The 60,948-nt window shown below is 44.8% G+C and overlaps 3 protein-coding genes and 1 long non-coding RNA gene across 4 annotated transcripts; all 4 read right to left on the bottom strand.

Annotated features, from left to right (window-relative positions):
- Nucleotides 1-8,394: 8,394 nt before the first annotated feature.
- On the bottom strand, nucleotides 8,395-28,452 carry LOC306918662 (cytochrome c oxidase subunit 6B1-like). Its single transcript, XM_079531548.1, has 4 exons — nucleotides 28,358-28,452; nucleotides 26,844-26,980; nucleotides 14,223-14,323; nucleotides 8,395-8,507 (listed from the first exon to the last, which is right to left on the bottom strand). Exons 2-4 carry the CDS (start codon nucleotides 26,947-26,949, stop codon nucleotides 8,454-8,456), a joined length of 261 nt encoding a protein of 86 aa, XP_079387674.1. The 5' UTR covers nucleotides 26,950-26,980; nucleotides 28,358-28,452; the 3' UTR covers nucleotides 8,395-8,453.
- A 741-nt stretch (nucleotides 28,453-29,193) lies between these two features.
- Nucleotides 29,194-29,762, bottom strand: LOC306918667. The gene is made up of 2 exons (XR_013789368.1): nucleotides 29,730-29,762; nucleotides 29,194-29,548 (listed from the first exon to the last, which is right to left on the bottom strand). It is a non-coding gene; the product is annotated as an uncharacterized lncRNA (long non-coding RNA).
- Nucleotides 29,763-32,889: 3,127 nt separating this feature from the next.
- On the bottom strand, nucleotides 32,890-46,778 carry LOC306918669 (protein NLRC3-like; the record flags this gene model as incomplete). Its single annotated transcript, XM_079531552.1, has 7 exons — nucleotides 32,890-34,474; nucleotides 37,299-37,360; nucleotides 37,895-38,023; nucleotides 39,629-39,705; nucleotides 41,176-41,344; nucleotides 43,945-45,817; nucleotides 46,511-46,778. Coding segments are annotated over 7 exons (3,123 nt in total), but the record flags the coding sequence as incomplete, so codon positions are not given.
- A 5,544-nt stretch (nucleotides 46,779-52,322) lies between these two features.
- LOC306918670 (uncharacterized protein) lies at nucleotides 52,323-60,176 on the bottom strand (the record flags this gene model as incomplete). Its single annotated transcript, XM_079531553.1, has 2 exons — nucleotides 59,956-60,176; nucleotides 52,323-52,458 (listed from the first exon to the last, which is right to left on the bottom strand). The coding sequence occupies exons 1-2, from the start codon at nucleotides 60,171-60,173 to the stop codon at nucleotides 52,323-52,325; spliced, it is 354 nt and encodes a 117-aa protein (XP_079387679.1). The 5' UTR covers nucleotides 60,174-60,176.
- Between the last annotated feature and the right edge of the window lie 772 nt (nucleotides 60,177-60,948).

A 60,948-nucleotide genomic window follows, 5' to 3' on the forward strand; every position in this document is an offset into this window, starting at 1 on the left:
AGGCAGTATGAACAGAACATTTAGTGGTGCATATAGGCAGTATAAACAGAACATTTAGTGGTGCATGGGCAGTATGAACAGAACATTTAGTGGTGCATGGGCAGTATGAACAGAACATTTAGTGGTGCATATAGGCAGTATGAACAGAACATTTAGTGGTGCATGGGCAGTATGAACAGAACATTTAGTGGTGCATATAGGCAGTATGAACAGAACATTTAGTGGTGCATATAGGCAGTATAAACAGAACATTTAGTGGTGCATATAGGCAGTATAAACAGAACATTTAGTGGTGCATATAGGCAGTATTAAGAGACTCCACCATGGCCCGTATAACTTGCCCTAGCCTAGCCCCTTAGATAGCACTTTATGTAGACTTAGATAGTATTTTAAACAGACGTATAGCTTGTTACGTAGACAGCACTAGAATTCACTGTACTGAGGATTGGTAATTCTGGCCTACTGTTATGACTTTCACCACACTGCTATTTCAAAGACACATAGAAGGGGAAACAATAAGTATTATTAACTAACTAAGCCCTTATTGCTTAATTTCATTATTTATTAAAGTGCTCTTTAATTTGTACTTTTTGAATACATATAGTATTTTTTTTAAAGCGTGTAGAAATAAAGTTTGAAGCAAACTTTATTTTCTTCCCACTTCAACTGTTCTACTAAACAACCGCCACATAGTTCATAGTTCTTAGTGGTGAAGGGACTTGTTGACCTTCATCTGTTATTTATTGCACTTTACAGATATAAACTGTGAATACTCTAGTACTTTTATATTCATATACCTTCTCTGATTATCTTGAGATACTATACTTGTACATTGCTGCTATTGTGTATTGTTTGTCTGTTTTAAAAAGCGTTGATGTACTACTGCACTTTTGCCCAAGACAAAGTTCCCCTCGTGGGACAATACAGTATACTCATCTGATCTCAGCGTGTACTCTATCTATAACTCTATCTATAACTCTATCTATAACTATATCTATAACTCATCTGATCTCAGCGTGTACTCTATCTATAACTCTATCTATAACTCTATCTATAACTATATCTATAACTCATCTGATCTCAGCGTGTACTCTATTTATAACTCTATCTATAACTCTATCTATAACTATATCTATAACTCATCTGATCTCAGCGTGTACTCTATCTATAACTCTATCTATAACTCTATCTATAACTATATCTATAACTCATCTGATCTCAGCGTGTACTCTATTTATAACTCTATCTATAACTATCTATAACTCATCTGATCTCAGCGTGTACTCTATCTATAACTCTATCTATAACTCTATCTATAACTCATCTGATCTCAGTGTGTACTCTATCTATAACTCTATCTATAACTCTATCTATAACTCTATCTATAACTCATCTGATCTCAGTGTGTACTCTATCTATAACTCTATCTATAACTCTATCTATAACTATATCTATAACTCATCTGATCTCAGCGTGTACTCTATCTATAACTCTATCTATAACTCTATCTATAACTATATCTATAACTCATCTGATCTCAGCGTGTACTCTATTTATAACTCTATCTATAACTATCTATAACTCATCTGATCTCAGCGTGTACTCTATCTATAACTCTATCTATAACTCTATCTATAACTCATCTGATCTCAGCGTGTACTCTATCTATAACTCTATCTATAACTCATCTGATCTCAGCGTGTACTCTATCTATAACTCAGGTAGACTACAAATGTAAACAGAGCGACATTCACTCATACTCGTACACTCAAGTATACTGTACTGCAGTGGCCGAGTGGCCTACTCCGTTTGTTTGTCCACCACTGTGTGACAGCTAGCCATGTCATCAGAGGGAGGGATGATGATGCGTCGTTATTCGGTTAGTTGGTCAAGTCCCTGGTGGATGGGGGGGGGGGTTGGATGGGTAGGGGGGATGGGAGGGGGCTGATGAACGCACAGAGCAGCACGCACGCCAGAGTGGACCGCGGTGCATGCTGGGACATGCTGGAAGCGCATGCCGGCCAGGCAGGCACTACCTTCTGCTGTTTACATCTAGCATGTGTGTGATGTGTCAAAATGGGACCGTAGAACTAAATGCAGCCATATAAACATATCTATATATAGCCTATATGTATATATCTTGCATGTTTTTCTTATTATGAATTCATTTTCTTGGAAGCAGAATGACTAGGGCTATCATATTGATATATCATATTGCAACGATACTGTCAGTTTCATTTGATTATTTCAGTATTTCTTCAACCTTTTGAAAGTATAAAATAGGACTGATTAACACTTTTTGTGCCCAAGACGTCCACAGACGTCATGGGAATTACCGCTATGTGAGCTATAAAAAGTGAGCACCCTGGGTTACTATTTTGAAAGTGTTGTGTGGGCACACAAAGTGTTTTAACGGAAAGAACATACATTATACCATATATCATCACGATAGTCTCTGCACTGACCAATGGACACTTTTCTTGTTTGGTTAACTTTTATTTATTTGTTTTTATGAGGCTGATATACAGTGAGAGACTTTATGATGCACTGACTGACTGACTAATGGACACTTTGTTTTGTGTTTTACCTTCGTTTACCATTGCTCTGTATTGTTGATGCTTCCTGATTTATTTGGTTTTCTTGTTTTTTTTGCTGTACACAACACTATACTTTTTATTTTTCATACTCTTACCTGTAAACCTGCATAACTTTAACTGCTGTGCTGCCTCTGGGCGACTGATTTCCCCCCACGGGATAATAAAGGTATCTATCTGATATCACCATGTTCAAACCCCCAGACTATAGACCCATAGTCTATAGACCCATAGTCTATAGACTATGTTCAAACCCCCAGACTATAGGGGTGGGCAACTGGCGGCCCGGGGGCCACATGCGGCCCCCACCTTCACTTAATGTGGCCCTCAGGTTAATGTCAGAATACTGATATAATATTGGTTTCAGCTGTTTACAATTTCACAACATGCAAACGTGACCCGCTTTAATTACTTCAGTCTAAATCAGTAGCTCATTGCTTCAACACACGTATAATTAAAGGCATTTCAAATTACATAAAAATGTTAATTTTCAGGATTCCAATTCAAAAATAGCAAAGATTTCAATTCGAATATAGCAAAAATAGCCGATCTACAAGTTCAAAACGTGTCGCAGCACGACGCGTTTTGAGCTTGTAGATCGGCTATTTTTGCTACGACAGTAATATATGGCCCTAGGGAGTGAGTGTGGAAATATAGTGGCCCTCTCCATCGTCAAAGTTGCCCAGCTATAGACCCATAGTCTATAGACCCATAGTCTATACCCATAGTCTTTATAGACCCATAGTCTATAGACCCATAGTCTATAGACCCATAGTATATACCCATAGTCTATAGACCCATAGTCTATAGACCCATAGTCTATACCCATAGTCTATAGACCCATAGTCTATAGAACCATAGTCTATACCCATAGTCTATAGACCCATAGTCTATAGACCCATAGTCTATAGACCCATAGGGCAGTATTATGCGTGTCTTAAGTACCAGGTCTTATTACTTAACTTAAGACCTGGAGGCGTGGTCAATGCTGTTTGGCCACTCAGAATAGCCAAATGGCATTGATCACGCCTCCAGGTCTTAAGTTAAGTAATAAGACCTAGTACTTAAGACACACATAATACTGCCCATAGTCTATAGACTATGGGTCTATAGACCCAGTCTCGCCACGATATCGATATAAAGCAAACTGTCCATTCATCTCAACAGACTCTTTTCACTGACATGCCATAGCACAGTATAGACCAGGCCTAGAACTGGTATAGCCCACAGTATAGACCGGGCCTAGAACTGGTATAGCCCACAGTATAGACCGGGCCTAGAACTGGTATAGCCCACAGTATAGACCAGGCCTAGAACTGGTATAGCCCACAGTATAGACCAGGCCTAGAACTGGTATAGCCTACAGTATAGACCAGGCCTAGAACTGGTATAGCCCACAGTATAGACCAGGCCTAGAACTGGTATAGCCCACAGTATAGACCGGGCCTAGAACTGGTATAGCCCACAGTATAGACCGGGCCTAGAACTGGTATAGCCTACAGTATAGACCAGGCCTAGAACTGGTATAGCCTACAGTATAGACCAGGCCTAGAACTGGTATAGCCCACAGTATAGACCAGGAATAGAACTGGTATAGCCCACAGTATAGACCGGGCCTAGAACTGGTATAGCCCACAGTATAGACCAGGCCTAGAACTGGTATAGCCCACAGTATAGACCAGGCCTATAACTGGTATAGCCTACAGTATAGACCAGGCCTAGAACTGGTATAGCCTACAGTATAGACCAGGCCTAGAACTGGTATAGCCCACAGTATAGACCAGGCCTAGAACTGGTATATCCCACAGTATAGACCAGGCCTAGAACTGGTATAGCCCACAGTATAGACCAGGCCTAGAACTGGTATAGCCTACAGTATAGACCAGGCCTAGAACTGGTATAGCCTACAGTATAGACCAGGCCTAGAACTGGTATAGCCCACAGTATAGACCGGGCCTAGAACTGGTATAGCCCACAGTATAGACCAGGCCTAGAACTGGTATAGCCCACAGTATAGACCAGGCCTAGAACTGGTATAGCCTACAGTATAGACCAGGCCTAGAACTGGTATAGCCTACAGTATAGACCAGGCCTAGAACTGGTATAGCCCACAGTATAGACCAGGCCTAGAACTGGTATATCCCACAGTATAGACCAGGCCTAGAACTGGTATAGCCCACAGTATAGACCAGGTCTAGAACTGGTATAGCCTACAGTATAGACCAGGCCTAGAACTGGTATAGCCCACAGTATAGACCAGGCCTAGAACTGGTATAGCCTACAGTATAGACCAGGCCTAGAACTGGTATAGCCTACAGTATAGACCAGGCCTAGAACTGGTATAGCCTACAGTATAGACCAGGCCTAGAACTGGTATAGCCCACAGTATAGACCAGGCCTAGAACTGGTATAGCCCACAGTATAGACCAGGCCTAGAACTGGTATAGCCTACAGTATAGACCAGGCCTAGAACTGGTATAGCCCACAGTATAGACCAGGCCTAGAACTGGTATAGCCCACAGTATAGACCAGGCCTAGAACTGGTATAGCCTACAGTATAGACCAGGCCTAGAACTGGTATAGCCTACAGTATAGACCAGGCCTAGAACTGGTATAGCCCACAGTATAGACCAGGCCTAGAACTGGTATAGCCCACAGTATAGACCGGGCCTAGAACTGGTATAGCCCACAGTATAGACCGGGCCTAGAACTGGTATAGCCCACAGTATAGACCGGGCCTAGAACTGGTATAGCCTACAGTATAGACCAGGCCTAGAACTGGTATAGCCCACAGTATAGACCAGGCCTAGAACTGGTATAGCCTACAGTATAGACCGGTCCTAGAACTGGTATAGCCTACAGTATAGACCAGGCCTAGAACTGGTATAGCCCACAGTATAGACCAGGCCTAGAACTGGTATAGCCTACAGTATAGACCAGGCCTAGAACTGGTATAGCCCACAGTATAGACCAGGCCTAGAACTGGTATAGCCCACAGTATAGACCAGGCCTAGAACTGGTATAGCCTACAGTATAGACCAGGCCTAGAACTGGTATAGCCTACAGTATAGACCAGGCCTAGAACTGGTATAGCCCACAGTATAGACCAGGCCTAGAACTGGTATAGCCCACAGTATAGACCGGGCCTAGAACTGGTATAGCCCACAGTATAGACCGGGCCTAGAACTGGTATAGCCTACAGTATAGACCAGGCCTAGAACTGGTATAGCCTACAGTATAGACCAGGCCTAGAACTGGTATAGCCCACAGTATAGACCAGGCCTAGAACTGGTATAGCCCACAGTATAGACCGGGCCTAGAACTGGTATAGCCCACAGTATAGACCGGGCCTAGAACTGGTATAGCCCACAGTATAGACCGGTCCTAGAACTGGTATAGCCTACAGTATAGACCAGGCCTAGAACTGGTATAGCCCACAGTATAGACCAGGCCTAGAACTGGTATAGCCCACAGTATAGACCAGGCCTAGAACTGGTATAGCCCACAATATAGACCGGGCCTAGAACTGGTATAGCCTACAGTATAGACCGGGCCTAGAACTGGTATAGCCCACAGTATAGACCAGGCCTAGAACTGGTATAGCCTACAGTATAGACCGGGCCTAGAACTGGTATAGCCTACAGTATAGACCGGGCCTAGAACTGGTATAGCCCACAGTATAGACCAGGCCTAGAACTGGTATAGCCCACAGTATAGACCAGGCCTAGAACTGGTATAGCCCACAATATAGACCGGGCCTAGAACTGGTATAGCCTACAGTATAGACCGGGCCTAGAACTGGTATAGCCCACAGTATAGACCAGGTCTAGAACTGGTATAGCCTACAGTATAGACCGGGCCTAGAACTGGTATAGCCTACAGTATAGACCAGGCCTAGAACTGGTATAGCCTACAGTATAGACCGGGCCTAGAACTGGTATAGCCTACAGTATAGACCGGGCCTAGAACTGGTATAGCCTACAGTATAGACCAGGCCTAGAACTGGTATAGCCCACAGTATAGACCAGGCCTAGAACTGGTATAGCCCACAATATAGACCGGGCCTAGAACTGGTATAGCCTACAGTATAGACCAGGCCTAGAACTGGTATAGCCCACAGTATAGACCAGGCCTAGAACTGGTATAGCCCACAGTATAGACCGGGCCTAGAACTGGTATAGCCTACAGTATAGACCGGGCCTAGAACTGGTATAGCCTACAGTATAGACCAGGCCTAGAACTGGTATAGCCTACAGTATAGACCAGGCCTAGAACTGGTATAGCCCACAGTATAGACCGGGCCTAGAACTGGTATAGCCCACAGTATAGACCGGGCCTAGAACTGGTATAGCCCACAGTATAGACCGGGCCTAGAACTGGTATAGCCCACAGTATAGACCAGGCCTAGAACTGGTATAGCCCACACATAATGGAGGGTATATACACATGCATGAAGTGAGTGGCAAATCGAGTGGCAAGGTGAGTTAAGGCTCAGTCTGGATTTCCGGTGGTGAGGTGACCACCGCTCCGGTGGTGAGGTGACCACCGCTCCGGTGGTGAGCTGACCACCACTCCGGTGGTGAGGTGACCACCGCTCCGGTGGTGAGGTGACCACCGCTCCGGTGGTGAGGTGACCTCCGGTGGTGAGGTGACCACCGCTCCGGTGGTGAGCTGACCACCGCTCCGGTGGTGAGGTGACCACCGCTCCGGTGGTGAGGTGACCACCGCTCCGGTGGTGAAGCTGACCACCTGAGCTGAAATAACGTTGAGCGGTGGTGAGTAAAAACAGAGAGAAGGTTTGCTCTTCACCGCGGCTCGTGACGTCATGTTGTAGTGCAGTGGAAAATGGTGCATTTATCCAAGGTGCATTACATAGATTGTGCATTACATTCACCCATTAACACACACATTCACACACACATTCATACACCGATTGCGGCGGAAGCCATGCAAGGTACCAACCAGCACATCGGGAGCAATTTGGGGTTCAGTGTCTTGCCCAAGGACACTTCGACATGTAGACAGGAGGAGCCGGGATTCGAACCGCCGACCCATGGATCATTGGACGACCTGCTCTACCACCACACCACCGAAAATCCAGACTATGTATGAGCCTTTACTGTCGTAACGGACTGTATGGGCAATGGAAGACAGTAGTTTTTTGTCACTCAGTAGGCGTTCCTGCATAACTTCCAGGCATGATGATGATGATGTCATACCCGCGCATACCCTGCAGCTGTGATTACCGCGTTATCACACACATCTGTGAAAAAGGGAGAATGCAAAGACCACGACAGCATGACTAATGTTACATCATTTATTATACGTTATCTTTGTACAGAAAGCAGCGTCAACGCTTCATGTTACACGACGTGGAGACGAGGAAACAGACGGACTGGATGCATCGACTTAGACCCTCCTTAGACCCTATAAGACCCTCCTTAGACCCTCCTTAGACCCTCCTTAGACCCTATAGACCCTCCTTAGACCCTCCTTAGACCCTCCTTAGACCCTATAGACCCTCCTTAGACCCTCCTTAGACCCTCCTTAGACCCTCCTTAGACCCTATAGACCCTCCTTAGACCCTCCTTAGACCCTCCTTAGACCCTCCTTAGACCCTATAGACCCTCCTTAGACCCTATAAACCCTCCTTAGACCCTCCTTAGACCCTATAGACCCTCCTTAGACCCTATAGACCCTCCTTAGACCCTCCTTAGACCCTATAGACCCTCCTTAGACCCTATAGACCCTCCTTAGACCCTCCTTAGACCCTCCTTAGACCCTCCTTAGACCCTATAGACCCTCCTTAGACCCTCCTTAGACCCTCCTTAGACCCTATAGACCCTCCTTAGACCCTCCTTAGACCCTCCCAGCGAAACTTCCATTCTCAATCTGGCCGTCCCATCTCTGCACCTGTAGAGGAAGGAAGGAAGGAAGGAAGGAAGGAAGGTGAGAGAGACAGAGACAGAGACAGAGACACAGAGAGAGACAGAGACAGAGACAGAGAGACAGAGACAGAGACAGAGACAGACAGAGACACAGAGAGAGACAGAGAGAGAGACAGAGACAGAGACACAGACATAGAGAGACAGAGACACAGAGAGAGAGAGACAGAGACACAGAGAGAGAGAGACATAGACACAGAGAGAGAGTGAGAGAGTATCGTGTGTTGTTGGACTTGTGCCAGAGACCAAATGTAATGAACAACCTACTGGAGTCACACAGAGCTACTTATTCATTCTACAGATTTCACAGAGCTACAGTATTTATGTAACCATGTTCCATGGTCTCACAGAGCTACAGTATTTATGTAACCATGTTCCATGGTCTCACAGAGCTACAGTATTTATGTAACCATGTTCCATGGTCTCACAGAGCTACAGTATTTATGTAACCATGTTCCATGGTCTCACAGAGCTACAGTATTTATGTAACCATGTTCCATGGTCTCACAGAGCTACAGTATTTATGTAACCATGTTCCATGGTCTCACAGAGCTACAGTATTTATGTAACCATGTTCCATGGTCTCACAGAGCTACAGTATTTATGTAACCATGTTCCATGGTCTCACAGAGCTACAGTATTTATGTAACCATGTTCCATGGTCTCACAGAGCTACAGTATTTATGTAACCATGTTCCATGGTCTCACAGAGCTACAGTATTTATGTAACCATGTTCCATGGTCTCACAGAGCTACAGTATTTATGTAACCATGTTCCATGGTCTCACAGAGCTACAGTATTTATGTGACCATGTTCCATGGTCTCACAGAGCTACAGTATTTATGTAACCATGTTCCATGGTCTCACAGAGCTACAGTATTTATGTAACCATGTTCCATGGTCTCACAGAGCTACAGTATTTATGTAACCATGTTCCATGGTCTCACAGAGCTACAGTATTTATGTAACCATGTTCCATGGTCTCACAGAGCTACAGTATTTATGTAACCATGTTCCATGATCTCACAGAGCTACAGTATTTATGTAACCATGTTCCATGATCTCACAGAGCTACAGTATTTATGTAACCATGTTCCATGGTCTCACAGAGCTACAGTATTTATGTAACCATGTTCCATGGTCTCACAGAGCTACAGTATTTATGTAACCATGTTCCATGGTCTCACAGAGCTACAGTATTTATGTAACCATGTTCCATGATCTCACAGAGCTACAGTATTTATGTAACCATGTTCCATGGTCTCACAGAGCTACAGTATTTATGTAACCATGTTCCATGGTCTCACAGAGCTACAGTATTTATGTAACCATGTTCCATGGTCTCACAGAGCTACAGTATTTATGTAACCATGTTCCATGGTCTCACAGAGCTACAGTATTTATGTAACCATGTTCCATGGTCTCACAGAGCTACAGTATTTATGTAACCATGTTCCATGGTCTCACAGAGCTACAGTATTTATGTAACCATGTTCCATGGTCTCACAGAGCTACAGTATTTATGTAACCATGTTCCATGGTCTCACAGAGCTACAGTATTTATGTAACCATGTTCCATGATCTCACAGAGCTACAGTATTTATGTAACCATGTTCCATGGTCTCACAGAGCTACAGTATTTATGTAACCATGTTCCATGGTCTCACAGAGCTACAGTATTTATGTAACCATGTTCCATGGTCTCACAGAGCTACAGTATTTATGTAACCATGTTCCATGGTCTCACAGAGCTACAGTATTTATGTAACCATGTTCCATGGTCTCACAGAGCTACAGTATTTATGTAACCATGTTCCATGGTCTCACAGAGCTACAGTATTTATGTAACCATGTTCCATGGTCTCACAGAGCTACAGTATTTATGTAACCATGTTCCATGGTCTCACAGAGCTACAGTATTTATGTAACCATGTTCCATGGTCTCACAGAGCTACAGTATTTATGTAACCATGTTCCATGGTCTCACAGAGCTACAGTATTTATGTAACCATGTTCCATGGTCTCACAGAGCTACAGTATTTATGTAACCATGTTCCATGGTCTCACAGAGCTACAGTATTTATGTAACCATGTTCCATGATCTCACAGAGCTACAGTATTTATGTAACCATGTTCCATGGTCTCACAGAGCTACAGTATTTATGTAACCATGTTCCATGGTCTCACAGAGCTACAGTATTTATGTAACCATGTTCCATGATCTCACAGAGCTACAGTATTTATGTAACCATGTTCCATGATCTCACAGAGCTACAGTATTTATGTAACCATGTTCCATGGTCTCACAGAGCTACAGTATTTATGTAACCATGTTCCATGATCTCACAGAGCTACAGTATTTATGTGACCATGTTCCATGATCTCACAGAGCTACAGTATTTATGTAACCATGTTCCATGATCTCACAGAGCTACAGTATTGATGTAACCATGTTCCATGGTCTCACAGAGCTACAGTATTTATGTAACCATGTTCCATGGTCTCACAGAGCTACAGTATTTATGTGACCATGTTCCATGATCTCACAGAGCTACAGTATTTATGTAACCATGTTCCATGGTCTCACAGAGCTACAGTATTTATGTAACCATGTTCCATGGTCTCACAGAGCTACAGTATTTATGTAACCATGTTCCATGATCTCACAGAGCTACAGTATTTATGTGACCATGTTCCATGGTCTCACAGAGCTACAGTATTTATGTAACCATGTTCCATGGTCTCACAGAGCTACAGTATTTATGTAACCATGTTCCATGGTCTCACAGAGCTACAGTATTTATGTAACCATGTTCCATGGTCTCACAGAGCTACAGTATTTATGTAACCATGTTCCATGGTCTCACAGAGCTACAGTATTTATGTAACCATGTTCCATGGTCTCACAGAGCTACAGTATTTATGTAACCATGTTCCATGGTCTCACAGAGCTACAGTATTTATGTAACCATGTTCCATGGCATGCAGCAGGAGAATATGATCTCTGTGGCAGAACCATCTAATAAAAGAGTTACGACATTGAGGGGGCAGAAACCGAGCGCTGTTCATGCAGCCTGAACTGAGACAAGCTGGAGTTGGAAATACATTGTTTTAAAGTATTGTACAGTAACAACTAAAGTCTCTGTAATGTTTATGTTGTACTATTACTACAAAACAATGTAAAATAAAGGGATTTAAGATCATTAAAGCTGTTGCCTGAGTCCAATGCATTTCTGCCTACTTCCGGTCCAGGACCGGTCCGGCCCAGTTGGTTGACCCCACGCTCAATAGAAGTCCATGTAGGAGAGCCTCCATTGGACTGAAGCCCCATGAAGTTAGCCTGGCTAATAAGCCAGACTCAAATCACACTGTCGTGTGGTATTTGAGTCTGGAGATGCTGTGTATGGATCTTGTTTCCCGGGGGGCGGGTTCAAACATTTTCTCTTTGACGCAATTGGTCAGAGCTACTGTCAGTCAAAGGTCTCAAGCATTGAACGTCACTGTACCAAAGCCCGCCCATATTGCATACCGTGTCCCGATTGGCCACACTAGTTCCCTGGTGTAGGAAATGGGCGTACAATAGAGCCTCTCCAGACCGTAATCGGCCGGCAGGCAATTTATTTTTGCCAACGGCTGATTCGGTCTGGCTTATTAGCCAGGCTACCATGAAGTGACCAATAGAAGTCTATGTAGGAGAGCCTCCGTTGGACTGAAGCCCCATGAAGTGACCAATAGAAGTCTATGTAGGAGAGCCTCCATTGGACTGAAGCCCCATGAAGTGAACGCAGTTTGCGCAACTCTGTCTATATCTAAGGCTCTGGGCTGTGGGCGTGGCACGTTGGGGCACTATCTGCACCGTAAAAGGATAGGCTTGGTTCCTGTTGCATTAACCCATTCTGACCTGAGATCAGATTCTAAAAATGTCTTCTACATCCTGACAGTTTTCTGAAAAAGCTATGTTAAAATAGCAGACCTACAAGCTCGTAGCGCGCCACTCGGTGGCGCGCTATGAGCTGGGAACCCCTTCAAACTAAACTATGACTAAAAGACTAAGGTTTGGGATTTTTAGTTGACTACGGTAAGTCTAGACTAAATAGTTTAAGTTGCCTATAAATCTAAATGGTGTGTTCAAATGACTAAATCAGAATTTGCTATTAAAATGAAAACTTGGATGGTTAGAGCGGCGCGATTAAACACAAAGTCAATGCAAAGACGAGACGTTACGCAACGAGAACAGGCGCGGCGGGACCTGGCGCGGCACAACCGGGGCGAACCCAGCGAATATATATATTCAGGTCTGAATGCAGCTTAAAGGGATAGTTCAGATTGTTTTAACTTAAGCTGTATGAAATACTTGCCATATATAATATAGTGGTTGCAACTGTATTAACTGATTTGCAGAGTCCCGCGGTGGGAGTTCTGCTCTGGTTTAGGTCAATATTAAGTCATTTTGTGGGGGGGGGGGGGGGCACTGGGGGCCACGCATTAAAAGTAAATTAATTCACAAAACTAACGTAATTTGTATGCTTGACCTATTTCTAAAATATTAGCGCAACTTTCGATCAACTTTTCTATCACATGGAACTATTTTTTTGGTGTAGTGATATGGACACAAAAAGCATGTGTGATAGAGGGGTAAAAAATTAACGAAAGTTGCACTAATATTTTAGAAATAGGTCAACAATACAAATGACGTTAGTCTTGTGAATTAATTTACTTTTACTGCGTGGTCCCCTGTGCCCCATAGATATATATAAACACTAGATGGCTCAAGGCGGAGTCTCTGACGTCGTTCACCCGGCAGCCATCTTACTTCGGGGCTACAGTACAGTATGTTCAATGGCAGCTCAAACAGAAACAGTCATAACTCGCTCAAATCTTGACGGATTTACAAACGGGTTTGTATATTACAAACGTTGTCAACGTGGCTATGATTCAGGGTGCTTATCTGCTTAATTTTGTTTTTTTTATATGAACGTCGTATAAAAGCATATAAGTATGCGGACGTCTCTGACGTTTATAACAAACCAAACTTGAGCAAGTTATGGTTATTTAAAAGTACATGCCCCATAGACACAATGTTATGTGGCCCCGAGGTAAGATGGCCGCCACGTAACGACGTCGCTCTCCATTGGCCAGAGCGCGGGTGAGCCATTTAGCTTTCTTATATATATATATATATGCTGTGCCCCCCACAAAATGACCTGGTTAATAAACCAGACCGAATCAGCCGTTGGCAAAAAACAAATTGCCTGCCAGCGGATTAGGGTCTGGCGAGGCTCAGTAGCACGCCTCTTTCCTACAACCGAGAACAGGTCGGGCCAATCGGGACACGGTATGCAATATGGGCGGGCTTTGGTACAGTGACGTTCAATGCTTGAGACCTTTGACTGACAGTAGCTCTGACCAATTGCGTCAAAGAGAAAATGTTTGAACCCGCCCCCCGGGAAATGAAATCCAAGTGGAGCCAGCCCAGACTAATATACCGCGACAGTGTTGTGTGATATTAGTCTGGCTTATTAGCCAGGCTACAGAACTTCCACCACGGGACTCGGGCAATCAATCAATACAGTTGCAAGTATTTCATACAGCTTAAGTTAGAAAAATCTGAACTATCCCTTTAAGACTAAAGACTAAATGACTAAAAGACTAAAAAGGGGTAAAGTGTGGTTGCAGTCGTACCCAGCTCATGGGACACAGGCTCTTGTAGACTCTCTGGTACCACACACAGGGAGCTGTGTCCTGGTCCTTAGCAGCCAGGGCCTTGGTGCATCTGTGGAAGTCTGGCAGGCACAGAGCACAGAGACACACGCATCTTAAAATGGTAGTTAGTATCTATCTAGCCTGAGCTAACGCTAGACCTTTCTGGCCTAGATGGGAGGGCCGCGGCTCAGATTTGCGCACACCCTGATTGGTTCACCGATCTGTCCATGAGCCCCGGTCTCCCCCCCCCCCCCCCCCCCCCCCCAGTGCACACCGCTCAGAGCCCTGACGTCACATCATTTGGAGCGACGCCTACGCGGAAGGGTTGACTCCCACTTTTAGGCCAGTGCAGCCCATGCGTAAATCCAAGCTTTCATTTTTCGCGACGAAATGAAAGCCTGTGTATCGAGGCTAGGATCTATCTAATAATTTAGCGATAGTTAAATGCATGTTGGGACGGCTTCCGGGTCACCAGTGAAATGCATGTTGGGACGGACACAGATTAATACTGGGACACACTTTTCTGCGTAACTTGAGTTGTTTCACCCGCTGTCTATTTTGCAGACAGCGGGCGAGCGATCGCTAAATTATTAGATAGATTACCCACACTGAACATCATTTGCTGTTCATATATTCAGAACGGGTAAGGACCAGTATTATTAATGAATAGAATGAATCGAACACAAGATACAGTATCTAATAAAGTATTAGATATCGTCTTCGTGTGTTGTGGAGAACAACAGGCAGGCAACAGGGATCAGTGCTGCAGATGAGCCACAGCTGCAGACACAAACACAAAAAACAACAACTTCAAATAGACATTATTAACCCATTTAGGTCTGACGTCGAAATTTTAAAAAAATCCTCCAGTTTTCTGAAATAAATATTTTCACGATTTTTCTAAAATAGCAGACCTACAAGCTCGTAGCGCGCCACTCGGTGGCGCGCCATGAGCTTGTAGATCTGCTATTTTTCAATAGCTAAATTACAACATGATGTTTAAAACACCAAAAGGGGTTCCCGCCCAAAATGGCCTTAAAGCTGGAAAGTACTGAGTACGAGTGCTTCAAATGAGATTGAGATTAACACACACACACACACACACACACACACACACACACACACACACACACACACACACACACACACACACACACACACACACACACACACACACACACACACACACACACACACACACACACTATGGAAGAGTGATTCTAGCAAGTGCACAGAACTTGAATCAATAGAATGGTCACCTTATTTAGTATAATCCGTAACACCTTTAGACTCCTGTGAAGGAAGTAAAGGGAATGGGCTCGGAAACAAGGAGGAGTTAGAGCGTCACAGCCCCGCCCCCTACCAGGGGGAAACAAGGAAGAGTTATTCTGTGGGCATATAGAGCGTCGCAGCCCCGCCCCCTACCAGGGCCCAGGAAACAAGGAAGAGTTATTCTGTGGGCATATAGAGCGTCACAGCCCCGCCCCCTACCAGGGCCTATAGAAACAAGGAGGAGTTATTCTGTGGGCATATAGAGCGTCACAGCCCCGCCCCCTACCAGGGAAACAAGGAAGAGTTATTCTGTGGGCATATAGAGCGTCACAGCCCCGCCCCCTACCAGGGCCTATAGAAACAAGGAAGAGTTATTCTGTGGGCATATAGAGCGTCACAGCCCCGCCCCCTACCAGGGAAACAAGGAAGAGTTATTCTGTGGGCATATAGAGCGTCGCAGCCCCGCCCCCTACCAGGGAAACAAGGAAGAGTTATTCTGTGGGCATATAGAGCGTCGCAGCCCCGCCCCCTACCAGGGCCTATAGAAACAAGGAAGAGTTATTCTGTGGGCATATAGAGCGTCACAGCCCCGCCCCCTACCAGGGCCCGGAAACAAGGAAGAGTTATTCTGTGGGCATATAGAGCGACGCAGCCCCGCCCCCTACCAGGGCCCAGGAAACAAGGAAGAGTTATTCTGTGGGCATATAGAGCGTCGCAGCCCCGCCCCCTACCAGGGCCCGGAAACAAGGAAGAGTTATTCTGTGGGCATATAGAGCGTCGCAGCCCCGCCCCCTACCAGGGCCTATAGAAACAAGGAAGAGTTATTCTGTGGGCATATAGAGCGTCGCAGCCCCGCCCCCTACCAGGGCCCAGGAAACAAGGAAGAGTTATTCTGTGGGCATATAGAGCGTCACAGCCCCGCCCCCTACCAGGGCCTATAGAAACAAGGAAGAGTTATTCTGTGGGCATATAGAGCGTCACAGCCCCGCCCCCTACCAGGGCCCGGAAACAAGGAAGAGTTATTCTGTGGGCATATAGAGCGTCGCAGCCCCGCCCCCTACCAGGGCCCGGAAACAAGGAAGAGTTATTCTGTGGGCATATAGAGCGTCGCAGCCCCGCCCCCTACCAGGGAAACAAGGAAGAGTTATTCTGTGGGCATATAGAGCGTCACAGCCCCGCCCCCTACCAGGAAACAAGGAAGAGTTATTCTGTGGGCATATAGAGCGTCGCAGCCCCGCCCCCTACCAGGGAAACAAGGAAGAGTTATTCTGTGGGCATATAGAGCGTCGCAGCCCCGCCCCCTACCAGGAAACAAGGAAGAGTTATTCTGTGGGCATATAGAGCGTCGCAGCCCCGCCCCCTACCAGGAAACAAGGAAGAGTTATTCTGTGGGCATATAGAGCGTCACAGCCCCGCCCCCTACCAGGGCCTATAGAAACAAGGAAGAGTTATTCTGTGGGCATATAGAGCGTCACAGCCCCGCCCCCTACCAGGGCCCGGAAACAAGGAAGAGTTATTCTGTGGGCATATAGAGCGTCGCAGCCCCGCCCCCTAGCAGGGCCTATAGAAACAAGGAAGAGTTATTCTGTGGGCATATAGAGCGTCACAGCCCCGCCCCCTACCAGGGCCTATAGAAACAAGGAGGAGTTATTCTGTGGGCATATAGAGCGTCGCAGCCCCGCCCCCTACCAGGGAAACAAGGAAGAGTTATTCTGTGGGCATATAGAGCGTCGCAGCCCCGCCCCCTACCAGGGCCTATAGAAACAAGGAAGAGTTATTCTGTGGGCATATAGAGCGTCACAGCCCCGCCCCCTACCAGGGCCTATAGAAACAAGGAAGAGTTATTCTGTGGGCATATAGAGCGTCACAGCCCCGCCCCCTACCAGGGCCTATAGAAACAAGGAAGAGTTATTCTGTGGGCATATAGAGCGTCGCAGCCCCGCCCCCTACCAGGGCCTATAGAAACAAGGAAGAGTTATTCTGTGGGCATATAGAGCGTCGCAGCCCCGCCCCCTACCAGGGAAACAAGGAAGAGTTATTCTGTGGGCATATAGAGCGGCGCAGCCCCGCCCCCTACCAAGGAAACAAGGAGGAGTTATTCTGTGGGCATATAGAGCGTCACAGCCCCGCCCCCTACCAGGGCCTATAGAAACAAGGAAGAGTTATTCTGTGGGCATATAGAGCGTCACAGCCCCGCCCCCTACCAGGGCCCGGAAACAAGGAAGAGTTATTCTGTGGGCATATAGAGCGTCGCAGCCCCGCCCCCTAGCAGGGCCTATAGAAACAAGGAAGAGTTATTCTGTGGGCATATAGAGCGTCACAGCCCCGCCCCCTACCAGGGCCTATAGAAACAAGGAGGAGTTATTCTGTGGGCATATAGAGCGTCGCAGCCCCGCCCCCTACCAGGGAAACAAGGAAGAGTTATTCTGTGGGCATATAGAGCGTCGCAGCCCCGCCCCCTACCAGGGCCTATAGAAACAAGGAAGAGTTATTCTGTGGGCATATAGAGCGTCACAGCCCCGCCCCCTACCAGGGCCTATAGAAACAAGGAAGAGTTATTCTGTGGGCATATAGAGCGTCACAGCCCCGCCCCCTACCAGGGCCTATAGAAACAAGGAAGAGTTATTCTGTGGGCATATAGAGCGTCGCAGCCCCGCCCCCTACCAGGGCCTATAGAAACAAGGAAGAGTTATTCTGTGGGCATATAGAGCGTCGCAGCCCCGCCCCCTACCAGGGAAACAAGGAAGAGTTATTCTGTGGGCATATAGAGCGGCGCAGCCCCGCCCCCTACCAGGGAAACAAGGAAGAGTTATTCTGTGGGCATATAGAGCGTCACAGCCCCGCCCCCTAGCAGGGCCCAGGAAACAAGGAGGAGTTATTCTGTGGGCATATAGAGCGGCGCAGCCCCGCCCCCTACCAGGGAAACAAGGAAGAGTTATTCTGTGGGCATATAGAGCGTCGCAGCCCCGCCCCCTACCAGGGAAACAAGGAAGAGTTATTCTGTGGGCATATAGAGCGTCACAGCCCCGCCCCCTACCAGGGCCCAGGAAACAAGGAAGAGTTATTCTGTGGGCATATAGAGCGTCGCAGCCCCGCCCCCTACCAGGGCCTATAGAAACAAGGAAGAGTTATTCTGTGGGCATATAGAGCGTCACAGCCCCGCCCCCTACCAGGGCCTATAGAAACAAGGAAGAGTTATTCTGTGGGCATATAGAGCGTCACAGCCCCGCCCCCTACCAGGGCCTATAGAAACAAGGAAGAGTTATTCTGTGGGCATATAGAGCGTCACAGCCCCGCCCCCTACCAGGGCCCAGGAAACAAGGAAGAGTTATTCTGTGGGCATATAGAGCGTCGCAGCCCCGCCCCCTAGCAGGGCCCAGGAAACAAGGAGGAGTTATTCTGTGGGCATATAGAGCGTCACAGCCCCGCCCCCTACCAGGGCCTATAGAAACAAGGAAGAGTTATTCTGTGGGCATATAGAGCGTCGCAGCCCCGCCCCCTAGCAGGGCCCAGGAAACAAGGAGGAGTTATTCTGTGGGCATATAGAGCGTCACAGCCCCGCCCCCTACCAGGGCCCAGGAAACAAGGAAGAGTTATTCTGTGGGCATATAGAGCGTCACAGCCCCGCCCCCTACCAGGGCCTATAGAAACAAGGAAGAGTTATTCTGTGGGCATATAGAGCGTCGCAGCCCCGCCCCCTACCAGGGCCCAGGAAACAAGGAAGAGTTATTCTGTGGGCATATAGAGCGTCACAGCCCCGCCCCCTACCAGGGCCCAGGAAACAAGGAAGAGTTATTCTGTGGGCATATAGAGCGTCACAGCCCCGCCCCCTACCAGGGCCCAGGAAACAAGGAAGAGTTATTCTGTGGGCATATAGAGCGTCGCAGCCCCGCCCCCTACCAGGGCCCAGGAAACAAGGAAGAGTTATTCTGTGGGCATATAGAGCGTCACAGCCCCGCCCCCTACCAGGGCCTATAGAAACAAGGAAGAGTTATTCTGTGGGCATATAGAGCGTCACAGCCCCGCCCCCTACCAGGGCCTATAGAAACAAGGAAGAGTTATTCTGTGGGCATATAGAGCGTCACAGCCCCGCCCCCTACCAGGGCCCAGGAAACAAGGAGGAGTTATTCTGTGGGCATATAGAGCGTCACAGCCCCGCCCCCTACCAGGGCCCAGGAAACAAGGAAGAGTTATTCTGTGGGCATATAGAGCGTCACAGCCCCGCCCCCTAGCAGGGCCCAGGAAACAAGGAGGAGTTATTCTGTGGGCATATAGAGCGTCGCAGCCCCGCCCCCTACCAGGGAAACAAGGAAGAGTTATTCTGTGGGCATATAGAGCGTCACAGCCCCGCCCCCTAGCAGGGCCTATAGAAACAAGGAGGAGTTATTCTGTGGGCATATAGAGCGTCGCAGCCCCGCCCCCTACCAGGGCCTATAGAAACAAGGAAGAGTTATTCTGTGGGCATATAGAGCGTCACAGCCCCGCCCCCTAGCAGGGCCCAGGAAACAAGGAAGAGTTATTCTGTGGGCATATAGAGCGTCACAGCCCCGCCCCCTACCAGGGCCTATAGAAACAAGGAGGAGTTATTCTGTGGGCATATAGAGCGTCACAGCCCCGCCCCCTACCAGGGCCTATAGAAACAAGGAAGAGTTATTCTGTGGGCATATAGAGCGTCACAGCCCCGCCCCCTACCAGGGCCTATAGAAACAAGGAAGAGTTATTCTGTGGGCATATAGAGCGTCACAGCCCCGCCCCCTACCAGGGCCTATAGAAACAAGGAAGAGTTATTCTGTGGGCATATAGAGCGTCGCAGCCCCGCCCCCTACCAGGGCCTATAGAAACAAGGAGGAGTTATTCTGTGGGCATATAGAGCGTCGCAGCCCCGCCCCCTACCAGGGCCTATAGAAACAAGGAAGAGTTATTCTGTGGGCATATAGAGCGTCACAGCCCCGCCCCCTACCAGGGCCTATAGAAACAAGGAAGAGTTATTCTGTGGGCATATAGAGCGTCACAGCCCCGCCCCCTACCAGGGCCTATAGAAACAAGGAAGAGTTATTCTGTGGGCATATAGAGCGTCACAGCCCCGCCCCCTACCAGGGCCTATAGAAACAAGGAAGAGTTATTCTGTGGGCATATAGAGCGTCACAGCCCCGCCCCCTACCAGGGCCTATAGAAACAAGGAAGAGTTATTCTGTGGGCATATAGAGCGTCACAGCCCCGCCCCCTACCAGGGCCTATAGAAACAAGGAAGAGTTATTCTGTGGGCATATAGAGCGTCACAGCCCCGCCCCCTACCAGGGCCTATAGAAACAAGGAAGAGTTATTCTGTGGGCATATAGAGCGTCACAGCCCCGCCCCCTACCAGGGCCTATAGAAACAAGGAAGAGTTATTCTGTGGGCATATAGAGCGTCACAGCCCCGCCCCCTACCAGGGCCCAGGAAACAAGGAAGAGTTATTCTGTGGGCATATAGAGCGTCACAGCCCCGCCCCCTACCAGGGCCTATAGAAACAAGGAAGAGTTATTCTGTGGGCATATAGAGCGTAGCAGCCCCGCCCCCTACCAGGGCCCAGGAAACAAGGAAGAGTTATTCTGTGGGCATATAGAGCGTCACAGCCCCGCCCCCTACCAGGGCCTATAGAAACAAGGAAGAGTTATTCTGTGGGCATATAGAGCGTCGCAGCCCCGCCCCCTACCAGGGCCTATAGAAACAAGGAAGAGTTATTCTGTGGGCATATAGAGCGTCACAGCCCCGCCCCCTACCAGGGCCTATAGAAACAAGGAGGAGTTATTCTGTGGGCATATAGAGCGTCACAGCCCCGCCCCCTACCAGGGCCTATAGAAACAAGGAAGAGTTATTCTGTGGGCATATAGAGCGTCACAGCCCCGCCCCCTACCAGGGCCCAGGAAACAAGGAAGAGTTATTCTGTGGGCATATAGAGCGTCACAGCCCCGCCCCCTACCAGGGCCCAGGAAACAAGGAAGAGTTATTCTGTGGGCATATAGAGCGTCACAGCCCCGCCCCCTACCAGGGCCCAGGAAACAAGGAAGAGTTATTCTGTGGGCATATAGAGCGTAGCAGCCCCGCCCCCTACCAGGGCCCAGGAAACAAGGAAGAGTTATTCTGTGGGCATATAGAGCGTCGCAGCCCCGCCCCCTACCAGGGCCTATAGAAACAAGGAAGAGTTATTCTGTGGGCATATAGAGCGTCACAGCCCCGCCCCCTACCAGGGCCCAGGAAACAAGGAAGAGTTATTCTGTGGGCATATAGAGCGTCGCAGCCCCGCCCCCTACCAGGGCCTATAGAAACAAGGAAGAGTTATTCTGTGGGCATATAGAGCGTCGCAGCCCCGCCCCCTACCAGGGCCCGGAAACAAGGAAGAGTTATTCTGTGGGCATATAGAGCGTCACAGCCCCGCCCCCTACCAGGGCCCAGGAAACAAGGAAGAGTTATTCTGTGGGCATATAGAGCGTCGCAGCCCCGCCCCCTACCAGGGCCTATAGAAACAAGGAAGAGTTATTCTGTGGGCATATAGAGCGTCACAGCCCCGCCCCCTACCAGGGCCCAGGAAACAAGGAAGAGTTATTCTGTGGGCATATAGAGCGTCGCAGCCCCGCCCCCTACCAGGGCCTATAGAAACAAGGAAGAGTTATTCTGTGGGCATATAGAGCGTCACAGCCCCGCCCCCTACCAGGGAAACAAGGAAGAGTTATTCTGTGGGCATATAGAGCGTCGCAGCCCCGCCCCCTACCAGGGAAACAAGGAAGAGTTATTCTGTGGGCATATAGAGCGTCACAGCCCCGCCCCCTACCAGGGCCTATAGAAACAAGGAAGAGTTATTCTGTGGGCATATAGAGCGTCACAGCCCCGCCCCCTAGCAGGGCCTATAGAAACAAGGAAGAGTTATTCTGTGGGCATATAGAGCGTCACAGCCCCGCCCCCTACCAGGGCCCGGAAACAAGGAAGAGTTATTCTGTGGGCATATAGAGCGTCACAGCCCCGCCCCCTACCAGGGCCCGGAAACAAGGAAGAGTTATTCTGTGGGCATATAGAGCGTCGCAGCCCCGCCCCCTACCAGGGCCCGGAAACAAGGAAGAGTTATTCTGTGGGCATATAGAGCGTCACAGCCCCGCCCCCTACCAGGGCCCGGAAACAAGGAAGAGTTATTCTGTGGGCATATAGAGCGTCACAGCCCCGCCCCCTACCAGGGAAACAAGGAAGAGTTATTCTGTGGGCATATAGAGCGTCACAGCCCCGCCCCCTACCGGGGAAACAAGGAAGAGTTATTCTGTGGGCATATAGAGCGTCGCAGCCCCGCCCCCTACCAGGGCCTATAGAAACAAGGAAGAGTTATTCTGTGGGCATATAGAGCGTCACAGCCCCGCCCCCTACCAGGGCCTATAGAAACAAGGAAGAGTTATTCTGTGGGCATATAGAGCGTCACAGCCCCGCCCCCTACCAGGGCCTATAGAAACAAGGAAGAGTTATTCTGTGGGCATATAGAGCGTCGCAGCCCCGCCCCCTACCAGGGCCCAGGAAACAAGGAAGAGTTATTCTGTGGGCATATAGAGCGTCACAGCCCCGCCCCCTACCAGGGAAACAAGGAAGAGTTATTCTGTGGGCATATAGAGCGTCGCAGCCCCGCCCCCTACCAGGGAAACAAGGAAGAGTTATTCTGTGGGCATATAGAGCGTCGCAGCCCCGCCCCCTACCAGGGAAACAAGGAAGAGTTATTCTGTGGGCATATAGAGCGTCACAGCCCCGCCCCCTACCAGGGCCCAGGAAACAAGGAAGAGTTATTCTGTGGGCATATAGAGCGTCGCAGCCCCGCCCCCTACCAGGGAAACAAGGAAGAGTTATTCTGTGGGCATATAGAGCGTCGCAGCCCCGCCCCCTACCAGGGCCCAGGAAACAAGGAGGAGTTATTCTGTGGGCATATAGAGCGTCGCAGCCCCGCCCCCTACCAGGGCCTATAGAAACAAGGAAGAGTTATTCTGTGGGCATATAGAGCGTCACAGCCCCGCCCCCTACCAGGGAAACAAGGAGGAGTTATTCTGTGGGCATATAGAGCGTCACAGCCCCGCCCCCTACCAGGGAAACAAGGAGGAGTTATTCTGTGGGCATATAGAGCGTCACAGCCCCGCCCCCTACCAGGGCCTATAGAAACAAGGAGGAGTTATTCTGTGGGCATATAGAGCGTCACAGCCCCGCCCCCTACCAGGGCCTATAGAAACAAGGAGGAGTTATTCTGTGGGCATATAGAGCGTCACAGCCCCGCCCCCTAGCAGGGCCCAGGAAATGATTCCCCGTTCATTTTCCTCATAGTCATTTCAAAAAGTATTTATTTAAAGACCTTTTAAGCGTCGTACAAAGCCAACTCGAGTCGTGACAAATTTTTCGGGCAGAACAAATAATTAGATAGAAGAAGAAAACGGCAGGTTACAACACTTTTTTTGTTGTTTTTCTTCTTTGTAATTTGTTTGGTTCAAAATATTGTGTTTGTCGTCATGATTTGTCACGACTCGAGTTGGCTTCGTACGACGCTTAAAAGGTCTTTAAATAAATACTGTTTGAAATGTCTATGAGGAAAAATGCATTGGGAATTATTTCCTGGGCGTGGCGTCGTCATGAAAGGGGGCGGGACTGGGCCTGGCGTCGTCATGAAAGGGGGCGGGACTGGCGTGGTCATGAAAGGGGGCGGGACTGGGCCTGGCGTGGTCATGAAAGGGGGCGGGACTGGGCCTGGCGTCGTCATGAAAGGGGGCGGGACTGGGCCTGGTGTCGTCATGAAAGGGGGCGGGACTGGGCCTGGCGTCGTCATGAAAGGGGGCGGGACTGGGCCTGGCGTCGTCATGAAAGGGGGCGGGACTGGGCCTGGCGTCGTCATGAAAGGGGGCGGGACTGGGCCTGGTGTCGTCATGAAAGGGGGCGGGACTGGGCCTGGTGTCGTCATGAAAGGGGGCGGGACTGGGCCTGGTGTCGTCATGAAAGGGGGCGGGACTGGGCCTGGCGTCGTCATGAAAGGGGGCAGGACTGGGCCTGGCGTCGTCATGAAAGGGGGCGGGACTGGGCCTGGTGTCGTCATGAAAGGGGGCGGGACTGGGCCTGGCGTCGTCATGAAAGGGGGCGGGACTGCGACGCTCTATAGAGCCCATTGAATGAATGAGAAAAGGACATGGTTAAAGACAGGGGAATGCTCATCACCACTAGCCTGGGTAAACCCACTCCCCCTGCTGGACAACATCACCACTGCACACACCAGGGGACAGCTCACTGCACAGCAGGACTTAATGAACATGATCATTAGCATGTCAGCCTAAAAAGGCAAAGAGAAGGTGGAAGTAAAAAATAATGTCAGAGTTCGAAAACAAGGCTTTGGAGAAAAAAACAAAGCCAATCCCAGAAACGGAGAAAGACCCGTATAGGCGTTTTATAGCTTTTTACCTGCTTGGTTAAAAAAAGGTCAGGTTGGGGTCAACACAGGGAGAAACATGGCAGTCAACCAGAAGGAGTCTGACGGGGAAACACGTAGATAGATATAGTCTGAAGCAGTCTGAAGCAACAGTCTGAAGCAGTCTGAAGCAGCAGTCTGAAGCAGTCTGAAGCAGTCCCAACGTTGTTCGGAAAAATGGAATATTCTATTTAATAATGAATTGCATTTTTATAGTGCTTTTCCAAGTGCTCAAAGCGCTTTACAATGGTTCATTCATTCATACATTGGGAGGTGAAGGTTCATTCATTCATACATTGGGAGGTGAAGGTCCATTCATTCATACATTGGGAGGTGAAGGTTCATTCATTCATACATTGGGAGGTGAAGGTTCATTCATTCATACATTGGGAGGTGAAGGTTCATTCATTAATACATTGGGAGGTGAAGGTTCATTCATTCATACATTGGGAGGTGAAGGTTCATTCATTCATACATTGGGAGGTGAAGGTTCATTCATTCATACATTGGGAGGTGAAGGTTTGTTCATTCATACATTGGGAGGTGAAGGTTCATTCATTCATACATTGGGAGGTGAAGGTTCATTCATTCATACATTGGGAGGTGAAGGTTCGTTCATTCATACATTGGGAGGTGAAGGTTCATTCATCCATACACTGGGAGGTGAAGGTTCATTCATTCATACATTGGGAGGTGAAGGTTCATTCATTCATACATTGGGAGGTGAAGGTTCATTCATTCATACATTGAGGAGGTGAAGGTTCATTCATTCATACATTGGGAGGTGAAGGTCCATTCATTCATACATTGGGAGGTGAAGCGGTGAACAGTCGACGCCAGCGTCCTCACTTCCCACATTCACACACCGACGGTGCCGAGCTCACACCGACCGACTCATTGGAGGCAACATAGGGTTCAGTGTCTTCTTGCCCAAGGACACTTCCACATGTGGACAGGAGGAGGAGGAGCCGGGATTCAAACCGCCGACCCAGGGATCATTGGACGACCTGCTGCTCTACCTCCTGAGCCACAGCCGCCCACAATAATGACATTCAATACATTCCTGATAGACCCTGTGACTATTCATCACTGGAAAAGTCCTAACCTGGCACAGCCAGTGCCCTACACCCCTTAACCCTTTACCCTAAACTTATTTGCCGTTTTTATACCGTTTTGAAAACCCTTTTAAAATAGTTCAAATAGCCGATCTACATCGACACGCTGTGATCTTGTAGATCGGCTATTTCAACTATTTTAACCCATTTTTGGGCGGGAACCCCTTTTGGTGTTTTAACTAAGCATTATGTTATACTTTAGCTATTGAAAAATAGCAGATCTACAAGCTCATAGCGCGCTACGAGCTTGTAGGGTCTGCTATTTTTGAAAAATCGTGAAAATGCGGCACAAATCTTTGAATATATATTCTTTCAGAAGACCTTGCAGATCTACAAGCTCATAGCGCGCCACCGAGTGGCGCGCTACAAGCTTGTAGGTCTGCTATTTTTGAAAAATCGAAGAACGACTGACATAGAAACATAGCTTTTTCAGAAAACTGTAAGGATGAAGAAGACATTTTTAGAATCTTATCTCAGGTCAGAATGGGTTAATACACCAAGATCAAGGCTTTTATTGGGTAGGCCCTAAAATTACAGCCCTTTTTGATCACGGGGAGTTTTGGGAACTACCGATTCCGGGATGAGGTTTCCTGATGTTTCCTGATCACTACAAACCAGTGACTATAAAACATGACGTAAGTTACCATCTGTTCCCGACCGGGATATAAACCCAAAAATGGTATGCGTCCCAGGCTTGTGTGTGTGTGCGTGTGTGCGTGCGTGCGTGCGTGCGTGCGTGTGTACTGTATGTGCGTGCGTTACCCAGGTAGTTCTGGTAGCAGTTGCGCGTCTGGTTGACGTTGGGGAAGCGAGCGTCGAACGGAGCCGTACGATAGTTCCTGATCTTCTCCTCCACTGTTTCAGACATGTCTTCAGCTGCAGCTGTTCTGACTGTAGCTCTGAATCATCATAAGAACAATGTTCTGACTGTAGCTCTGAATCATCATAAGAACAATAGCTCTGAATCATCATAAGAACAATAGCTCTGAATCATCATAAGAACAATAGCTCTGAATCATCATAAGAACAATACAAAACCAGAAAGTCAGAAACCCTGGAAAATATACTACAGCCTCTTACAAAAATACACACTACACACCTGGCTAATATGTTTAATGCAGGGGTTCCCAAAGTGGGGTCCCCAACTTTTTTATGTCAAGGACCCCCAGATTGACATTTATCAGCGGCCCGTGGGTCCCCATTCGTACGGCTCTGGGAGTCCTTTTCAACCGTTTTAATTTCAAGGACCCCCAGTTTGACAGACGCCCATTTTAATGGCATTTCTATCTCCATGACCCCAATTTATATTGTAAAAGCAAAGCCAATTTAACTCTTAAGAGTGTACAAATGGAGAACCAAATGGACCCTAAACGGGTCCATTTGGTTCCATTTGTACACTCTTGAGTTACAAACCCATGAGGGTCCATTTAGTTCCTAACTATCCCATTTAGCTGGGTCCTGGGTGGGACCCCCTCAAGGACCCCTGGGGATCCCTGGACCCCCTGATCTAAATGTCTCCTGCCAAATAACTAGCAAAACTAAAGTAGTATACACTCAAGCACCTCTAGATGGCTCTGCACGATGTATTTAATAATTCATAATGTCACTGTAACATTATGATCATGCAAAAGTTAAATAAATCAATCACTGACTGACTGATTGAGTCACGGGTCACACAATGTCACACTAATGTTGACATCTTAAGTTTTTTTGATTGATTGATTGAAATATTTATTAACAGTTTGCAGAATTACAGTACATTTCAAGCACAAACTCAATACAAAGACTGTTAACTGTGAGTGGACGACCCAATTAAGCATTGCACTTGTTTACAAGAGGGTCCACCATGTTCAATTCATCAAAATAGTAACAGTATGACCTCACCTAACCAGGAGGATTACTTTGGGTATGATGAATTGTATATAGCCTACCTGTTCACGTGTGTAAATGTAAAATAAACCAAAAGCTTTCAAGCAAAACTAGAACCAAATTCAAATAGCACTTAGTATAATGTTGTTAATGTGATGGATTTAACAAAGATAACGCACATAAAAAAGCACTCAATCACCAAAATAATAGTAAACAGTTGTACGTTGCAAGACAGACAGTCAGCCAACTTTATCAATGCCCAATTCTGTCTATAAGTAGGCTACCTGTATGACCTTGATCTATGAATTACATCCATCTAGAATTGAATACATGAAGAAATAAATAGCGGCTTCACTCTGTAAATATAAGAATGAATGCCTTTTAAAGGAGATATGATAGGAGATTACCTCGATTAAGCTGCTGATCCGACCTCAGACTGTGATTGACTACAAACAGGACTACAAAACAAGGCATGGCGGGTAGGATAGCACGGAGCGGAGCGACCTTTCCACGACGAGGATCCTCGCTGCCATCTGCTGGTAATACTACGAAGGTACAACTCAAACATATACGGATATTTCAAATCCAGAATCACATATATTTTACTTCAAATTGTGTGTATGGCAATAGCCTATATGCAAAGTTGTTTGGCAGGCACTATAGCTATAGGAATTCATTCACACACACACACACACACACACACACACACACACACACACACACACACACACACACACACACACACACACACACACAGATTTGAGTTAAACATTTAGTAGATGTGTGAATCCAGAGTCATTGACATGAAGTCTAGTCAACAACATGTTCACAGCAGTAGGAGAGCAGACATGAAGTCTAGTCAACAACATGTTCACAGCAGTAGGAGAGCAGACATGAAGTCTAGTCAACAACATGTTCACAGCAGTAGGAGAGCAGACATGAAGTCTAATCAACAACATGTTCACAGCAGTAGGAGAGCAGACATGAAGTCTAGTCAACAACATGTTCACAGCAGTAGGAGAGCAGACATGAAGTCTAGTCAACCTTTTCTCATGATTCTGAAATCATTGCAATAATTTGTTTTACACGTTAGTTTGTTACTAGACACCTTTACAAACACATTGAAATCATTGCAAGAATTTGTTTTAGAAAACGTTCTTGTGATCACCGTGCTCTGACTTATGGTGCGTTGCCAGTTTAAATCAACATCATAAAAAGTAGAGAGGTCTCACACACCAAGAAACACATTCAAGCAGGTTTATTTCTCTATTTCATGGGGACAAACGTTTGGGCGAACAGCCTTCTTCAGTGTGAGGAGTTGTGGGAGTCAAGTCTCTTTTGAAGGAGTGGTGACGTTGTGCAGGTGCACACCATCACTAATCATCACCTCACAGTCACACCCAAGGTGTGATTACAGACTGGATAGATAAAATATATCAGTATCTATTAACAATGTCAATACATTTGGCCAATATATAAAAATATATATACAAATATACAAATATTATACAAAGATTGAACACTAATGAAAGTGTCTGAGGACATCGGGCATTACTGCCATTCATAAATCAGTTACAGTCATTAGAGGAAAACCATTACTTTTATACAGTCAATATTAACCCAAATGACGAAGCTTTTGTTTTACACATTTGTTTGTTACTAGACACCTTTACAAACACATTGGTGAAATGTATTGTAAGGAATGGATTCCAGATTGTACATTGTTGTGATAAAATTATATAAATTGACTATAGGAGAGCAGAGAGAGTGAACAGGGACCTGTTGCATGGATCTATGAATCTATTGAGGGTGGTGCCGCAGGGACCTGTTGCATGGATCTATGAATCTATTGAGGGTGGTGCCAGGGACCTGTTGCATGGATCTATGAATCTATTGAGGGTGGTGCCAGGGACCTGTTGCATGGATCTATGAATCTATTGAGGGTGGTGCCAGGGACCTGTTGCATGGATTGATTGATTGATTGAAAATTGTATTAACAGTTTGCAGAATTACAGTACATTTCAAGCACAAACTCAATACAAAGGCTGTTAACTGTGAGTGGACGACCCAATTAAGCATTACACTTGTTTACAACAGGGTCCACCATGTTCAATTCATCAAAACATTTAGAGACGTACAAATAGACACTTCTATATAGACAAAGAACAGAACAGGAATTCATCATAATGGAGTTAAAAAGGGAAAAGAAACATATACAGTGAGGGGAAAAGGGGGGGGGGGGATTCAGATTTTACGGGGGCCTGTTTCGAATTGCAGCCATCCGTAGGTGCCCTTTGAGAGCGGTTTTGAAGGAGTCAAGGGATTCGCATGTCTTAATGACTGTTGGTAGGGCGTTCCACATTTTGGTGGCATAGGAGCGAAAAGAATTTAGTCCCTTGTTTGTGCCGAATCTGGGTTGTACATGGTTCGTTGCACTCCCTCTGGTGTTGTGGGTGTGGACTTCGTTAACATTAAGGAAGTATCTAGACAGGTGCATGGGTATCTTGGTGGAGTATCGAATCTTGTGGACCAGGCCCATTGCAAGATGCTGTACTCTGTCGTTGACCCTAAGCCATGCCAGTCTGTCAAAGTGGGCAGGGGTGAGGTGGGTTCGGGGGGTGAGGCCAAGTAGGAGCCTGACCAGTTTGTTTTGGGAAGTCTGGAGCCTAGTTTTAAGGGCCTTTGAGGTGCTGTGGTACCAGGAGGTGCATGCATAGTCAAAGAAGCCTTGTACGAGGGCTCCTGTTAAGGTCTTCAAGGTGTTTTTGTCGACCAGTGAGGAGATCCTGTAAAGGATCTATGAATTTATTGAGGGTGGTGCCAGGGACCTGTTGCATGGATCTATGAATCTATTGGGGGTGATGCCAGGGACCAGTTGGTTGGATCTATGAATCTATTGAGGGTGGTGCCAGGGTCCTGATGGTTGGATCTATGAATCTATTGAGGGTGGAGCCAGGGTCCTGTTGGTTGGATCTATGAATCTATTGAGGGTGGTGCCAGGGTCCTGTTGGTTGGGGTCTGAAACCAGGTGTTTGTTTGGGACCTCCTTGGACTCCCATTCCTTTCTCCAGGCTGGTTGGACGGTGAAGTCAGCTGGTGGGAGTTGGTCTAGATGGCAGTGGAGCTGTGTGTGTGTGTGTGTGTGTGTGTGTGTGTGTGTGTGTGTGTGTGTGTGTGTGTGTGTGTGTGTGTGTGTGTGTGTGTGTGTGTGTGTGTGTGTGTGTGTGTGTGTGTGTGTGTGTGTGTGTGTGTGTGTGTGTGTGTGTGTGTGTGTGTGTGTGTGTGTGTGTGTGTGTGTGTGTGTGTGTGTGTGTGTGTGTGTGGATGTCTGCATGGTAGATGGTCCACTTCACATCTGTCTATGATACCGTCTGGTACAAAGACCTCCTAGTGAAACTCACAAAGACCTCATAGTGAAACTCACAAAGACCTCATAGTGAAACTCACAAAGACCTCCTAGTGAAACTCACAAAGACCTCCTAGTGAAACTCACAAAGACCTCTGAGTGAAACTCTCAAAGACCTCCTAGTGAAACTCACAAAGACCTCCTAGTGAAACTCTCAAAGACATCCTAGTGAAACTCACAAAGACCTCCTAGTGAAACTCACAAAGACCTCCTAGTGAAACTCACAAAGACCTCCTAGTGAAACTCACAAAGACCTCCTAGTGAAACTCACAAAGACCTCATAGTGAAACAAAGGACGCTTCCTGCTGGACAACGGCAGTAATTCAAGCTCTGCTGACCAACCGGAGGTTCAGAGTTCACCTCGGACAGAACACGAGCGCACGGAGAACACAGAGAAATGGAGCCCCGCAGGGCTCAGTTCTAGAGCTCCAACCCTGTTCAACCTCTACACAAAACGACCCACCATCCACCAAATCCTGCAACATTCCTCTATGCAGACGACATCTGTCTGGCATTCCAAACCACCAGACCTTGACCCACCGGAACAGGTGCTCACGGAAGACCTTTACAAGACTTGACCAGTTCTGCAAAACCTGGCGCCTAAAACCAAGCCCAACAAAACCAGTTTCCAGCGTATTCCATCTCCACAACGCTAAAGCTGTCAGAGAACTGAACATCATCTGAGTGGACTCAAGATAAAGCTGCCTCTAATCCAACCCACCTCGGTGTGACCCTCGACAGAACCCTGTCCTTCAAGGAACACCTAAGAGGGAACGGCAGCGAAGGTGAAGTCAACAACCTGCTCTGCTGCAGCCTCCACACTGAGCTCTGCTGCAGCCTCCACACTGAGCTCTGCTGCAGCCTCCACACTGAGCTCTGCTGCAGCCTCCACACTGAGCTCTGCTGCAGCCTCCACACTGAGCTCTGCTGCAGCCTCCACACTGAGCTCTGCTGCAGCCTCCACACTGAACTCTGCTGCAGCCTCCACACTGAGCTCTGCTGCAGCCTCCACACTGAGCTCTGCTGCAGCCTCCACACTGAGCTCTGCTGCAGCCTCCACACTGAGCTCTGCTGCAGCCTCCACACTGAGCTCTGCTGCAGCCTCCACACTGAGACCCAGCAGTTACTCAGAGGATGCTTCAGAAGATCAAAGACTCTCCCTGTCTACCAGGTCAAAGGTCAAAGACTCTCCCCGTCTACCAGGTCAAAGGTCAAAGACTCTTCCCGTCTACCAGGTCAAAGGTCAAAGACTCTCCCTGTCTACCAGGTCAAAGGTCAAAGACTCTCCCCGTCTACCAGGTCAAAGGTCAAAGACTCTTCCCGTCTACCAGGTCAAAGGTCAAAGACTCTCCCCGTCTACCAGGTCAAAGGTCAAAGACTCTCCCCGTCTACCAGGTCAAAGGTCAAAGACTCTCCCCGTCTACCAGGTCAAAGGTCAAAGAATATCCCCGTCTACCAGGTCAAAGGTCATTTGAACATAGTTGTGCCAGTGACCCCCACAGGTACCCCCACACAAGATTTGTGTTACCATTTTCTGAAATATATATAAAAAAATATATATGCATGGCGACGCATTGTGAACTTGTAGATCTGCTGTTTTCAAATAGCCAGTGTGTATATAAAGGGTTAACGTGTTTAAACTGGTTCTTTTGTTTTATTTTGACAGCAAATTTTGATTTTATTTTTGTCATTTTAGTCTTTGGAATGAAGCTTCATTTAGTTGTCATCTGAAATGTTTTAGTGTTAGTCTAGTTTAAGTCGACTAATGATATGATTTTAGTCGACTAAAATGTATTTCGGTGGGCCTTGGTGGCGTCGTAATGGTTGATTTGCTGAATGTAGCCGATCTACACTGCACTTGTAGATCTGCTATTTTCAGCATGCAACCAAGCATAGAATGACTTGTCTTTTAGTTCTACTGGATCTCTTCTCCACCCTAACATTTAGTCTAGGTTTTATTTGTTGACATTGTCAGTATATTAGTCTTAGTTTTAGTCATGTTAGTCTTCCTCAGTGGAAAAAAAGTAGTCCACAAACATTTTCCGTCAATGTTTTAGTCGACTAAATCAACACTAACTGGTTCTTCAAAGTGTGGTCCAGGGTCCCCCGGGGGTCCTTGAGGGGGTTCCAGGGGGTCCTAGAAGCTAAATGATCAAATATTAACCATATATTTCTTTGATATTTGAAAATAGCAGATCTACAAGCTCACAATGCATTATTGTACAGTTTGTAACATTTTTAACGACACAAATCTGATCTAACGGGGGTCCGGGGTCAAAGGTCAAATGCTTGGGGAGTGTTGACATGACAACGTCCAGGAGCTGTAATGGTGATGTCACTGCTCTGATTATTACATCATCACAATGATGTCACTGTGCTGCTTATTACATCATCACGATGATGTCACCGTGATGTCATGGCGAGTCACTCATGCCCAAATATGGAGTCCATGATGTAACACTAGGCCGGTGGCCGGTACCCCGTGGCGACGGTGGTAACCATGACAACCTGCACTCACTCAAACATGTTGAGTAACCATGGCGACCTGATGATGTCACCCTCACATAGAGACTCTATCTCTGCTCACACAGACACACTGAGGAGGAGGAGGAGTCTAACCTGAACCCAGCATAGAGAGGTCCAGTGGGCGTGGTCTGGAAGGTGTACAGGTGTCTCAGTGAGTCAGAGCACACTGTGTAGAAGGACAGAGTCCCAGCGGGACGGTCCACATACACTGATACTCTGTTGGAGCCTCTAGAGGCAAAGACAGGGAGGTCAGTCTCCTGTCCGTTGTGTCTGACAGAGTACCTGAAACCATAACAGATCAGACTCCAGGACTTCTCATTCTCTCCAAACCAACAGTCACCACCTCCTTTCCTGCTGTTTGTTCCGTCAGCCACTGCTATCTCAACCCATCCACTGCACTCTACCTCCCAGGAACAGCGTCCAGTCACACTCTGTGAACTCAGAACCTGTCTACAGACATCAAACCTGTCTGGATGATCAGGAGGAGGCTGACCCCCTGACCTCTGTGACCCCCGTGTGACCTTCCTGTTGTCCTCAGACAGAGAGAGGTCACAGTGTGCTGTGTTTGTGTCCAGTGTGAGACGCTGGAAATCTGATGAGAAAACAACACAGTACACATTAAATACATCATTCACTCACACACACACACACACACACACACACACACACACACACACACACACACACACACACACACACACACACACACACACACACACACACACACACACACACACACACACACACACACACACAGTCCTATTTTAGTCAGTTGTACATTATTTATAGCCTGGCTCCAGCCCCTGAATCGCTAGCCACGCCCATTAAAAAAATATATTCAGGCGATTCAGGGTCTGGTGACGCTCTCGAAGGAGGTCTGAGACTCGTTTGGAAATCTGTACGACGAATCAGCGTCGTTTCAACTCGATGACGTCAAAACAACAGCGCCGTCCAGACACAAACAAACATGGCTGCCCCCACTGCGGTAACTCGCGACCGTATCAATCTGGCTATTAAATCGACCTATGATAAATAGTTTCTTTACAGAAACGATATGTTTTATAAACATCATCATCCGACATATTTTACCGTTTTTGTTTACATGCTAGTAGCGATCGTTGGCTGTGTTTGTTTGGTTAGCAACCGGGTTAGCCATAGCCACATGATTGACAACAACGTCATCTGCTTTCCTACTATTCTGATTGGTTGGTATGAACCAATCGCCGAAGACTGCCACTTTTACAACGCCCATCCTAGAAACGGCTGTAGTAGGGAGGGCTTTCAGACTGAATAATGGAGTGAAACGAAATGAAAATTCAGGCTGAGTGTCAGGCTACATTATTTAGTCTTAGTCGACTAAATTAAGTCTCGATACATTTCAAATGTAATAGAGAAGATCATCACTGTCGGGTGAAGTGATATTTCAACTGAGGACCCCCGAAAATAATCACATTTCAACTGGGGACCCCCGAAAATAATCATATTTCAACTGGGGACCCCCGAAAATAATCATATTTCAACTGGGGACCCCCGAAAATAATCATATTTCAACTGGGGACCCCCGAAAATAATCATATTTCAACTGGGGACCCCCGAAAATAATCATATTTCAACTGGGGACCCCGAAAATAATCATATTTCAACTGGGGACCCCCGAAATTAATCATATTTCAACTGGGGACCCCCGAAAATAATCATATTTCAACTGGGGACCCCCGAAAATAATCATATTTCAACTGGGGACCCCCGAAAATAATCATATTTCAACTGGGGACCCCCGAAAATAATCATATTTCAACTGGGGACCCCCGAAAATAATCATATTTCAACTGGGGACCCCGAAAATAATCATATTTCAACTGGGGACCCCCGAAAATAATCATATTTCAACTGGGGACCCCCGAAAATAATCATATTTCAACTGGGGACCCCGAAAATAATCATATTTGAACTGGGGACCCCCAAAATAATCATATTTGAACTGGGGACCCCCAAAATATAATCATATTTGAACTGGGGACCCCCGAAAATAATCATATTTCAACTGGGGACCCCCAAAAATAATCATATTTGAACTGGGGACCCCCAAAATAATCATATTTGAACTGGGGACCCCCGATAATAATCATATTTGAACTGGGGACCCCCACAATAATCATATTTGAACTGGAGACCCCCAAAATAATCATATTTAACTGGGGACCCCCCAGAATAATAATTTGAACTGTGGACCCCCATAATAATTGAACCCCCACATTGACAAGCCCTTGGAATTGTATAGGCATTACATTTAGTTTGAGGCATTGTGAGCTTGTAGATCTGCTATTTTCACAATATTTTCCACTTTATTACACACGCGTTGAAATCTCAGATCTGTAGTTTTATGAGCGGTGCCTCCTCTCCATTACACAGCTATGTACCTGTCTGTCTCTCTGTGTACCTGTCTGTCTCTCTGTGTACCTGTCTGTCTCTCTGTGTACCTTTCTGTCTCTATGTGTACCTGTCTGTCTCTCTGTGTACCTGTCTGTCTCTCTGTGTACATGTCTGTCTCTCTGTGTACCTGTCTGTCTCTCTGTGTACCTGTCTGTCTCTCTGTGTACCTGTCTGTCTCTCTGTGTACCTGTCTGTCTCTCTGTGTACCTGTCTGTCTCTCTGTGTACCTGTCTGTCTCTCTGTATACCTGTCTGTCTCTCTGTGTACCTGTCTGTCTCTCTGTGTACCTGTCTGTCTCTCTGTGTACCTGTCTGTCTGTCTGTCTGTCCGAGCACGGAAAGCTGCAACACGGTAACTCTCTCATTTCTCGACCGTTTCAGACGTGGGAAGGCTCGCCAGAACTGAGCCGGCCCCCTGGGCGCGTTCCTGGAGGTCTGGTTGTTCTGGGGACCTCCCAGGGACCCCCGCATGGTAACACACGGTAACTATTTACTAAGTACAGCATAGAGCACAGTACACTACAATACAGTACAGAGCACAGTGCAGTACAGTAACTGTAACAATACATGTATAGTTGCACCGCTCAGTTCACACACGTGTGATTTATATTTCTGGTTGTCTTGTATGTTGTTAAATGGAGCGTGGAACGATGCCAATGATCGACACGGGAGATCACTTGTGACTTTCAAACAAAAATGAGATCCACCTGTGATCTGCACACATCACGGCTCTGCACCACCTTTCATGCATCGCACGTCAGAACTGAACTTATGCCAATATAGACGAAATACATATTGTTTACGACCAGGTTAGTGAATGAGGCCCATTGTTTCTGTCAAACCACATGACCTCATCTTGATGGTGTTAAGGACCAGGCCAAGAGCAGAGAGTAGAGAGCACAAGAGTTTTCAGGACAACATCAACCAAGTATACAACAGTGTATAAATGTTAATGTGTGATATTGACACAAACAGAAAACTCACGTTTTGTAATGAGTTGACTCAGTTGAGGATTAGTGAGCCAATCTTCTCCTCCATGTTTCACTCTGTAAGGGAAGTAGAACAATGCATCAATGTCTAACTGTCTAACACAACGTCTCCACTAGCTGACACTACAGTGTTTCACTCTGTAGGAAGTAGAACAACAATGCATCAATGTTCTTTTTTTTTTATCCAAAATGAGTTAAAAGAGGCAGACTGGTGTAATGTTAGTCCACAGAAGTGACTAACATTACATTTCTCAACTCGTTTTCTGCAAGACATTACTCTATAAGCCATATCTCCAAAACTGGTGGGTCAACTCAAACTGAACAACCAATATATACATTTGAAGATATGATTCCCTGCTTTCATATGACTTAGCCTCGGTCAGAAACTATCACATATTGGATATGTCTTGTTATTAGATTTAGTTTTTTGTTGTTGTTTAGTTTTGAGTACAAATGCTAGGTTAATATTTCCAGTTTCTTTGAGGCACTGCATTGTTCTCTCTGCATGCTTTGTGACGTCGTGTCAGAGTGAATACACTGTTAAGGGAAACACTGCACTGTCCAACATGGACACAGCCCAAGTCTACTCACTTGCAGTTCTCCAGGACTGAATCATTCACCACGTTGAGGCTCAGGTCCAACTCTCTTAGGGAGGGATTAGAGTTTACAGCTGAGGCCAGAGCGTCACAGCATCTCTCTGACAGGCCGCAGTGAGCCAGTCTGAAACACCAGATGAAAACATACATGAATAAATTAATTAATAAATAACACATTTAAATATGCATTATTCCTGGATTTAGAACCTGCTTCCAGCATCTATTAAAGGACTCTCTTGTCCCACTTAGGGTGCCTTCACACCTGGATGCTTTAGTTCAATTAAAACAAACCCTGGCCCCCAACATACCGTAATCATATTTGAACTGGGGACCCCCCCCCCCCCCCCTCCTCCCCTTAGAAGCAATCGGAATTGTAGGCATTACATGAATGCGAAAATATTACAAATCTACAAGCTCACAACGCTGCTCGGCTCCACAGATACATTTTGTGAAACTAGCCAAACTACAAGCTCACAAAGCCTTGCAGTGAGCTTGTAGATCGGCTATTGTCACAATGTTTGCCTCTTTCTTCCGTAATATTTGACAATTTGGTTTTAAAAATGTTTTAAAAGTAATTTAATTGTACCTAAAGCCCAAAGGGTCGGGACAAAACGTTTTATTTACTTTTTATTTATTTTATCAACCACAATGAGTTGCACACCAAGTTGCATTGGTGTGGTTTATCTTAAAAACACTTTGTCCCGACCCAACCCTTCGGTGTGGTTGCTTTAGAAATGTGCAGATAGTCTGTATACTGTATACTGTAACTTATACTGACGGTTTGTCTACTGTTCAGTGAGAAAACAATGCTGCACATTAAGCTAATCCTCTGGGGACCCCCTTGGGGGTCCAGACCCTCAGTTTGAGAACCACAGACCTAGACTAATAGAATGATAATTGATTGGTACAGTAGGTTGATGCAGACTATTGATTATGTATTCATGGGTAGCACGGTAAAGCTCGATAACTGTGGCGTAGCTACAAGGGATTGAACGTCGAAAATAGCCGATCTACAAGCTCACAAGTGCTGCGTCTCCGACGCTCTGTGATTCAATTCAGTTAAATTGTATTAAAGTGTCAACTCACAACAAGTTGTGTCAAGACACTTTACATGTAGAGCAGAGAACCAACATAGATCCCACCCTGAGCATTAAGACATTTGGAGACAGTGAGCTTGTAGATCAGCTATTTTCGGTGTGCAACTATGTATGTCAAAGTAGCCTGTACATTTGCCTTAAAGGGATATTAATTATTCAATATCAAGCTTATTAACCCTGAGGCCGATTCTACAAAATGTCTTCTAAATCTGAAAACATCTGAAAAACCTATATTTCTATGTCAGTGGTTCTCAAACTACAGTATTTCACGTCAAGGACCCAAAAAATGATATGTAATAGGCCGCCGACCCCCATCTGAAAACATGCCCCCCCAGAAGCAAAGATTTGAGTTAAAAATGTTCGCCCTGAGAATATATATATTCAAAGATTTGTGCCACATGTTCACGATTTTTCAAAAATAGCAGACCTACAAGCTCATAGCGTGGCACTCCGTGCCGCGCTATGAGCTTGTAGATCTGCTATTTTTCAATAGCTAAAGTATAAAACACCAAAAGGGGTTCCCACCAAGAATGGATTAATACATTCTCACCACAGCATTCATATTATATTCACATAATACAGTACATAATAAAACAGAAGTGATCATAATAAATGTGGTAAATGTATCTTACTTTAGAACTTCCAGTCTACAGTGTGGGCTCTTCAGTGAAGCACAGAGCAGCTCCACTAGTCCTGAGTCCTGCAGGTCGTTTTCACTGAGGTCCAATTCTCTCAAATGGGAAGGATTAGAGCTGAGAGCTGAAGACACAACTTCAACGTCTGTCTCTCTGAGATTACAGCCAGCAAGTCTGTAAATGCAGATTAAATAAGAGATGATCAAAACAAATGATACCTAAATAATCATATCTGAACAGAGGACCACCTACCTGACAAGGACTTGGAATTGTAGGCATTACATTTAGTTTGACTCGGCTCCACAGATACATTTTGTGAAACTAGCCAAACTACAAGCTCACAAAGCCTTGCAGTGAGCTTGTAGATCTGCTATTTTCACAATGTTTGCCTCTTTCTTCCGTAATATTTGACAATTTGGTTTTAAAAATGTTTTAAAAGTAATTTAATTGTACCCAAAGCGTTTTATTTGTTTATTTTTTATTTTATCAACCACAATGAGTTGCACACCAAGTTGCATTGGTGTGGTTTATCTTAAAAAACACTTTGTCCCGACCCAACCCTTTGGTGTGGTTGCTTTAGAAATGTGCAGATAGTCTGTATACTGTATACTGTATACTGTAACTTATACTGACGGTTTGTCTACTGTTCAGTGAGAAAACAATGCTGCACATTAAGCTAATCCTCTGGGGACCCCCTTGGGGGTCCAGACCCTCAGTTTGAGAACCACAGACCTAGACTAATAGAATGATAATTGATTGGTACAGTAGGTAGATGCAGACTATTGATTATGTATTCATGGGTAGCACGGTAAAGCTCGATAACTGTGGCGTAGCTACAAGGGATTGAACGTCGAAAATAGCCGATCTACAAGCTCACAAGTGCTGCGTCTCCGACGCTCTGTGATTCAATTCAGTTAAATTGTATTAAAGTGTCAACTCACAACAAGTTGTGTCAAGACACTTTACATGTAGAGCAGAGAACCAACATAGATCCCACCCTGAGCATTAAGACATTTGGAGACAGTGAGCTTGTAGATCAGCTATTTTCGGTGTGCAACTATGTATGTCAAAGTAGCCTGTACATTTGCCTTAAAGGGATATTAATTATTCAATATCAAGCTTATTAACCCTGAGGCCGATTCTACAAAATGTCTTCTAAATCTGAAAACATCTGAACAGTATTTCACGTCAAGGACCCAAAAAATTATATGTAATAGGCCGCCGACCCCCATCTGAAAACATGCCCCCCCAGAAGCAAAGATTTGAGTTAAAAATGTTCGCCCTGAGAATATATATTCAAAGATGTTCACGATTTTTCAAAAATAGCAGACCTACAAGCTCATAGCGTGGCACTCCGTGCCGCGCTATGAGCTTGTAGATCTGCTATTTTTCAATAGCTAAAGTATAAAACACCAAAAGGGGTTCCCACCAAGAATGGATTAATACATTCTCACCACAGCATTCATATTATATTCACATAATACAGTACATAATAAAACAGAAGTGATCATAATAAATGTGGTAAATGTATCTTACTTTAGAACTTCCAGTCTACAGTGTGGGCTCTTCAGTGAAGCACAGATCAGCTCCACTAGTCCTGAGTCCTGCAGGTCGTTTTCACTGAGGTCCAATTCTCTCAAATGGGAAGGATTAGAGCTGAGAGCTGAAGACACAACTTCAACGTCTGTCTCTCTGAGATTACAGCCAACAAGTCTGTAAATGCAGATTAAATAAGAGATGATCAAAACAAATGATACCTAGTTCACTGTCATGGAAGTTAACTAAAACATCTCCTATCTATAGTTATCCAGACATAAACAGTATTGTGGAATAGACCAGGGGTTCTCAACCTTTTTGGCTGGGGACCCCCAGGGATGCTTTGGCCATGTCTCGCGACCCCCGCCCCGCTTCCCCACCCCCAATACAAACTGACTGCAAAAATAACCTTAATAATAGAGAAAATATATCATAAATGAATACTGAAACCAGATATAATCATTAAGGAAAGTTTATGCATGTACTATGTGTACTATGTAAACACTTCATTTCCATTTCCCAGCCATTCAGTTGTAATCAATAATTTGGGGACCCCCCAAAATAATTTGGCGACCCCCCGAGGGGTCGTGACCCTCGGGTCAACACCACTAGAATAACAGGAAGATCGACATTTAGATATCATAGATTTCAACCAGCAGTAGAAGGTGTGAAATGAAGACTAGTTTGATTTTCCCCAATATTATAAAAGAAATGTCATAACCTACAGTATGCTCTCAGATGTTTTATTTCTTAGCGGCCAAGAACATCTAAGTGACGAGTTGAAACGAGCGTTTAAATTGCTTATGAAGTCAGCCATGTGTTGGGAAAGTTCATCTTTTTTATGAACTAGTTCAGTTCACAGTTCAAACATTTAAAAATGAACTAGTTCAGTTCATAGTTCATCATTCAACATTTTGAACTAAAGTTCATGGTTCCACAAAATGAACTATTTTAGTTATTTTCGCTTTTCTTTTCTTTTCTTTTAGTTTTTCTAAATTATTGCCGCAGCCCATAGCCATAGAACCGCAGACTTTATTCCTATTGGGAATAACTTTGGGATTAATAAAGTTACAACTTTTACAATTTCTCCATTACCCAAAATAATTCCTTCTTTTTTTACATTTTGGAAAAGTGCCACAGAATTCTTAATCCTTTTCCTTGTCTTAATTATGGGCCAACTTATGAAAGCTGCATGCTTTTATTGTGAAGGCTCTCAGTTCAGTTCTCACAGCCTGCATATCTCCGCGTGCTGAAAATAGCTGATCTACAAGCTCACAACGCGTCGCGGACGCAACACGTTGTGAGCTTGTAGATCAGCCATTTTCATTGCGTGCTGTGCGCTCCAGTGAAATTGTACGGTTGAGAACGATTAGTTAAATTGTGTCGCATAAGGACTTATTGGTGTTTTTCTGTTAGATATTAAGGCCTGTTTAGGGTGTGTCTTAGTGGGGATTTCGCCTGGAAGGCTCTATGGAAACACTCACTCTTGAACGAAGTTGAACGTGAGAAAGTGACGTTCACACACGGCAGAAATGAACGCGTTCACAATGACGTTCATCAAACAGAAATACAGTACATTCACGTTCACCCAAAATATGAACATGTTCGTGAACGATCGTTCATTGAACGCGTTCAGGGACAACACTGAAGTCAGCATGTTTTCCCAATGCAATCTTACGGAAGCAGTCCTGTGCATGCAGACAGGGTTGACATTGAAGCAGTCCTGTGCATGCAGACAGGGTTGACATTGAAGCAGTCCTGTGCATGCAGACAGGGTTGACATTGAAGCAGTCCTGTGCATGCATACAGGGTTGACATTGAAGCAGTACTGACTGCGCATGCAGACAGGGTTGACATTGAAGCAGTACTGTGCAGCAGACAGGGTTGACATTGAAGCAGTCCTGTGCATGCAGACAGGGTTGACATTGAAGCAGTACTGACTGCGCATGCAGACAGGGTTGACATTGAAGCAGTACTGTGCAGCAGACAGGGTTGACATTGAAGCAGTCCTGTGCATGCAGACAGGGTTGACATTGAAGCAGTACTGACTGCGCATGCAGACAGGGTTGACATTGAAGCAGTCCTGTGCATGCAGACAGGGTTGACATTGAAGCAGTACTGCGCATGCAGACAGGGTTGACATTGAAGCAGTCCTGTGCATGCAGACAGGGTTGACATTGAAGCAGTCCTGTGCATGCAGACAGGGTTGACATTGAAGCAGTCCTGTGCATGCAGACAGGGTTGACATTGAAGCAGTACTGTGCATGCAGACAGGGTTGACATTGAAGCAGTCCTGTGCATGCAGACAGGGTTGACATTGAAGCAGTCCTGTGCATGCAGACAGGGTTGACATTGAAGCAGTCCTGTGCATGCAGACAGGGTTGACATTGAAGCAGTCCTGTGCATGCAGACAGGGTTGACATTGAAGCAGTCCTGTGCATGCAGACAGGGTTGAGATCGGGAAAACATGGACCCGGCTGTATAAAATGCTGCGTCATTGTAAATGGTGCATTTATGTATCACTTTTATCCAAAGCACATTTCTGTTTAAATTGAGGCGGACGGGAGGCAGACTTTCACTTCTGGTTCATTTCTGGTTTTATCTGTTGCTTAGCAACCTAGCATCATTCATACAGTACGTTGATGAAGAGCGCCATCTATACTAATCCACTGAAAAGACCATAGGACACAATACTGCGTGCTTGGCAGTCAAGTGATGGATTCGATGCGACGTAACATGACGTGATTGGCAGTCAAGTCAATGTGTTAACTACTAACCGAGCCTTTCTGCAGTTCCTCACAGCTGGGACCAGTCTCCTTCGCCCCTCCTTTGATGTGTTGTATTTGTCCAGGTCCAACTCTTCCAGAACCTCCTCTGACATCTGCAGCATGACGGCCAGAGCTGAACACTGGGTCTCAGACAGTTTCTCTGTTCTGTTCTCTGACTTCAGGAACTGTTGGATCTCCTGATGTAATGAGTGGTCGTTCATCTCCATCAGACAGTGGAAGATGTTGATACATCTGTCAGGAGAGACATCACCACGAGTTAACATCTCCTTCAGGTTCTGGATGGCTTTCTGGATCTCCTTTGGACTGTTCTCTGTCTGACCCAGCAGGCCTCCTAACAGACTCTGGTTGGACTGCAGTGAGAGGCCATGAAGGAAGCGGACTAAGAGGTCCAGGTGGCCATTTTTACTCTCCAGGGATTTTTCCATAGCAGCTTTCAGGAAGTCGGAGAGGGAGCTGTTACTGTATTCATCATCCTCATCCACATCCTCATAATCATCATCATCATGTAGGAATGTCTTCAGTACCTTCTTGTTCTTCTGTGTGAAACAGTGGTACAGGTAGACTGCAGCCAGAAACTCCTGGATGCTCAGATGAACAAAGCTGTAGACCGTTTTCTGGAACAGCACACTCTCTGTTTTGAAGATCTGCGTGCACACTCCTGAGTACAGCGCGGCGTCTTTCACATCAAGACCACACTCTTCCAGGTCTTCTTGGTAGAACATGATGCTACTTTTCTTCAGGTGTTTAAACGCCAGCTTGCCCAGATTCAGAAGAACATCCCTGTCAGACTTCATGAGCTGCTGTCGATTATCTTTCTTTTTTTTGTTTCTTTTCTTTTTTCTCTTTTCCCCCTCATGAGTCTCATCATACTTCTGCTTCTTCGTGTTTGTCTGAACCAACAGGAAGTGGCAGCACATCTCAGTCAGGGTCTTGGGCAGCTGTCCTATCGTGGTGAGTGTCCTCAACATGTCCAGCAGAACGGTAGCAATGATCCAACAGAAGAGTGGGATGTAACACATGATGTGGAGGCTCCTCGATGTCTTCAAGTGTGAGAGGACTCTGTCGGCCAGCTTCTCTTCACTGAATCTCTTCCTGAAGTACTTCTCCTTCTGGGGGTCTGTGAACCCCCGCACTTCTGTCACCATGTCAACACATGCAGGAGGGATCCGATTGGCTGCTGCAGGTCTGGTGGTTATCCAGAGGAGGGCCGAGGGGAGCAGATTCCCCTTGATGAGGTTTGTCAACAGAGCATCCACCGATGATGTCACTGTGACATCAGAGATGATTTCATTTTTGTCGAAGTGCAACGGAGACCTGCTTTCATCGAGGCCATCGAAGATGAAGCAAACTTTCCAGGCAGCGAGCTGCTCTGCTGTGACCTTCTTTAACGTTGGGTGGAACTCATGGATCAGGTTGAGAAGACTGTACTGCTCATCTCTGACCAAGTTCAGCTCCCGGAATGAAAAGAGAACCAGGAGATCTATATCTTGATTCTCCAAACCTCTTGCCCAGTCCAGAGCAAACTTGCGCGCAGAGAATGTTTTTCCGATGCCAGCGATGCCATTGGTCAGAACTGTTCTGCCAGGGAACAGGATCTTAAGGATTTTACAGCAGTTGATTGGTTCGTCATGGAAGGTCTTCATGTTGGAAGTTCTCTCAAGCTGTATCACCTCATGTTGGCTATTAACCCCTTCACTCTGTCCCGCTGAGATGTAGAGCTCTGAGTAGGTGCTGGTGAGGGAGGTTCCAGACTCTTCCGTGAGGGAGGTTCCAGACTCTTCCGTCATGTGGTTTTTCACTTCATCAAGACTGTCCTGCAAACTGACCTTATAATCGTTCAAATCATCCTGCAGACTGACGTCTGAAATGAGAAGAACATTTATGTTTAAAATATTCAGGTTAATTTGTTTACAGCACACATTACTAATTTAATGCCCTACAGAAAATATGCACTTTGTCAACACCATGAATGCGCCAGAATGTTTAAAAAATAATGGTGCTTTAGTGCCAAGCAGATCGGGCAGATTTTACTCTGAAACGTCTTCCATTACCCCCCAACACCAGGAGGCATAATCTTCCGTTACTTCCTTGCGCTGAGAAGTGCGAGGAAGAGAAGCGTCTCTCTCCATAAGCGTTTATATTCCAAACGAGATGATTGGTTAAGTCAGAAATGATGACGGAACATTGCCGTTGTGATCAAACCCATGGAGAGTGCCATAGATGTAGTTATTTGTGTTTTATATCATTAAAAAGGACCTACAGACGTGTATACACGTCCAATGCACCCCGCACGCAGATTTAATACAAATACATCTAAAAACTGCCAAAAGTAACACAAGATCAGTTGTTTTTGTCTAGTTGTTGAGTGATAGTTGTTTAGCTTCATTATTTGCACTAAGATATAATTGATACAGACCAAAAAAACACATTTAGTCTGACTATGATTTCTGCAATTTCCAATGAGTGCACATTCTTACTGCTGCCCCGTGGGAGGTTAGGGTGAGGGTTTGAGATATCGGACCAATGGTATGTCTAACCAAAAGCATGTACCCACTTTGTCCAGGTGTGGTTTGACTGGGTGTCTTCAGTCCAGGTGTGGTTCTGGATGTCTTTCCACACTGGGGACAGCCACGGTGTCCTGTGGGAGCGGACTGGTCCCAGTATGAGGTGATGCACTGTCTGCAGAACCAGTGTCCACAGCGGATAGAGACTGGGTCTGTCAGAACCTCCTCACACACTGAACACCTGGACGCCTGCTCTGCCACAACACGACTCCTCTTCCTCTCCCTGTGGAGATGAAGACAATGTATTAATAATAGTCTTTAATACGGACATATAATAATATAGTATGACATATTACATCATTGATATGTCCACGCTGAATTGTGTTACAATAATAATCTCCATGTCATGAAACTATATGGTATATTCATGAATCTTTCAATCAAACATTATTATTTAAGATATAAATTAATCAATTTGTTTGACTGATTAAGACACGTCCACGTGCAAAGTTTTTGCTTTGATAAACAACTACATTTGTACTATTGGCAGTGCTGCGTTCTATTATCTTCTTGACTTCACCAGTTCAAATCCTAGCTGCTGTTTTGTCAACAAGATGGAGATCATGAGAGTGATTTGTGACAGGCAGGATAAACTGTTACCACAACAAGATGACATAAAAGCAGGGATATTATTATAAGATCCTTGATCATCTTTCAAACATCTATTTGACACAAAGTCTATCTATCAAATTACCAGATTATTTTAGTCTTCTATTTTCTACAACCAACGTAAAACTACTTTATAGTTAATGATGTCTTTGTGGATTCATTATGTTAAAATCCAAGATAAGAAGCCAGATTTGTTTTGGATGTTTTTGTTTTTAGGAAAGTTCATAGAGAAGGCGTGGCAGTTACGTTGGAGAACAATGTATCCATAACTGTTTATGTATTGTGTTTGTGGTGTGTTGGTGTTTGTACATTTAGTGATTGTCTTGTAAGCGTTGTGCGGGCTGGGCATCTAATGATGCAGGACACATAAAAAACTGTTTCTTAGAAGTGGTCAAACTATAGAATACATGTTCAGAAGCATCTTCCATAAAACCATTATCTAGATATTCGATAAAAGTAAAGGTTAATGCCACCGTCTGTGTTGTCTGGTTGTCTGTGTGTTGGTTTAGAATAATAATGTCTAACCATCATGCTTCTGTATATTATGTGCTAATTGTTTAGGAACAGCTAGTGAACTGTGGGCTCTCCTTTCATGATGTTATAATTGTTTAGGAACAGCTAGTGAACTGTGGGCTCTCCTTTCATGATGTTATAATTGTTTAGGAACAGCTAGTGAACTGTGGGCTCTCCTTTCATGATGTTATAATTGTTTAAGAACAGCTAGTGAACTTTTCATGATGTTTCACAAATTGCAGATTGGGACATGGCCTGAAAACGTCCGTACCCCAGCCTAGATCCAGAGGCCCTCATTTATCAATTGAGTGTAAAATCTGCCCCAAATTCGAGCTGATCGTTCCTTAATTTCATTCCTAGCAGTGATAAATGTGACGGCTGAAATCAATCTGGCACGCCCTATGAAATCAAGCCTCGCCCTCGTTTTTGCGACATGCACAACTGCAATACGAGTCATAAGACCAAACAAGTCATGGATACCATGGTTACACGATGGAAAAGCCAAAAGCCAATAAAAAGGTTTCCCCCGTTTGCCTTGCTGCCCGCCTCACCCCCCCCCCCCTCTCATACACACACACAGACGCACGCACGCACGCACGCACACACAATTTGCAAGCCCAACTGGTGTGTTGTAGCCTATCTTAAATAAATACAGAACGAACACCTGCATTAATTAAGTTGTAGGCCTACCCTGTCTGTTTCTCCTCACGCCTCACTTGCCTTGCTGCCCGCCCTCTTTTCCTTTTCTTTTTCTTTTTTTACATGTAGCCCATATACATACAGTTTTATATTAACATTTTAGGAGTGAATACATATGTTTCGATGCCTGTGGCATCCTCTCAGCTGGTCAAACAATGCTGCTCCGCCTGACCGCCTTTCTACGACAGAAAAACAGCTGAGGACAAAGCCTACGACAGCTCCCGACCTGACGTGATTTTTGTCCTGGCTCACATTGAAGTTCAAGGTTTTGCGGAAAGGATAAATGCCGAAAATTGCGGTAATTCCGGCGTGCACCCATATTTTGGCGTACGCCGCTTTGATAAATGAGGGCCAGAGTGAATATTGGGCGTGATTATCCTCTAGTGTGAGTGGTTTAAAGATCCAATCTTAAGCATAGGATGATTGACATACTTTGTATCTGGAGGTCCAGGTTCATTACTGAAGTCAGGAGGGGTTCCTTCAGACCAGTCACTCTTCACAGACAGAAGGCTGGGTGTTGGAGATTCTGCTCTGTGGTACAGACGTCTGGAATCAGAGAAATACTGTTACAATTATCACACGCATAATACAAATTACCATGTGTTCAAAAATATGTATCCTTATGTCCCACACGTATAAGAGTAAAATCATTAGGTTTACCCTCACAACATACAATTAAATATTATAATAGATATATTTAACATAGTGTGTTACATAGACATCATGTACACAAGCAGTCAGTCTGTATAGTGCAGCTTCACCTCTGAACTCCACATTGTGTAACTTATAATCTATAGTTAAGAATGGACAGGGAGGATACACCTTTATGAAATGTTGTCTGTTGCTTTAGTAATTAGCATGTACTTAGTATGATATTATGAGGTCGTATCATAGTGTTGTGTTTATTGTACAGGAGGATTCACATACTTGTCTGGAGGTCCAGGTTCATTACTGAAGTTAGGAGGTTTTCCCTTAGACTTGTCACTCTTCACAGACAGAAGGCTGGGTGTTGGAGACTCTGCTCTGTGGTACAGACGTCTGGAATCATAGAAATACTGTTACAATTATCACACGCATAATACAAATTACCATGTGTTCAAAAATATGTATTATGTCCCACACATATAAGAGTAAAATCATTAGGTTTACCCTCACAACATACGATTAAATAATAGATAGATTTAACATAGTGTGTTACATAGACATCATGTACACAAGCAGTCAAAATCAAATCAAATCAAATCAAATGTATTTATATAGCACATTTAAAAACAACTCTCATTATACCAAAGTGCTTCAAACTATCAATCTATAGATTGATAGTTTTGTATGTGTCCTGCATCATAAGATGCCCAGCCCGCACAGCGCTTTCAAGACAATCACTAAATGTACAAACACCAACACACCACAAACACAATACATAAACAGTTATGGATACATTGTTCTCCAGTGTAACTGCCACGCCTTCTCTATGAATTTTCCTAAAAACAAAAACATCCAAAACAAATCTGGGTTCTTATCTTGGATTTTTCAAATAAATAATGTCTTACTATAGTTAAGAATGGACAGGGAGGATACACTATTATGAAATGTTGTCTGTTGCTTTAGTAATTAGCATGTACTTAGTATGATATTATGAGGTCGTATCATAGTGTTGTGTTTATTGTACAGGAGGATTCACATACTTGTCTGGAGGTCCAGGTTCATTACTGAAGTTAGGAGGTTTTGCCTTAGACTTGTCACTCTTCACAGACAGAAGGCTGGGTGTTGGAGACTCTGCTCTGTGGTACAGACTTCTGGAATCATAGAAATGTTTCTATAATTATCATGTGAATTCACTTGGTTCAATATTTGTTGTTGTAAAGTCCCATTTTACATCTACATGGATTAACGTGTTCAGTCACAACAACTGATTTCAGTTATTTGGAAGCACATCGCTCACGGAAAATAGCTGATCTACAAGCTTACTGTCCACTGTAGCATGATGTAAGATCTACAAGCTTACTGTCCACTGTAGCATGATGTAAGAAATTATTTATTTGAAAAAACCAAGATAAGAACCCAGATTTGTTTTGGATGTTTTTGTTTTTAGGAAAATTCATAGAGAAGGCGTGGCAGTTACGTTGGAGAACAATGGATCCATAACTGTTTATGTATTGTGTTTGTGGTGTGTTGGTGTTTGTACATTTAGTGATTGTCTTGTAAGCGTTGTGCGGGCTGGGCATCTTATGATGCAGGACACATAAAAAACTATCAATCTATAGATTGATCAATTGTCTGTCCTTCTGTCTGTCTGTTTCTTAGAAGTGGTCAAACTATAGAATACATGTTCAGAAGCATCTTCCATAAAACCATCATTGTTTATCTAGATATTCGATAAAAGTAAAGGTTAAAGCCACCGTCTGTGATTTCTTCAACTGGTTGTCTGTGTTGGTTTAGAATATTAATGTCTAACCATCATGCTTCTGTATATTATGTGCTAATTGTTTAGGAACAGCTAGTGAACTGTGGGCTCTCCTTTCACGATGTTATAATTGTTTAGGAACAGCTAGTGAACTGTGGGCTCTCCTTTCATGATGTTATAATTGTTTAAGAACAGCTAGTGAACTTTTCATGATGTTTCACAAATTGCAGATTGGGACATGGCCTGAAAACGTCCGTACCCCAGCCTAGATCCAGAGGCCCTCATTTATCAATTGAGTGTAAAATCTGCCCCAAATTCGAGCTGATCGTTCCTTAATTTCATTCCTAGCAGTGATAAATGTGACGGCTGAAATCAATCTGGCACGCCCTATGAAATCAAGCCTCGCCCTCGTTTTTGCGACATGCACAACTGCAATACGAGTCATAAGACCAAACAAGTCATGGATACCATGGTTACACGATGGAAAAGCCAAAAGCCAATAAAAAGGTTTCCCCCGTTTGCCTTGCTGCCCGCCTCACCCCCCCCCCCCCCTCTCATACACACACACAGACGCACGCACGCACGCACACACAATTTGCAAGCCCAACTGGTGTGTTGTAGCCTATCTTAAATAAATAAAGAACGAACACCTGCATTAATTAAGTTGTAGGCCTACCCTGTCTGTTTCTCCTCACGCCTCACTTGCCTTGCTGCCCGCCCTCTTTTCCTTTTCTTTTTCTTTTTTTACATGTAGCCCATATACATACAGTTTTATATTAACATTTTAGGAGTGAATACATATGTTTCGATGCCTGTGGCATCCTCTCAGCTGGTCAAACAATGCTGCTCCGCCTGACCGCCTTTCTACGACAGAAAAACAGGACAAAGCCTACGACAGCTCCCGACCTGACGTGATTTTTGTCCTGGCTCACATTGAAGTTCAAGGTTTTGCGGAAAGGATAAATGCCGAAAATTGCGGTAATTCCGGCGTGCACCCATATTTTGGCGTACGCCGCTTTGATAAATGAGGGCCAGAGTGAATATTGGGCGTGATTATCCTCTAGTGTGAGTGGTTTAAAGATCCAATCTTAAGCATAGGATGATTGACATACTGTGTATCTGGAGGTCCAGGTTCATTACTGAAGTCAGGAGGGGTTCCTTCAGACCAGTCACTCTTCACAGACAGAAGGCTGGGTGTTGGAGATTCTGCTCTGTGGTACAGACGTCTGGAATCAGAGAAATACTGTTACAATTATCACACGCATAATACAAATTACCATGTGTTCAAAAATATGTATCCTTATGTCCCACACGTATAAGAGTAAAATCATTAGGTTTACCCTCACAACATACAATTAAATAATAGATATATTTAACATAGTGTGTTACATAGACATCATGTACACAAGCAGTCAGTCTGTATAGTGCAGCTTCACCTCTGAACTCCACATTGTGTAACTTATTATCTATAGTTAAGAATGGACAGGGAGGATACACCTTTATGAAATGTTGTCTGTTGCTTTAGTAATTAGCATGTACTTAGTATGATATTATGAGGTCGTATCATAGTGTTGTGTTTATTGTACAGGAGGATTCACATACTTGTCTGGAGGTCCAGGTTCATTACTGAAGTTAGGAGGTTTTGCCTTAGACTTGTCACTCTTCACAGACAGAAGGCTGGGTGTTGGAGACTCTGCTCTGTGGTACAGACGTCTGGAATCATAGAAATACTGTTACAATTATCACACGCATAATACAAATTACCATGTTTTCAAAAATATGTATTATGTCCCACACATATAAGAGTAAAATCATTAGGTTTACCCTCACAACATACGATTAAATAATAGATAGATTTAACATAGTGTGTTACATAGACATCATGTACACAAGCAGTCAAAATCAAATCAAATCAAATCAAATGTATTTATATAGCACATTTAAAAACAACTCTCATTATACCAAAGTGCTTCAAACTATCAATCTATAGATTGATAGTTTTGTATGTGTCCTGCATCATAAGATGCCCAGCCCGCACAGCGCTTTCAAGACAATCACTAAATGTACAAACACCAACACACCACAAACACAATACATAAACAGTTATGGATACATTGTTCTCCAGTGTAACTGCCACGCCTTCTCTATGAATTTTCCTAAAAACAAAAACATCCAAAACAAATCTGGGTTCTTATCTTGGATTTTTCAAATAAATAATGTCTTACTATAGTTAAGAATGGACAGGGAGGATACACTATTATGAAATGTTGTCTGTTGCTTTAGTAATTAGCATGTACTTAGTATGATATTATGAGGTCGTATCATAGTGTTGTGTTTATTGTACAGGAGGATTCACATACTTGTCTGGGGGTCCAGGTTCATTACTGAAGTTAGGAGGTTTTGCCTTAGACTTGTCACTCTTCACAGACAGAAGGCTGGGTGTTGGAGACTCTGCTCTGTGGTACAGACTTCTGGAATCATAGAAATGTTTCTATAATTATCATGTGAATTCACTTGGTTCAATATTTGTTGTTGTAAAGTCCCATTTTACATCTACATGGATTAACGTGTTCAGTCACCACAACTGATTTCAGTTATTTGGAAGCACATCGCTCACGGAAAATAGCTGATCTACAAGCTTACTGTCCACTGTACCATGATGTAAGATCTACAAGCTTACTGTCCATTGTAGCATGATGTAAGATCTACAAGCTTACTGTCCACTCCAGTAGGGCTGGGTGCAATAACCGCAATATCGCCATACCGCCGGTATACAACGCATACCGCGGTATCGGGTTCGTTACCGCGGTAAAAAAAAAAGAAAAAGAAAAAAAGATTTTTTTTTTAAAGTTTTTTTTGTCCGTGCTGTTCTGGCGCCCTAGGTTCTAACCCTAACCCTAACCCTAACCCTAGTTCTAACCCTAACCCTGGGTTCTAGGCCTATAAGTGCATATGGTTGATATGAAATAAAGTGTATCATAATAAACAGTGAGGCTCAGTCAGTCTAATCATATGCCAGCAACACCAGAGGGAGTTCAACAAACCATGTGCAACCCAGATTCGGCACAAACAAGTATTGATTGATTGATTGATTGAACTATTTATTAACAGTTTGCAGAATTACAGTAGCCTACATTTCAAGCACAACTCAATACAAAGACTGTTAACTGCGAGTGGACGACACGACCCAATAAAGCATTACACTTGTTTACAAGAGGGTCCACCTAAATTAATTTCACTCCTATGCCACAAAAATGTGGAACGCCCTACCAACTGTCATTAAGACATGTAAATCCCTTGACTCCACCCACCCCCACCCACCCCTTTTCCCCCTCACTGTATATGTTTTCCCCCTTTTTACCTCCTTTATGATGATTTCCTGTTTTTGGCTTTATAGAAGTGTATAGTGTACAAAATGTTATGATGAATTGAACAAGGTGGACCCTCTTGTAAACAAGTGTAATGCTTTATGGTGTCGTCCACTCACAGAGTAACAGTTAACAGTTTTTGTATTGAGTTGTGCAAATGTACTGTAAACTGTTAATACAAACTTAAATCAATCAATCAAGCAATAATGTTAACTCATGGCTTGGGGACTGGGGAGGCGCGCAGTTGCTGCGTGGTGTGGAGCGGCTGGAAGTTGAACCTTTCAATTCATCATATATTAAATCTATCAGTTAACTTGGAATTTGTTTAATATGTTTAAGATTTTAGGTTCCATGATGAGGGGACGTTTTTGAATGGTGGTGTTTGTTTCATGCGATGCGCTGCTGAGCGGGCATTTCATTGGAGTGAGAATGGTTGCCATTGCGATTCCAAGTGAGACAGTGTGCGGGATTCTTTTTTTCTCTACTTCTCAGTTCCAGTTATCCGACGCACCTGTCCATTTTAGGTGTGCAGAAGGACTTTTTCTTATAGGTGTGCAGAAGGACTTTTTCTTATAGTAAGTCAAAAGATAAAAACAGTTCTGTCCGTCCTGTCTGTACAGCTCTCTCTCTCTCCCTCCCTCTCCCCCTTTCTCTTCTCTCGCTGACAGACATCAATACAAAGTTGAAACCGTTACGATGCGCCCTTATCCATAGGCTACAGCCTAATGTCTCTCTCTCTCTCTCTCTCTTTCTCTCTCTCCCTCCCTTTCTCTTCTCGTCTCTCGCTGACAGACATCAATACAAAGTTGAAACCTGTTACCTACGATGCGCCCTTATCCATAGGCTACACGTTTAGCCTAATCTTTCTCTCTCTCTCTCTGACGGTCTGAGCAATGCACGATGCACCTGGCTGTTACAATAGCGCGAGGTATTAATATTCTCTCAAAACAAAGTCGGACAATGTTTTAAATTAGGCTACTCCAAACCAGACCCACCTATAAATGTTGTCTGTTGTGACATCAATGGGATCGCAGGAAAAAGATGCTCAACACAACTTGTCTTGATCTGAAATGATGTGAAATCCGTTCGCTTTTTTATTTCTTTTTTTAACAGCGGGCTGCGGGAGATGTCTGACGCGGTTGATTTGATTGACACCCGAACACGTGTTGCGGCATTGACATGCCAATCTTTCCTTAATAAAACTGTAGTCCATAATATCCGTTCCAAAACTCTGTTTGCCTGCACCCCCTGTTACCTCCTCCGCGCGCCCCCCCCAACGCCCAGAATGGTTATTTGGATTATAATCACACAATCAAAGTCCGGATCGTTTGCAGCTGGGGTTAATTGCCTCGCGCTGCGCAAGGGTCTTCACAATAGCGCTGTTGTGGATTTAATTTTGGTAAACTGGATAACAACAGAAACACGTGGAAAAGCTATATGAGTCGTCTTGTCTGTTGTCTCTGTAACGGTGCCACTGTGTGTGTGTGTGAGCTGTGAGGGGAGGCCGCGCATGGAGGAAGAATGACACTGGAACTGCACTAAAGACACACAGCTGCTCTATACATCTCCGTATACGGTGTTTTACCGGATTTTGCAGACCTGCTCTAACATCTCCATACACGGTGTTCCACCGGACTAACACTATAAAACCGGAGGATTTTTTTTTCGCGCGGGGGGGTGGGGGGTGCGGTAATTATCGCCATACCGGCGGTATGGGAGCCGACAATAACCGCGGTAATAAAAATCCCATACCGCCCCAGCCCACTCCACTGTAGCATGATGTAAGATCTACAAGCTTACTGTCCACAGTACCATGATGTAAGATCTACAAGCTTACTGTCCACTGTAGCATGATGTAAGATCTACAAGCTTACTGTCCACAGTACCATAGTCAAAGTGGCATTGAATGAATGAGGCTCCAGCAGGAGTCTAGAGAGCACTTTAGTTGACAAAAGACTACATTTTGCCCAAAGATATTTCTTGATCATTTTCTTTATCCCACATTTCAAAAGAAAGAAAAGTGTGCTTTTTCACACATTGCACCCATGTGTTCTTCCAGTCACAGACTACTCTTGTTATCATAATCTGTATTTGTCATTCATGTAATTCACATGTTAATGCTATTCAGAATGTGTGTAGTAGGTCAATGTAATGTTTTCATATTTGGAAACGTGCGCTGTCACAATGTTTTCATATTGCATGTGCATTATATGGCATGCATGCATTGCACAAGTGTGCAAATGCACGTGCATTACTGCAGGTGCACCCCCCACTTCAGAAAATATCAATGGTCATACGTCATCGATATGTCATCGATATGTCATCGATATGTCATAGATATGTCATCGATATGTCATCGATATGTCATCGACATGCCATAGATATGTCATCGATATGTCATCGATATGTCATCGATATGTCATCGATCGATATGTCATCGATATGTCATCGATATGTCATCGATATGTCATCGATGACTGAAGTCACAAGCTGGTCACCTGAAAGAAAGAGTGCTTTTTCACAAACAACAGGGTCAATGTTCTTCCAGTCACAGTCAGACTACTGTTGTTATGATATTCTGTATTTGTCATTCATGTAATTCACATTGTAATGCTATCCAGAATGTGTGTAGCAGGCTAATGTAATGTTTTCATATTCGGAAAGGTGTGCTGTCACAATAATCAACCAGATGATCACACCAGCAAAACGATATGTTATTCCCATCCCTAGTTGTATAGTGTAAAAGGGTAACATCTTTTAGTTTCCTCTCACAACATTGCAGCAAAAAGAAAACTGAATAAAATAGCAACAAAACATAATATAAATTGTTAAGTTGTGGTTGTACTAGGCATGTCAAAAAGTGTAGTAGTTACAGGGCCTGGCCAAGAGGGGGCACCAGTACACCAGACTAGGACTAGGCTGTCAGTAGGAGGAAGTGACTTTATTATGTGGCGATAGAGCTTCCAGTCTGTTTCTCACTTGGGAAATAAACAACAAGCATAATATTGTACTGTAACCTTGTGTGGCGTCTTTAAGTTACCACAGCAATATAACATCTTACTAAATATACAATAGGCCTACACTAACAGGTGATAGTTTAAATGTATATGTGGCATACTGTACACTACTAGTGTACACTTAACTGTACATACTGTACTCATACTGTACTCATACTGTACACATACTGCACACAAGCAGCCAGCCTGTCTACTGAACACCACACTGTGATTTGTACCACTTCATTCACAAACTGCTCACACAGTAATTTACAATCTGTAGATGAACTTTGAACAGGGTTGATACAACATTATTAGATGTTATGTCTTGTTTTTGTCATTCATGTAACTTAGCATGAGATCACATTGTTGTGTTATAGTGTTGTGTATATAATGCTGCTGCATTGTCTGAAGCAGGGGTGGGCAACTTTGACGATGGAGAGGGCCACTATAGTTCCACACTCACTCCAGAGGGCCACATTGCTGTCGTAGCAAAAATAGCTGATCTACAAGCTCAAAACGCGTCACACTGCGACGCGTTTTGAGCTTGTAGATCTGCTATTTTTGCTATAGTTGAATTGAAATGTTGAATTATTTTTTGCTATTTTTTAATTGGAATCCTGAAAATCAACATTTTTATGTAATGTAAAATGCAAGTAATTACAGCGGATCATGTTTGCATGTTTTGGATTTGTAAACAGCTGAAACCAATAATATATCAGTATTCTGACATTAACCTGAGGGCCATATTAAATGAAGGTGGGGGCCGCATGGGGCCCCCGGGCCGCCAGTTGCCCATGTATGGTCTGAAGGAAGCCAAACCAAAATATGAATACGTTTTACTCTCATGTACCTGTAGTGTACACAAGATGGAACAATAAAGTTTTATTGTTATGTACCTGTAGTGTACACAAGATGGAACAATAAAGTTTTATTGTTATGTACCTGTAGTGTACACAAGATGGAACAATAAAGTTGTATTGTTATGTACCTGTAGTGTACACAAGATGGAACAATAAAGTTTTATTGTTATGTACCTGTAGTATACCTGTAGTGCATTTCTGTAGACAGACTTATACCATGTTATGTAGACAGCACTATACTTGCATTGTATGTAGTCATAGCACATCATAGTACAGATGTATAGCATAGTGATATATATATATATATATATATATATAGATGACCTTGCTATACTTTCTCCTAGTAGCAGTGGGTTCCAACAGCTACTCAATATATGTACAAATGATGGTATTGACTTTGATATTCTTTATAATGCTAAGAAGAGCATGGTACTGATATGTAGAACTAAAGAAGATCTGGAACTTAAGTTTCCTGCCTTTCATCTGTCTGGTCAAATTATGGGCGTGTCCAAGATTACAAAATATCTTGGGCATATCATAACAGATACCTTAGAGGATGATGAGGACATGTTTAGACAGAGGAGAATGCTATATGTACAAGCCAACATGTTGGTCCGTAAATTTCACCATTGTACTACGGATGTTAAGGTAAACCTCTTTAGAGCTTATTGCACCCCTCTCTACACAGCTCCACTGTGGGTGAAGTATAAGAAGGAGAGTCTACGCAAGCTGCAAGTAGCCTGTTAAAAAAACCCAGGAGCACTAGAGCCAGTGGGCTTTTCTGTTCATTGGGTCTCACTACATTCATGGCTCTGTTGAGGAACCTGACATTCAAATTCATGAGCAGGCTGGATCGCTCACTGAATGGACTCATTGGACAGATGACAGACCCAGGCCGTAGTTCTGTAAGGTACACTTCTACCATCAGAGGACACTGAATGGACTCATTGGACAGATGACAGACCCAGGCCGTAGTTCTGTAAGGTACACTTCTACCATCAGAGGACACTGAATGGACTCATTGGACAGATGACAGACCCAGGCCGTAGTTCTGTAAGGTACACTTCTACCATCAGAGGACACTGAATGGACTCATTGGACAGATGACAGACCCAGGCCGTAGTTCTGTAAGGTACACTTCTACCATCAGAGGACACTGAATGGACTCATTGGACAGATGACAGACCCAGGCCGTAGTTCTGTAAGGTACACTTCTACCATCAGAGGACACTGAATGGACTCATTGGTCAGATGACAGACCCAGGCCGTAGTTCTGTAAGGTACACTTCTACCATCAGAGGACACTGGCACGAGTGCCTCGCTTAGAGTAGTAACCTGTGGGGCTGGGTAAATGTACTGTATTTTTTATTTATTTTTATTCTCTATTTGTGATGTACTGTCTTACCTTGTGGGCCACGAGCCTGTAATAAAGTTTATATATATAGTATAGTATAGTATATGTATAGTTTATATAGTTTCATTATATAGATATGCCACTGTTACGTTCTTAGCTTGCGGTACGCATGTTTCATGATAACATTTGTATGTGATGTATTCCCAATGCTTTTTTGTTATTGCTTAATGTAAATCGCTCTGGATTAAGAGCGTCTGCTAAATGCCTAAATTGTAAATTGTAATGTACACAAGCTGGAACAATAAAGTTGTATTCTTATGAACCTGTAGTGTACACAAGATGGAACAATAAAGTTGTATTCTTATGTACCTGTAGTGTACACAAGATGGAACAATAAAGTTGTATTCTTATGAACCTGTAGTGTACACAAGATGGAACAATAAAGTTGTATTCTTATGAACCTGTAGTGTACACAAGATGGAACAATAAAGTTGTATTCTTATGAACCTGTAGTGTACACAAGATGGAACAATAAAGTTGTATTATTATGTACCTGTAATGTACACAAGATGGAACAATAAAGTACAACATTGAACCTTGAACTGTAGGCTATTGGAGGATTGACATACTGTGTATCTGGAGGTCCAGGTTCATCACTGAAGTCAGGAGGTTTTCCCATAGACGTGTCACTCTTCACAGACAGAAGGCTGGCTGTTGGAGACACAGGTCTGTGGATGAGATGTTCGTCAGCTCCCTCCTCCTCTCTCTGCTCACACTGACTCCTCTCTGCTCTGTGGATGAGATGTTTGTCAGCTCCCTCCTCCTCTCTCTGCTCACACTGACTCATCTTTGGTCTTCAGGAAACCTGTCAAGATTACAGTCACAATACATCAGAAAATAGTCAATGTTTACTGTATATACTCACACGTGCACACGCACGCATGCGCGCGCACACGCACGCGTACACACACCTATACAGTGAAGTGCAGAGAACGATAGAGGGGCAGACACTGACATTTGTATATGGGAACTTTTGGTGCAATTAGCCGATCTACAAACTCACGACGCATGGCAGTGTGTTGTGACGTGTGAGCTAAAGACCAAAGACGATTGGCTATTTTTGTGGCTATTTTCACAGCAGATGATTGGTCCTGAACTAGGGACGAAACGGAGGAGTTTCACAGCGACTTTTTCCTCCTAAACGGCTCGGAATGTAAACACATTTGTTTTGGGTCGACAGCAAACCCGAATCGCAAGAACAAACCCCCGACTGGCAAAATGGATCAGAACTGTGATTATTCTTTGCCTGCTGTTAACTTTAGAGAGAGAGAGAGAGAGAGAGAGAGAGAGAGAGAGAGAGAGAGAGAGACTAAGCAGGAAACAGCCTCCTCCCTCCTCTGATCACATGGTTTACAGTAAACTGCTGTGGAGACTTGGCCTGGTTCCAGCAGAAGCTCTGTCTGTCTGTCTGTCTGTCTGTCCCTCCCTCTCCATATCCTCTCTCTCTCTCTCTCTCTCTCTCTCTCTCTCTCTCTCTCTCTCTCTCTCTCTCTCTCAGCTCCAAACCATAGACCAAAGTTCAGATGTTCAGATGTACTTTTTTTCCCCAGTAAATGGTGATT

Source organism: Electrona antarctica (assembly GCF_951216825.1).
Source record: "Electrona antarctica genome assembly, contig: scaffold_164, whole genome shotgun sequence".
In the NCBI taxonomy this organism is placed as follows: Eukaryota; Metazoa; Chordata; class Actinopteri; order Myctophiformes; family Myctophidae; genus Electrona; species Electrona antarctica.

Excerpts from the sequence above, each read along its gene's own strand:
- LOC306918662 (XM_079531548.1), bottom strand. The coding sequence starts at position 26,949 with ATGTCTGAAACAGTGGAGGAGAAGATCAGGAACTATCGTACGGCTCCG. Across the intron at positions 14,324-26,843 it reads CTGCTACCAGAACTACCTGG|ACTTCCACAGATGCACCAAG; the intron begins GTAACGCACGCA and ends TGTGCCTGCCAG. Across the intron at positions 8,508-14,222 it reads GCCTGTGTCCCATGAGCTGG|GTGCAGAGATGGGACGGCCA; the intron begins GTACGACTGCAA and ends CTTCCTCTACAG.